We start from the raw sequence: 72089 nt of genomic DNA, 5'->3' as shown, positions 1-72089 counted from the left end.
CAGAGGCCGGAACCACCACGGCCTCAAATTTTATAGAGAAAAGGGAGCCGAAAATACCCGTGGTCATGGTGGTTCCGACAGTCGAAGGGATCCGAACCCCTCTGTCTCCGCCCCTGACAGTGATCCATTTGAAACCTGAACCATTTTAAAGTGACATATATTACAATTTGTCTAAATCCGTAAAAAGAATTTAAAACTTAAAAAATAAATGTCTAATTTGTGATTTTAAGTCTTAAAACAAATTAACTTTCTACTTTATACATTTTTATGGCATTTTTATAGATTTAGACACTTAATCATGACACTTTAAGCAAGTTTAGGAGGCTGGTAAGATATTATTTAAGTTTAGAAGGTCAGTCAATATTTTTGACAAGTTAAGAGATAACTGATGTATTAAACCTATTTATTTTTTATTTTTTTTAGCTAACTTGTGAAATGTATGGTTGAATAGTTATTTGATACTCTTTTCGTTTTAAAATAATATAAAACGGTTACATTTTAACCAAATCATACGTATTAAAAAATAATTGATTTGCTATTAAATTTATGGAACATACACTAAAGTACTTTTTTCTATTTATTAGTAATTTTCATTTTTTTTTATCATTCATTAAATTGAACCAATATTTATATATTAAAAACTTAAAATAATAAAAAATGTAACTAATATTAAACTCATTAATAAAAGTAAAATAGAAAAACCTACATTGAAAATTAAACATGATCAGGTTTTTCTATTTTACATGATCGGGATTTAAAAATTTATAGCATATTTGCTCGGGTTTTATGGTGAAAAGGGTGAGGGATAGATCTAGGGATATGGGTGAGGCGGCTGGTGGTGATGGAGAGGTGGCGACTAAGGCGGTGGGGGAAGATTGTTGGGGTTTAGTGTCCTATAGGCAATTGTTCTAGGATATGAACTAAATATAAATGAAGTGTTCTTTATGTCATTTGTTTTAATAAGATATGGTTTCATAACTATATAAAGGCAACCTCTTTTAAAAAAACTAAATAAGTCTAATAAAAGGAAATCCCTAAGTTTGTTTAAAGTGATTATAAAGTGTTCATACAAGCATGAAGTGAGACGAAACTTTATAATAAACTAATAAACTTAAAACCACCCCCAAGTCAAGTAATATGTTTAGGATTGACATATCACTGTTGAGACTTGCATGTAACAATGTCTTCTGTCAAGACAGAGAGCTGATCTCACAAGCTTCAGATATACAGATAATCTGGACAGTTGCATGGATCCAATGAAAGGGAGTTCATTAGGATTGGGGACCCGACTTGAGATAACAGGATGGGTAGATTCATCCTTGTCACCTGTTCATCTCATTGGTATTAATAGGTATAAGTAATCCTCAGACTCAAAGGAATGTTAATTGGTGATTCTGGATTATGGAATGTGATGCTTTGATCCTGTTGTAACACGATCCATAATAGAGATGACTCTGGGGTGTGAACGGCAGACGTTGGGTATCACAGAAAGTAATTGCAGGATAATTATACATTGTATTGAGCATTTGTCACTCCCGATAAATGGGAGATACGTCCAAGGATCGCTTGTGGAAGACTTGACTCTAAATCCTTGCAAGGTGATAACTTAAGACTTGAAATACAGATTTCACTTAACCTATCTAATTGGAGTTGACTCGGCCTATACAAGTAAAACGAATGTCTCGCTATATGTGACTTGACATTATCCATAGTCATAAGATTCAGTTCAAGGATGTAGTTGATAAAGGATCGAATTATACTGTAACTAATACGGAAAGGTCAACGGCAGAATCAACCTGTCTTCTTATAGCTCTGGGGGAATGTTTCGGATTTGCTAATCACATTTCGCGCACTCATTCCATTATGCAAAGATTAAATATAATTCTGAGAAAATTAATTTAATAGTTGCATACGGCTAGAAGCAATAAGAACCTAATGGGTCACACATAAGACTTGGAGCCCAAAAGAGAAACAAATGTTAATTAATTAATGGAAGCCCAACTGAGTCCACTAAGGCCCAGTAAATGAGGGGGGCGAATTTCATGTATGAAATTACATGAATAATTAATTTGATTCTTAAACAATTTTAATTAGATTATAATTGTGAATTAAATTAATTATAGGATAATTCAATTAGGAGGTTTATTTTGATTATATTACTTCTAATTATTATCCTACTAAATAAGTTATTATTATCTTTATATTTAGATATAATTATAGATAATAATAAGAAGAGTATTATTCCGAATAGAACTCTTATTAAGTAACCTAATTCTATCTAACTAGGGTTTAGATACAAGAGGTTATTTATACCCCCCTACTAAGTGAATTTCGGCCAACCCTTGTGCAACCGAAGAGAGAGAATTTCGAACCCCTTAGTCAAGGACGAAATAATCCACCGCTTCCTACCGATTCAATTGATTTCATCTCTTTCTCTTTATCCTTGATCTTGTGTTGATTAATTAGAGACAATCTACTTTGGTTGTTTTATACGGTTGAGTTCTAATTTGATTTTGAATTGTGTTTTTGTTTTGTGCTCGGGAACTCGGAGTAAGAGTTGTGGGCACTACGATTACAACGGTAGATAGAACTCCAAAAGGTATTTCCTTCTATCCCTCTTTATATGAAATAACGATTAACGGATCTTGGGTTAATGGAAATAGGTTAAAATTTTTATATTTCCGCTGCCAAACGTTTGCCTATTTTCCTTCAGTGGTATCAGAGCCTGCGTTAAATCCGTTATTTCATATATGAAAATTTAGAAGTTTTTCAATCAGATTGAATGAATATTTATAGTTAGGTTAATTAACGAAACTGATTTTGATTAATTAATTCTAAAGATAAATAAGTTTTAATTAATTATTAATTAAAATAGATTCTGCATATATTCCTGATTATTTTGGTTGATAATCATTATAACAAAATCTATTAGTTTTATAGTTAGATTGATAAAAATTATTTTTGTTATTCTAAAGATAAAACGGAAAAAATCTTTAATAAGTTTTTTCCTTATTTTCTGAAAATCGTTTTAAAACCATTTTAAAACATATATATATATATATATATATATGTATTTATATTTAAAATAAAAAAAAAGATGAACAACAGTTCGGGTCGCACCGCGCGACCCGAACAGCCGTTCCGTGGTTGCTGCCTCACGGCAGCAACCGGGTTGCGTCTGGCCGCCGCTGCCGCAAGGCAGCGACGGGCCAGACGCTAGCTGCTGCCAAACGGCAGCAACCGTGGTTTCGGGCCCGTCACGGGCCTGGCCCGATGGGTATTTGTTTTAAAAATTGTTTTTAAAATAAAATTAAGTTTTAAATATATTTATATATATATGTTTCAGAAATTAATAGTTTTCTGTTTTGATTATCGAATGAAAAATTTATTTAAAAGTTTGTTTTACCTATTTGTAAATCAAAAGTATTAAATGAATTAAAATCAAAATAATTGGGATATGCATGAATATAGTTTTGTATAGTTGTATTAATCTAAAAGGTTAATATATAAGATACGAAACTAATAGAATTAAAATTGGATGAAAGTTAATTTGATGTGTTAATGTGATTAACCTAAATATTACATAAGTATATTATGCAAAATTTTCACCGATTGCAGTATAGCTACATCGTTCCCATTAGTAAAATATCATCGACATATAATACTAAGTAAACGACCAAGCTCCCACTAGTTTACATGTAAAGGCTCATACGAGCTCCCACTAGCTTACATGTATAGGTTTACAAGGCCCTTCTTATAAGTCGTAGGTTCATCGTCTAACACGTGAGCCTCTTCGTCGTCTCCCACTAAAAATCCAAATCTCTTTGGGATTTGATGAACTCGACCAGACCTATGAGTTAGTAATGTCACCAGTGTCTCATCTTGTGAGACAGATTCGGGTTCCACCATCGCTTCCGCTATGTCAGCTAATCCTTCTTCTTGAACTTCTTCAAGTTCAATCACGCTTTCTACTTGTGTTTCTAGAAGAAACTCTTCCGCTAGAAATACAGTGTTTGGATACTATTACTTTCGATCATCCGAATGATAGAAGTAATATCCTACTATTTCTTTTCGGAATTCCAATGAAGAAATATTTATCAGATTTAGGGTCTAACTTAATCTGATGGTATGTATTTAACATGTGCTGAACACCCCTAAATTCTCATGAAAGAGAAACTGGGTTTCCTTTCCAATGAACAATTCAAATGGAATAGAACTTGGCGGTTTTGTGGATACTCGGTTCAAGGTAAATATGGCAGTTTCTAGGGCGTAGCCTTAGAACATCTTTGGAAGAGAGGTTGTGCTCATCATGGATCGTACTATATCCAATAGAGTACAATTTCTCCTTTCAGATACATTAGGGTGTATACGGAGGAGTCCATTATGAGCGAATCCTATATTCAATTTAGATAATTCAGAAAAATCATTAGAAAGATATCCTCCACGACGATCTAATCGAAGCACTATAATATTCTTTCTTGTTTGTTTTCCTTACTTCATTTTTGAAGCATTTGAACTTTCTCAAAAGCTTCTAATTTTAACTTAGTTAATTTTGTGTAGGAAAAAGGACATTGAAGAAAATTCACGTCAAGATATGAGGAAGAAAGAAAAGTATATTGTAGCAATGATTGCAGAATGTCGCTGCCGAAAAAATCCCTCCCAACAGTGAAGATGATAAAGAAGCTGAAAGTAAGTTAAGGTTTTGAATTACTAATTATTGTTTATGTTATCCTTCTCACTGCTAAATTTGCATTATTTAAATGGAATATGATGAAGTTTATGCTTCGGAATAGTTGGTTTTATTGATCGGTTAATTGCGTTGTTAAGTTGCTGTTATTTTTTTTTCTGATTTGTTTATAACCCTAATTAAAATAAAATCATTGTAGAGATGTTTTGTTGTTTAGATTCATTTTAGATTATATTGTTAAGTTGTATGATCAAATGCTATTTGTTTTCTGATCAGTTTAGGATCCTACTTAAAAGGAAATCATTCTATGGATATTTGGTTGATTAGATGCATTTTTGGTTGGTGGATCCACCTTTTTTCCTTAACTGCCACAAATAATTAACTTCATATTCTTCTAAAAGAGCTTATATTATATGTGATATATAATGCAGCTTGCCTTGTTCATTAGTATAGAAGTGGGAGCAATGGAAGAACTTACTTGGGTAACTAACCTACATTATTTTATTTTTCTTCACTTAATTTGAAATACATCATTTGGAGAACTTTTACTGTACATCTCTAGCATGGATGGATCCAAAAGGGTAGGGAGTTTGAGTATCCATTGGTCATCGGAAATGCTAGAAAATTTTATGGAAGTTGTGTACGGAGCTTAGATTGTTTCCGATGTTATAAAACTCGGATCGGCCAGTTCGGTCAGTCGAACCAGGAACCGACATGACTCTGGTCACAACCACGGGTCCAGGTAGGCAAACATGATTTAGATGCTGCAGATCCATCCAATGTATCAACACCAGCGAACAAAGCTCAGGCAGTTGAAACACATTTTATTCGTAATCAACAGGAAATTCCTTCTAGCATACATCATAAGGATGTTGTTCCCCAAAATCCAATAGAGACGCTGCAAGTGTCTGAATCAAAGGGCATCCCTTTTGAGAAACTGCTAACTGAAATCATCAAAAGAAACTTCCATTCACTGATGTACACACATGGTTTGATCAATTTCTGGTCAGGTACCAATTAAATTTATTTAATTGAGTCTATGCATGTTTGGAGTTATGGACATATTTGGACCCTCTTTTTTTAGTCTTTTGGTATTTTTGAAATAGGGTCTGCGAGTCCTGCCTATCTACTATCTATTGTAATTTCTCCTCTCATCTAATTCCCTTCAAAATTAATTGAAGTTTTCTTTAGTAGTATAGAAATTAATATGTAATCTCAAGGCGCCATGGAGAAGACGGAGGACCTAAAGAGAAATATGTAATAGTTAGTATTTCTCTAGGTTTGGCCTTTTATTCCGTCTCTGGCTCGACGGAATAATTTAGATAATATGTCCATAACACCAATGTATGTGTCTGATGTATGCTAAAGCAAATCAAGACTAAGTTAGATTATGAGACTTAAAATAAAAATCCCTCACTAATTAAAAGTTAAGTAAATAAGCAAGTTATTAAAATCGGTTGCCCCTCCCTAATATTATAATTCAGCCGGCAGTACTGGGGGCCTTTGGGTTGTTGAGAAAACTCAAGCTCGGGGTCTTATGGTAACACCTGAATTATCGAAAATCGTTCTTTCATGAATATGGGGTAATACTTAAATTAGATTATGATGATTGGATGAGCAAACTCATGTTATCATAAACTGATGGGCAATATGGTTGGGATTAATATGAATAGCATATTAGTTACTAATGTGCTTAGTAACCCAATAACCTAGGAATCACATCAAAGATGTGATTGATTACATGAATCTACCTAACAAATGAAACTAGCTTGTTGAGCAAACTCAAGGTGAAATCTCAGGAGTTAGGATCCTAGCTCACTAAAGGATTTGTGAAATTCTTCGAATTAATATGGAGGGCTATTAATTTGGCAAAATAGTGGGAGCAATCTAAAATGAACTAAAAGACCTATAATTTTAGATTGATGTATTTTAAAGCAAATGAATAACGTGCGTTTACTCTTTCTCACTCTCAGGTTTAAATTAAAACACTCTTAAAATCATGACTAACACCAATCTGCAAAATATACTTACCGATAACAAGTTGAACGGTTCAAACTTCACCGACTGGTATCGCAACCTCAAAATCGTTTTGAAGTTCGATAAGAAAGGGTATGTACTTGATACACCGATACCCCCTTACTCGACGGATGGTGCTCCCTACCAAGAATTTTATGCTTACCTGAAGCATAAGGCTGGTGACGATCACGCGGGAGACATCATACTTGCATCAATGACACCGGAATTGAAAAGGCTGTTCGTCCCTTATAACGTTACAAGTATAGTTCCAAGGGGGGGTTAGGAACTATTTAAAAAATTTAAGTTAGGGCAGACTTCTTTTTCATGAGAAAAAGGTTTTAACAGCGGCGCTGAGTGAATAGCAAGATACTGGCTTAGTCAACTAGTGACTAGGTCAGTTTCTTTACTTGAGTCAGGAGATAGCACTAAGAGTCTATTCCTGAGCTCAGATATTCAATGCGCACAACTCAGCTTGACCTCTTTACTTGGTCAGTTTTTGTTTAAGCAAGCAATAAATATATAAAGGAGTTTAAGGTTAGAAATATGTTACTCAGCAGATTTATCCAGGTTCGGCCTCCAAGCCTACGTCCTGTCCCCAGAACACGTTCCAAGATTTCGAATTCTCTACTGAGCTCTTTAACGGTAGAGCATCAAACCTTTTACAATCTTAGCAACTGAGTATAACAAGAGTACCTTCCTCTATACCTCTACTCAATCCTAATCTCTCGCTGAGTACTATAACCGAGTACTCAGCCTCTCCTTTCTAATCTCTAGAAATGATAAGTGTTTGTCCTAAACAATGATTGCTAAGACACCTTAGATGATTGAATAATCACTCTAGACTTTTACACAAAAGATATTAAATTTAGTGTAAGATTGCTTTGCTTTTTCTTGCAGAACTTTGTGTAGAGATTTGGTCAGCGTAATGGCTTGATCAAGTTCTGTTCATGAATGAAGCAACTGATGGCACTATTTATAGAGACGTCTGAGGCATCGGTCATTTCGAATTTTGAAATAACCGTTGGAGGGAAACAGCTTCCTGTCGTTGTCATCCTGACTTGCTCAGAGCTCTCGGCCAATCAGATTTGAGTATCTTCTGTCCTCGGTCAGCTTTTGGTCAGCTCGGCAGAATGTCTCTCCATTTATGGGAATGTCAACTAGACAGCATACTGTGTCTTCTGAACTTTACCCGAAGTGGAAATACTTGGTCTGGAAGTTGTTCTTAGCCAGCTGCTGTCTTGTACTCTTTGTCGAATCAACTCAGCAGCTTTGTCCCGAAGTTGATCCACGAAGGTCTTCTAGATCCTTCTTCCGCTGAGTTGCGTTTTGTCCATAACGACAACGTTTTGACATACGCGGGCCGAGTTGCTTTAAACTGTTTGACTTGGGCTTTGACTTCCGTATTGGGCTTTGGGCCTTTTAGACTTTGTATCTTATAAACAATTTAACTCAACATTGAACAAACACATTAGTAGAATAAATCAAAGCATTTAAACTTAGTGTGTTTAGAATATGTTTTTAATTATACTTAAACAATTTTGTCAAATCAAAATTATGTGGAAAGGTGTTTCAACAAACTCTCCTATTTTGATGTTGGCAAAACTATTCAGCGAAGAACTCAGTATTAAGCTCCCCCATGATAGTTGACCTAATTATAACTTAGCAAACTCCCCCGTCAGGGTTGAGCCACTGACTTAGTTTTACTCTAAACATTTGAAGGTTTAATCGAGTAAGTCTAAGGTCAGTTTTCAGATATAGGTCAGCTCATGGAACATATTCTATTTTACTCAGTGTTTAAGCGGAGGTTTTAACATTCAGAGGGCGCTGAGTAATTTGTTGTTCAATGAGTTTTATAAGACAATGTTATATAAACATACAAGTCAATGTCAAACATGTTATCAGCATTGGGTACGATCAACAAGTTTTATAAGCATTTAAACATGGTTGATGTAATTGAAGATACATAATAACTTAATACTCAGCATCGTATAACATAACTCATAACTCAGTTTTAGGATAAAAGATGCAAGTATTGATATTACTAGAAGTAGCCAGCATGTACAACAAAAGATAAGCACAAACATATAGACTACAAACTTAGCATAACTGAGCTAGCCTAATTTCTATTTCTTTTTCTTTTGCTTGGACTGACTATGCTCATGCTGTGTTCTAGCTTGTCCTTTCTCCCCCGTTTTGTCAGCATCGAGAGGAGGGATCCTAAAAGCGTCGGTTAAGACAGCTGTGGTCAGTTCCGTGGACAGCGCCTTAAGTCTATCGGCGCTTTCATTGACACAGTCAAAAATAGCAACTCCATCATCTGATACCTCAGCGGGTATATTAAGTTCAGCAACGCTGATCATGCTTACTATTAAAGCTTGAGATTTTCCTATCCAGGTAAGTGCATCGGTCAGACCAGCAACGACTTGATGAAAAGTCTTCAGTAATGATGTGTCGTAGTATTGACGCTGAATATTGCTGTGACGTATGTGGTTGAAGGTTTGTCTGGTGATAGACATCATTTCATTTTGCTTCATAGCGTCAGTGTCCATCTCTTGCTTGTTCAAGTTCAGCAATCGAACGGCCTCACCAATTTTCTCTACTGAGCACTGAGAATAGGAGACCATTTGCTCGTTGGTTTTGATTTGCTCAGTGTGAAGCTGAGCAAAAAGCATTTTGACTTCATCAAAAGTTGCATAGCGCGTGTTCGCAGCTGACAAAGTCTGAACTTGTTCTTGAAGAGCGTTGAGATGTTGAACTATTGTCAGCTGGATCTCAGCCAGCTTTGCGATGGAATCCTGCTTAGCTTGCTGTGCTTGAAAGGTAACGATGACACTTAGCAAGTCCTTGAATCCCTTAACTTCGTTGAGAAGCTGAGTTACATGGGAGAGCTGAGTTGTCTCAGCAGTAGAAGACCCAGCAGCAGGTTGAGTGGTTTGATGAAGGTCTTTGATCAGTGTTTGCACCGAGTCGATGATTCTTTTTCCAGACTCGGTGGCATGCAAGTAGCTAAGAGAGCCTTCATTAACTTGCCTTATTGCCTCAGTATGACCGGTTGGAAGAAGAGTCAGAGGAATAATTTGGTCAGTGACTGGAAGTGTGCCTTTAATCTGCACTTGAGGTTCTGGTAGAACTGATTGATCGGCAGATGTGTTGATTGGAGAAGAGGTAATTCTAATGCTGTCTGTGCTGACTGGAGCGGGAATGTCCTTAGTCAGCAAAATGCTTGTAGTAACAACATTGACAGGAATTGGCTCAACTTGACTTGTTGAGTTAGCGGAAGCATTAAAGTCGGCGTGTTCCTTTGGTGAAGAAACAGAGGCTTGCTTTTCAAGGGAAGTCGATGGAGTAGAAGATGGTTGTTTTCTGAAAAATTTCAATTTGAGTTTAGAAGGGTCTTTGGTAGGCTTCTGGATCACAAAGTCAGGGACAATTGGTGGTTGAACAGGAATGTCAATTACTGACTTCTGACTTACCTTAACTAATCTTCTTCTGCGAGGAGGAGTGTCAGCTTGTATAGATTCTCCTGAGTGAGAGGGAGAAGTTTCCTCTTGATCAGCATTAAGCTGGTAAGCTTGTTCTTGTTCTTGATTAATATTGGATTGGACTGGTTCTTGTTCATCTCCAGTAGCCAACTCAGTATTGGTTGGCTCAGCTCCAACCTCACTTGCTGTCTCCTTAGTGTCCTCAGTGTCATCCTGACCGCTTGCTTCTTCTTCTTCTTCTTCTTCACTATCGCCATCTAACTCTTCCTCAACTTGTGCAATGAACTGATCGTCCAGATGCACATCATCTTCTTGATGCTCAGCTACAGTTCCTAGACACTGTGTGTAGTGAGAATCACCAGGAACAACGACGTCAATAGGAATAGCATCAATAGGAGTCAGTGTAGAAGACTTTTGCTTCTTTTGAGGTTGCTCATCAGCATCTCTTCTTTCCTCAATTTCAGGCTCATCTTGCCTGCTCCTTTTCTCAGCTGACTTAGGTCTCTCCTGACCTGGTTCAGCAGCTGACTTAGGCTTCTTGGCCCGAGGCTCAGCCTTCTTTGAAGGAGTCCCAACAGCTTTCCTCTTGCGGGCAGCTGGAGCCTTTGTCCTTTTGCTTTGCTTTGGAGCTGTTTCCTCAGCTTGTTGTTCAGCAGCAGGTTTTCCTTTCTTTAGTGGCTGATTGAACTTCAAAGCCCTCAGCGAAGCCGCAGTTATCTCAGATCCTCTAGCTTTAACTTCATCAGTTAGTTCTATTTGATGATCAATGAGGATCCTGGTGATGAGCGAGCCCAGCCTGAGAGTTCTAGTGCTTCTTAGGAACCCAGCAATCAAGAATACTGGCATATTGATCAGCTTGTATGTCAGCATATGCCATATGAAGCATTGCTCAAAATTCGTTGCTGAGGTGGTGCAGTTGATCTTGGGATAAATAAAGTAGGTCAGCAGATAGTGAGCCATCTTTTGGTGCTGACCCATTGAGGTACTTGAGATTTCTCCAGAATGACCAGGGGGCTTGCAAAAGTTGACTTCATAGTTAGTGTCATCCTGATCTCCAGTTCTTCTCAGTTTTGCTCCCTCATTTTTCAACTTTAGCAAATTCGCCAAGTAGGTGGGATTGATGAAAATCATTTTCTCCTTTACCACTGTTGTTAAGTAGTCCTGGTTATCGTCAGCGACTAGAAGATTGTGGTAGAACTCCCTGACTAGGTCAGGATAGGCGTGGTCTCTAATGGAGAACAGCTCTGTCTAGCCATTCTTCGATATCCATTCGCAGAAGGGTTGTTCGGATGTCACGAAGGCCTCAGAAACCCATCGTGAGAAGTCTACTTTCCATTCGCTAATGTTATCAAATACCTTGGTATAGGTTCTGATTTTGGTCGGTTTTCCTTTGGAGGAGGTAGCTTGCCCAGTTTTGCCCTTGCTCGGCGTTGTGTTCTTGGTGGTTTCAGGCACAGTAGTTTGCCTGGAGGGTTCATCGGAGCTGGTCTTAGGGTGACCAGCACCGGAGATGTTGACGGAACCTCTTGTCATTGTTTCAGAAAAAAAGGTTGGGAAGCTTTGAGAGTTTTTAGAGAGAGAATGCTTTGCCAAAGAATTCGGTAAGTGTAAAGAAAATAAAAATGGGGATTTACCCATTATTTATAGCGGTGAAGAGTGGATCTTATCGAATCCATGTGTCAGTTTTGCCTTGGGATTGTCAATCGACAAAGATCCTGGCCTTTTATGACACATTCGGCGCATACGTCATCCTAGGTGGCTATTCACGTGCTTTTGCATTTAATGCAACGGATCTAACACTCAGCGTTTAGAATACTAAGCGTTATATATTCTGAGTGGTCAGTAGTATATGAAAGGATGATTTCTCAGTTTGAGATTACTACTCGGTGTGCATATTAACTCAGTATTGATATTTATTTTGCGTTAAGTACTCAACATAACAATCACTCAGCATGCATTTGCATAGTTCCTTCAGCATAGTAATTCACTCAGCATAAATTTTCATTTTAGAACAGGAATTTACTGAAGAGGATTAAACATACCAATGGCTTCTCTCAGTATGCTGAACTGTTCACGAGCCAGTGGCTTTTTGAAGATATCCGCAAGCTGCTCATCCATTGGGACATAGGTCAACTTTATCTCACCCTTGAGTACATGGTCTCTAATGAAGTGATGTCTTATGCTGACATGCTTCATCCTGCTATGTTGAATTGGGTTCTTTGATAGATCAATTGCACTTTTGTTGTCGCATTTGACCTCAATTGTCTTTGTTTGAACACCATAGTCTTCAAGCTATTGCTTAATCCATAGGACTTGAGCAACACAGTGACCAGCAGCAATGTACTCAGCTTCAGTGGTAGACAGGGCTACTGACGCCTGCTTCTTGCTGAACCAGGATACAAGACAGCTTCCTAAGAAATGACATCCTCCAGAGGTGCTTTTCCGTTCTAGCTTGTCTCGACCATAGTAAGCGTCAGTGTATCCAACGAGTGTAAAGCCATGAGTGTTGGGATACCATAAACCTGCGTTCACTGAGCTTTGCAAATATCTAAGGATTCTTTTTACAGCTATGTAATGAGATTCCTTAGGGTTAGATTGATATCTAGCACAGTAGCATACTGAGAACTGAATGTCCGGTCTACTTGCTGTTAAGTAAAGTAGAGAGCATATCATACCTCGATACAATTTGCTGTCTACCGACTTACCATTCTCGTCAGCGCAGAGGACAGTGTCAGTGCCCATAGGAGTGGATATTGGCTTGCAATTTTCAAGATCATATTTCTTCAATATCTCCTTGGAATATTTAGCTTGACTGATGAAGATGCCGTTCTTTCCTTGTTTGATTTGAAGTCCAAGGAAGAAGTTGAGTTCTCCCATCATAGACATTTCAAACTCAGTCTGCATTTGATTGCTAAATTCCTTGCACATTGACTCATTAGTAGCACCGAAAATAATATCATCAACATATATTTGAGCCAGCAGGGTATCTTTACCCTTTCTCTTAATGAATAGGGTTGTATCAGCTTTGCCCCTGACATAGTTTCTAGTCAGCAGGAAACTAGTCAGCCTCTCATACCAAGCACGTGGTGCTTGCTTGAGGCCGTACAGAGCCTTTTTGAGTTTATAAACGTGGTTTGGGAATTTAGGATCCTCAAACCCTGGAGGTTGATTAACATAAACTTCCTCGTTTATAACTCCATTAAGCAATGCACTCTTAACATCCATTTGAAACATTTTAAAGTTCATGTAAGATGCATATGCATATAAAATCCTAATAGCCTCTAGCCTTGCCACTGGGGCAAAGGTCTCACCGTAGTCAATACCTTCTTGCTGACTGTAGCCCTGAGCTACAAGCCTTGCTTTGTTCCTGACTACGTTTCCTTGCTCATCCAGCTTGTTGCGGAAGACCCATCTTGTTCCAATGGTCTTCTGACTCTTTGGATGTGGCACTAGCTCCCATACATCGTTTCTTCTGAATTGGTCAAGTTCCTCTTGCATTGCGCTCATCCAGAATTCATCTTCCTCAGCATCAGCGAAGTTCTTAGGTTCCTGAACTGAGACGAAGGCTACATTGCTGAGGTACCTCCTGAGTTGGTTTCTTGTCATCAGGGTATTCTCAGCGGCATCAAGGATTGCACTCTCTGAGTGCCCTCTTGGAATCCTTATCTCTTTGGGTAGATTGATGTCTTATGCTGTCTGTGTTTCAACAATCTCTGCAGGTGAAGACTGGTCAGTGAAAACAATACTTGGTTCACTTTTACCTTTGGTCAGCCCTTGAGGGAATGACTCAGCGGCTGTATCTTGATCAGCGGGTGCTGAGTGTGGATCATCCTCGGTCAGCGGTAGATATCTTTCTGCAGGGTCAGTTTTGTCGAACTCAACATGTACTGACTCTTCTAAAACTTGAGTTCGTTTATTGAAAGCTCTGTATGCTTTGCTGTTTGTTGAGTAGCCTAAAAAGATAGCTTCATCAGCTTTTGAGTCAAATTTAGCTAGGCTATCTTTAGTGTTTAAAATAAAACATTTACAGCAAAAGGCACGAAAGTATCCAATATTGGGCTTTCGTCCTTTCCAAAGCTCATAGGGGTTTTTTTTTAGTATAAGTCTAACAAGAGCCCTATTAAGAATGTAGCACGCTGTGTTAACAGCTTCTCCCCAAAAATACTTTGGAAGCCTATGCTCACTCAGCATTGTCCTGGCTATTTCAACCAGTGTTCTGTTTTTCCTTTCAACAACCCCATTTTGTTGAGGCGTCCTAGGAGCAGAAAAATTTTGGTCAATGCCGCTGGCTTCACAGAATTCAACAAACTGTTGGTTTTTGAATTCTCCACCATTATCACTTCGGATGTGAGCCAATTTTAGGTCTTTGTCATTTTCAAGTTTTCTAACCAAATTTGAAAATGTCTCAAAGGTCTCATCCTTGCTACTCAGCAAGATGACCCAAGTGTACCGAGAGAAGTCATCTACAATGACCAAGGAAAATCTTCTTCCACCCAGACTCAGTGGCTGGACTGGACCGAAGAGATCCAAGTGTAGTAATTCTAACAGACGCTTAGTTGAGACAATGTTTTTGCTATGAAAAGATTGTTTGGTTTGTTTTCCAGCTTGGCAAGCGTGGCATAATTGTTCTTTTTCAAATCTAAGTTCAGGCAGTCCCTCAACCAATTGCTTTCTTGCTAATTTGGCCAGGAGGTCCATGCTTACATGACCAAGTCTCATGTGCCATAGCCAGGAATTTTCTTCCTTTGAAACTAAGCATACAGTTTTTGAAAATTCTTTCTCTAAGTCTAGCATAAAGACATTATCAATCCGAGGGGCAGTTAAAATTAACTCATTTGTTTTTCCCTCGTATATTTTACATCCAGTAGCATCAAATATAACTTTTCTCCCATTGTCACATAGCTGAGCTACGCTGAGTAAGTTATATTTGAGTCCGCTGACTAGGGAGACTGACTCAATAGTAGGATTACCTCCGATGGTTCCTGACCCTACTATCTTACCCTTTTTGTTGTCTCCAAAACTTACGCTTCCTCCTCGTTTACGCTCAAATGTGATGAACTGAGTTTCATCACCAGTCATGTGCCTCGAGCATGCGCTGTCAATATACCACATCTTTGACTTCTCAGCACACCTCAGGCTTACCTGCATTGTAACTAGTTTCTTTTAGGTACCCAATTCTTTTTGGGTCCTTGCTTGTTAGGTTCAACAGGTAAAGCATCATATTTTATTTTATGGCGGCATACTTGGACAGTATGGCCATTCTTTCCACAGAAGTCACAGCTGACCTTCCGTTTAGGATTTTTCACTGACTGGTCAGCACCCCAGTGCTGAGCGTGCCAGCACACCTTAGTGGTGTGTCCTTTCTTCCCACAGAAGTCACACTGGACATTCCGCTGGGGATTCCATCTCTGCTGACCAGTACTTCGGTACTGAGCATTCAGAGGAATATTCCTTTTGTTTTGAACCTTTAGTTGGTTCTGGATATTTGTGACGTCCTTTCTCAGTTTCTTTGAATCTGATTGGACTTCAGAGACAGACTTATGTATGATTTCCATGTTATCATGCAAAGTTGAGTTGTCCTGAAGAAGGTATCTGAGGTCACTTAGCTTGACCTCTTCAACCTCGTCACAGCGCCTGCTGAGTGCTCTAATTTTCTTATTACACTTTTTGACAAGTGTATAGAGGTCACTCAGGGCATTACCCATTTCGTTTCTGAGCTGAGAAAGTGATATTACCTCATTTGATTGCTCCTCATCGTCAGATGCAATGGAGGGGTCAGCATGCTCAGAGACGCACGGCTCAGCAAGTTCATCAGCCATGAAGCATATCTTTGCTGACTCGGTGGCCTCAGCTTCTGTTGATGAAGACTCATCACTGTCGCTCCATGTTGCCACCATTGCCTTTTTTCCGTTCTTCTTATCTTTCCTCAGCGTGGGGCAGCTTGACTTGATATGGCCAGTTTGATGACATTCAAAGCATGTAATGGGCTTTGAGTTGTCTTTCTTGTATTTGTTGTCGCTGGACTCGGCTTTATACTTATCAAACTTTCTGTAAGGCTTTTTAGAATATTTGTCATTCTTCCTGAACAGCCTTTTCATCTTCCTTGTGAACATAGCCATCTCTTCATCATCTGTTGAGCTCCCATCAGTGGAGTCAGCTTTCATGACAAGAGACTTCTGCTTCTTGTCTTCAAACTTTTCCTTCACCTCGAAGTTTTTCATTGATATCTCATGGGTCAGCAGCGAACCGATGAGTTCGTCATATTTGTAGGTGGTTAAGTCCTGAGCTTCCTCAACAGCGGTCTTCTTTGCTTGGCAGTCTTTAGGGAGACTCCTGAGTATCTTTTTGACTTGTTCTTCCTCAGTGAAGATCTTCCCAAGTCTCTTGAGCTCATTGATGATGTTGGTAAACCTTGCATTCATGTCAGATATTCCCTCATCATTGTTCATTTCGAACAGCTCGTACAGTCTCATCTGCTGGTTCACTTTGGACTCCTTTACTTTATTGGTTCCTTCGTAGGTGACCTCCAGCTTCTTTCAGATCTCTTGCGCCGACTCACAACCTGAGATTTTATTATATTCTGCAGCATCGAGCGCACAGTGAAGCATATTTATAGCCAAAGCATGATTTTGTAGCTTCTTGAGATCATCCTCTGTCCATTTGGCCTCAGCTTTAACAACTGTTTGGCCAGCCACAACTTCGACAGGTACAAATGGGCCTTGGACTATGGATAGCTAGGCACTCATATTTGTAGCCTGAATGAAATTTTTCATCCTATTCTTCCAGAAGGTATAGTTAGACCCGAAGAATAGGGGAGGCCGAGTAATGGACAGCCCCTCAGGTAAGATCTGAGTTGTTTGGTTTCCTGGGAGAAACCGAGTGCTGTTTTCGCCCATAGTGGGGATCAGCTCAAGGTGGTTAAACCTTTTACAGTGAGCTTTTAAGCTCTGATACCACTTGTTGGTCCCTTATAACGTTACAAGTATAGTTCCAAGGGGGGGTTAGGAACTATTTAAAAATTTTAAGTTAGGGCGGACTTCTTTTTCGTGAGAAAAAGGTTTTAACAGCGGCGCTGAGTGAATAGCAAGATACTGGCTTAGTCAACTAGTGACTAGGTCAGTTTCTTTACTTGAGTCAGGAGATAGCACTAAGAGTCTATTCCTGAGCTCAGATATTCAATGCGCACAACTCAGCTTGACCTCTTTACTTGGTCAGTTTTTGTTTAAGCAAGCAATAAATATATAAAGGAGTTTAAGGTTAGAAATATGTTACTCAGCAGATTTATCCAGGTTCGGCCTCCAAGCCTACGTCCTGTCCCCGGAACACGTTCCGAGATTTCGAATTCTCTACTGAGCTCTTTAACGGTAGAGCATCAAACCTTTTACAATCTTAGCAACTGACTATAACAAGAGTACCTTCCTCTATACCTCTACTCAATCCTAATCTCTCGCTGAGTACTATAACCGAGTACTCAGCCTCTCCTTTCTAATCTCTAGAAATGATAAGTGTTTGTCCTAAACAACGATTGCTAAGACACCTTAGATGATTGAATAATCATTCTAGACTTTTACACAAAAGATATGAAATTTAGTGTAAGATTGCTTTGCTTTTTCTTGCAGAACTTTGCGTAGAGATTTGGTCAGCGTAATGGCTTGATCAAGTTCTGTTCTTGAATGAAGCAACTGATGGCACTATTTATAGAGACGTCTGAGGCATCGGTCATTTCAAATATCGAAATAACCATTAGAGGGAAACAGCTTCCTGTCGTTGTCATCCTGACTTGCTCAGAGCTCTCGGCCAATCAGATTTGAGTATCTTCTGTCCTCGGCCAGCTTTTGGTCAGCTCGGCAGAATGTCTCTCCATTTATGGTAATGTCAACTAGACAGCATACTGTGTCTTCTGAACTTTACCCGAAGTGGAAATACTTTGTCTGGAAGTTGTTCTTAGCCAGCTGCTGTCTTGTACTCTTTGTCGAATCAACTCAGCAGCTTCGTCCCGAAGTTGATCCACGAAGGTCTTCTAGATCCTTCTTCCGCTGAGTTGCGTTTTGTCCATAATGACAACGTTTTGACATACGCGGGCCGAGTTGCTTTAAACTGTTTGACTTGGACTTTGACTTCCGTATTGGGCTTTGGGCCTTTTAGACTTTGTATCTTATAAACAATTTAACTCATTATTGAACAAACACATTAGTAGAATAAATCAAAGCATTTAAACTTAGTGTGTTTAGAATATGTTTTTAATTATACTTAAACAATTTTGTCAAATCAAAATTATGTGGAAAGGTGTTTCAACAAAGGCAACATGAGGATATGGATGCCTATTCCATGGTCACGCACCTGAAAGAGTTGTTTGTGAATCAAACTCGGTGCGAACGCTACGAGATAACAAAACAGTTATATAGATGCAAGATGCAGGAGGGCACATCTGTAATGACACATTGTGTCAAGATGATTGGCCTTATTACCAAGTTTTCTAGTATTGGAGATGTGATGGATCATGAACTAAGTGTAAACTTACTTCTTCAATCCCTCCCCGAGAGTTATTCACAGTTCATTATGAACTACCAGGTGAATGGCTTGCAAACCTCTCTTGTAGAGCTTGCAAATATGCTTGAGACAGTCGAGCCCAATATGAAAGAAAACAAGGGAATACCGGCCCTTGCTATTGAAGGATCAAAGAAGAGGAAAGGGAACTTCCCCAATCCAATCCATCCTGAGAAAGGCAAGGGGGCCATGCTCGCCGAAACAAAGGGAAAGGAAGTGAAGAAGCCCAAAGGAGAGTGCCACTTTTATGGTGAAGACGGGCATTGGAAAAGAAACTGTTTGGTGTACCTAGCCACCCTCAAGAAGGGAAAAGCATGGACTTCAACATCTGGTATGTTTTATATTGAAATAAATACAATTTCACAGTCTGAATCTTGGGTACTTGATACCGGATGCGGATCTCATATTTGTACAAATATGCAGGAACTAAATCGGACTAAGGAATTGAAGAAAGGAAGCATAAACTTGCGAGTAGGAAATGGAGCAAGAGTTGCCGCCCTCTCTGTTGGAGATTATGCTTTAAGTTTTCCCTCTGGGCTTGTAATAGAATTAGGGAACTGTTTGTATGTTCCAGAAATGTCCAGAAACATTATTTCTATTAGCCGTCTTGTTGACGACGGTTTTCATATTTCAATAAAAGACAAACATTGCGAGTTTTATAGAGATTGGATTTTCTATTTTTCAGGAATATCACAAAATGGGATTTATGTGCTAGATGACAAAATTTCTGTATTCGCAATTGATACCAAAAGACATAAGCTAGATAATTCGACTTACTTGTGGCATTGTTGTTTAGGCCATATAAACAAAAGACGCATGCTTAAGCTACATCAAGATGGGCTTATAGATTCAATTGATCCTGAATCATTGGAGACATGCGAAGCATGTTTAAAAGGTAAAATGACAAAGACACCCTTTAGCAATAAAGGTGAGCGTGTATCAGACACTCTAGGATTAATACATTCAGATGTATGCGGTCCTATGTCAGTCCAAGCAAGAGGAGGATTCAGATACTTCATAAGCTTTATAGACGACCATACCAGATATGGTTATGTTTACTTAATGAAGCACAAGTCCGAAGCTTTTAAGAAATTCAAATGCTTCAAGAATGAAGTAGAAAATCAATTAGGAAAGAAAATAAAGATACTTCGATCCGATCGAGGTGGCGAATATCTTTCAGATGATTTTCTGAATTATCTAACTGAATGTGGGATATGCTCACAATGGACACCTCCCTATACACCACAGCACAATGGTGTATCCGAAAGGAGGAACCGTACCTTACTAGATATGGTACGATCTATGATGAGCATAGCATTACTTCCAAAGACATTCTGGGGCTATGCCTTAGAAACTGCCCTCTTCACCCTAAATCGAGTACCAACTAAATCCGCTAGTTCCACACCATATGAATTGTTCATTGGTAGGAAACCCACATTCTCATTCATGAGAGTATGGGGTTGTTCAGCATTTGTCAAACGCATAGCGTCAGACAAACTAGATTCTAAATCTGATAAGTGTTTCTTCATTGGATACCCTAAGGAAACTGTGGGATATTACTTCTATCATCCAGATGATCAGAAAGTAATAGTATCCAAGTACGCAACCTTCTTAGAGAAAGAGTTTCTCGAAGAAACAGAAAAGGGAAGCATGATTGAACTTGATGAAGTTCAAGAACAAGAAACACCGACTGAAATAATAGAGGCGGTTGAGGAACCCGAAGCAGTCCCATTAGATGAGACTCAAGTGCCACCCATTCGTAGATCACAAAGAGTTCGTGAACTCCCAATTAGATATGGTTTTCTAGTGGGAGATGATGATGAGGTTCCCGTGTTAGACGACGAACCCGAAAACTACGAAGAGGCTCTTACCAGTCCAGATTCTAAAGCATGGCTCGAGGCCATGGATTCTGAAATGGATTCCATGTACACCAACCAAGTGTGGACTTTGGTTGATCCACCCGAAGGGATAAAACCCATTGGGTGCAGGTGGATCTTCAAAAAGAAGACTGACATGGATGGAAAGGTTAGCACCTACAAAGCTAGGTTAGTAGCGAAAGGATATTATCAGAAGCAAGGAATTGATTATGACGAAACTTTCTCTCCTGTGGCTATGTCCAAATCAATCAGAATAATGCTTGCTATTGCCGCTCACTACGATTACGAGATTTGGCAAATGGATGTGAAAACAGCTTTCCTAAATGGAAACCTGCTTGAGGATGTATATATGATGCAGCCTGAAGGTTTCATATCAAAGGATGCAAACAAGGTTTGCAAACTACAGAGATCCATTTATGGACTCAAGCAAGCATCTAGAAGCTGGAACAAGCGTTTTGACGAAACCATAATACAATTTGGTTTCGAACAAAATTGCGAAGAAGTTTGCATTTACAAGAAAGCAAGTGGGAGCTCAGTTGCATTTCTAATATTATATGTGGATGATATATTATTAATGGGAAATGATATAGCTCTGCTACAGTCGGTAAAAGTATGGTTATCAGGTAACTTCTCCATGAAAGACCTTGCTGAAGCAGCTTATATACTTAGTATAAAGATCTACAGAGATAGATCAAGAAGACTGCTTGGTCTTTCACATGCTACATACATTGAAAAGGTGCTAAAGCGGTTTAGCATGCTTGAATCAAAACGAGGTAACTTACCCATGGTACATAGAGTAAAGTTAAGCAATCATCAATGTCCTAAAACCGAAGATGATAAGAAACGCATGGCTGTAATCCCGTACGCCAGCGCAATCGGTTCGATTATGTATGCTATGCTATGCACTAGACCTAACGTAGCGTTCGCGTTAAGTATAACGAGTCGTTATCAAGGTAATCCGGGAGACGAGCATTGGAATGCCGTCAAGAACATTCTTAAGTACTTGAGAAGGACTAAAGACATGTTCCTAGTGTACGGAGAAGGGGATCTGAAAATAGAAGGATTTTCAGACGCCAGTCATCTCACAGATGAGAACGATTTTAGATCCCAATCAGGATACCTGTTTATCTTGAATGGGGGCGCGGTCAGTTGGAAGAGTTTCAAGCAAGGAAGCGTAGCTTTCTCTACGACCGAGTCAGAGTACATCGCTGCTGCGGAAGCAGCAAAGGAAGCGGTTTGGATTAAGAAGTTCATTACTGAACTTGGTGTGGTGCCTGACATTGTAAATCCCATTACACTGTACTGTGATAAAAATGGAGCCATTACACAAGCAAAGGAACCACGGTCTCATAATGCATCCAAGCATTACCTAAAGCGATACCACATTGTAAGAGAGATTGTGGCAAGAGGAGATGTGAGAATAGAAAGAGTACCTACTAAGGACAATGTTGCAGATCCGTTGACAAAGCCCTTAGCCCAGAAAGTACATGATCGTCATCTAACTTCTACTGGGATAAGTTGTAGAAACAATTGTCTTTAGTCCAAGTGGGAGTATGTTGGGGTTTAGTGTCCTATAGACAATTGTTCTAGGATATGAACTAAATATAAATGAAGTGTTCTTTATGTCATTTGTTTTAATAAGATATGGTTTCATAACTATATAAAGGCAACCTCTTTTAAAGAACTAAATAAGTCTAATAAAAGGAAATCCCTAAGTTTGTTTAAAGTGATTATAAAGTGTTCATACAAGCATGAAGTGAGACGAAACTTTATAATAAACTAATAAACTTAAAACCACCCCAAGTCAAGTAATATGTTTAGGATTGACATATCACTGTTGAGACTTGCATGTAACAATGTCTTCTGTCAAGACAGAGAGCTGATCTCACAAGCTTCAGATATACAGATAATCTGGACAGTTGCATGGATCCAATGAAAGGGTGTTCATTAGGATTGAGGACCCGACTTGAGATAACAGGATGGGTAGATTCATCCTTGTCACCTGTTCATCTCATTGGTATTAATAGGTATAAGTAATCCTAAGACTCAAAGGAATGTTAATTAGTGATTCTGGATTATGGAATGTGATACTTTGATCCTGTTGTAACACGATCCATAATAGAGATGACTCTAGGGTGTGAACGGCAGACGTTGGGTGTCACAGGAAGTAATTGCAGGATAGTTATACATTGGATTGAGCATTTGTCACTCCCGATAAATGGGAGATACGTCCAAGGATCGCTTGTGGAAGACTTGACTCTAAATCCTTGCAAGGTGATAGCTTAAGACTTGAAATACAGATTTCACTTAACCTATCTAATTGGAGTTGACTCGGCCTGTACAAGTAAAACGAACGTCTCGCTATATGTGACTTGACATTATCCATAGTCATAAGATTCAGTTCAAGGATGTAGTTGATAAAGGATCGAATTATACTGTAACTAATACGGAAAGGTCAACGACAGAATCAACATGTCTTCTTATAGCTCTGGGGGAATGTTTCGGATTTGCTAATCACATTTCGTGCACTCATTCCGTTATGCAAAGATTAAATATAATTCTGAGAAAATTAATTTAATAGTTGCATACGGCTAGAAGCAATAAGAACCTAATGGGTCACACATAAGACTTGGAGCCCAAAAGAGAAACAGATGTTAATTAATTAATGGAAGCCCAACTGAGTCCACTAAGGCCCAGTAAATGAGGGGGGCGAATTTCATGTATGAAATTACATGAATAATTAATTTGATTCTTAAACAATTTTAATTAGATTATAATTATGAATTAAATTAATTATAGGATAATTCAATTAGGAGGTTTATTTTGATTATATTACTGCTAATTATTATCCTGCTAAATAAGTTATTATTATATTTATATTTAGATATAATTATAGATAATAATAAGAAGAGTATTATTCTGAATAGAACTCTTATTAAGTAACCTAATTCTATCTAACTATGGTTTAGATACAAGAGGTTATTTATACCCCCCTACTAAGTGAATTTCGGCCAACCCTTGTGCAACCGAAGAGAGAGAATTTCGAACCCCTTAGTCAAGGACGAAATAATCCACCGCTTCCTACCGATTCAATTGATTTCATCTCTTTCTCTTTATCCTTGATCTTGTGTTGATTAATTAGAGACAATCTACTTTGGTTGTTGTATACGGTTGAGTTCTAATTTGATTTTGAATTGTGTTTTTGTTTTGTGCTCGGGAACTCGAAGTAAGAGTTGTGGGCACTACGATTGCAACGGTAGATAGAACTCCAAAAGGTATTTCCTTCTATCCCTCTTTATATGAAATAACGATTAATGGATCTTGGGTTAATGGAAATAGGTTAAAAAATTTATATTTTCGCTGCCAAACGTTTGCCTATTTTCCTTCAAAGATGGCCCAGGTGATTTGGGGGTAGGCGACGCGGAGGGTGGAAGAATTAGTGAATGAGGGAAGGCGGAGGTAGTCGGCTGGGGGCGGGATGTCTCGATGGGGAAAAAGGGAGATCGGTGTGCGATGTGTAAGATGGGGGTAGGGCTATCGTGCGGTGGTGGCGACATGGGGCAGCGGTTAGCAGGAAGCGCGACTGAGGGAGATCGGCACGCGATAGGGGAGATGGGGGCAGGGCTGTTGTTCAGGGTTGGCGGCATGGGGCAGAGGCTTGCAGGAGGCGCGGCTGAGGGTTTGGCGGGTGGGGAGAGGAATTTAGGCGCTGATGTAAGGCAGGAGGTAGGGGAAGGTGTTGGGGTCTAGTGTCCTATAGACAATTGTTCTAGGATACGGACTTAATGTAAATGAAGTGTTCTTTATATCATTTGTTTTAATGAGATATATGTTTTATAACTATATAAAGGCAATCCCTTTTACGAACTAAATAAAGTCTAATAAAAGGAAATCCGTAAGTTTGTTTAAAGTGATCATAAAGTGTTCATACAAGCATGAAGTGAGACTAAACTTTATGATAAACTAATAAACTTAAAACCACCCCAAGTCAAGTGATATGCCCAGGATTGACATATCACTGTTGAGACTTGCATGTAACAATGTCTTCTGTCCGACAAAAAGCTGATCTCATAAGCTTCATATATATAGATATCTGGACAGTTACGTGGATCCAATGAAAGGGAGTTCATTAGGATTGGGGATTCGATTTGAGATAACATGATGGGTAGATTCATCCTTGTCACCTGTTCATCTCATTGGTATTAATAGGTATAACTAATCCTCAGACTCAAAGGAATGTTAATTGGTCATTCTGAATTACTGAATGTGAGACTTTGATCCTGTTGTAACACGATCCTTAACAGAGATGACTCTGGGGTGTGAACAGCAAAGGTTGGGTGTCACATGAGGTAATTTCAAGATAGTTATACATTGGATTGAGCATTTATCACTCCCGATAAATGGGAGATACATCCAAGGATCGCTTGTGGAAGACTCGACTCTAAATCCTTGCAAGGTGATAGCTTAAGACTTGAAATACAGATTTCACTTAACCTATCTATTTGAGTTGACTCGGCCTGTACAAGTAAAACGAACGTCTCGCTATATGTGACTTGACATCATCCATAGTCATAAGATTCAATTCAAGGATGTAGTTGATAAAGGATCGAATTATACTGTAACTAATACGGAAAGGTTAACGACAGAATCAACCTGTCTTCTTATGGCTCTAGGGGAATGATTACGGACTTGCTAATCACATACTCTATACATCATTCCGTTATGCAAAGATTAAATATAATTCTTTGAAAATTAATTTAATAGTTGCATACGGTCAGAAGTAATAGGAACCTAATGGGTCACACATAAGACTTGGAACCTAAAAGAGAGATAGATGTTAATTAATTGATGGAAGCCCAATTGAGCCCAATGAGGCCCATGGACCATAGGGGGGTCGAAATTCATGTATAATACATGAATGATTAATTTGATTTTAATCAATCCTAATTAGATTAGGATTATGAATTAAATTAATTAAAAGATAAATAAGTTAGGAGTTTTAATTAGATTATAATACTCCTATTATTATCCAATAAGGTTATTATTATTATCCTTAATATATTAGATATATAATGAGATAATAATTAGGAATTCTATTCTGAATTGAATTCCTATTCAGTAACCTAATTCTATCTAACTAGGGATTAGATATAAGAGATTATAAATACCCCCCTATATAGGAATTTCGGCAAACACAAGCTAAAATCCCTAGAGTGATTTTCGAAATCTACTATAGTGCAAAAGAGAGAATTTTCGACCCCCAGTTCGAGGACGAGATTTTCTACGGCTTCCTTCCGATCAATTGATTTCATCTATTTCTTTTATCCTTGATCTTGTGTTGATTAATTAGAGGCAATCTACTTTGGTTGCTATTCAACGGTTGATTCTAACTTAATCTTCCTGTGTTTTATTTTGTGCTTGGGAACTCGGAGAAGAGTTGTGGGCACTTCATTAACAACGGTAGATTGATCATCAAAAGGTAATTCTTCTTATCCTTCTTTATATGAAATAACGATTAACGGATCCTAGGGTTAATGGAAATAGGTTAAAATTTTTATATTTCCGCTGCTATACCTTAGCCTAATTTCCAACAGAAGGTGCGGGTAAGGAGGAGTTGGTGAGGGCGGAGGCATCCGCGAGAGGAATTGCAAACGCTGGTGATAGGGATTCGGGTAGGGTTGGAGTTGTTGGTGGTCATGTTCTGGGGAACACGGTGTCCTCCAAGATTCGGATTGGTGGGAATGGTTCTCTCAATCCTATTGGAGATTTGGCAAATAAATTCTCTTCTAACATTGAATTAGGGAGAATTTCATGGAAAGATACGGTGATGGGGGTGGTAGAGGAGGAGCCGGGTATGGATGAAGTTTTGATGGAGGGGGATTCGGAAGATGTTTATTCTGTGTCAGACGAAGAGGATGGTGATCAAGATGATCCGCTTTGTCCTGTAATCCGGCTTTCCTCAGCCGAAAAGCGTGCTCTTAGGAATAAATGGAAGCTCTCTTTAATTGTTACAGTGCTTGGTAAAAGAATTAGTTTTAATTATTTTGCCCAAAGGATCCAGGCACAGTGGGCAAAAAAAGGGAAAGTCAGTATTACTCACTTGGAAAATGACTACTATGTAATTAAATTTACTAGGGCTGAGGATTTTAATGTTGTGATTAATGGGGGTCCGTACGTTATTTCTAATCAAGTTCTGGCCTTACCGCCATGGGTTCCAAATTTCAATCCACATGATTGCTCGGTGAACAGAATTTTGACATGGGTAAGATTCCTAGGGCTTCCAATCGAATATTATAATGAAAGTTTTCTCAACAAGATAGGTGGGTTGGTTGGCAAGGTCCATCATATGGATAAAACTACCATAGGGGCTATTAGAGGTAAGTTTGCAAGAGTATGTATTGATATTGACCTTGCTAAACCCCTTTTGTCAAAATTCTACGTCCATAATAAAGTTTACTTTATTGAGTATGAAGGATTACATAATATTTGTTTTGAATGTGGTATGTATGGCCATACTTTTGAGGGGTGCCCTAAAATGGAGGAGTTGAAGGAGGTTATTGAGGTTGTAAATGGAAGAGTTGAAGGGGTCCAAAGAGATAGGGCGAATTTTGGCCCCTGGATGGTTGCTAAAAGGTTAGGTAGACGAAGGACGAGTCCATCGGTTGCTCAGAATCGTCCTCCTGACATCAATATTGATACTTCTCTGACTCAGTCCATTTCTAATCTAGCTGTTAAAGAGAAGATTAGTCCATTAAATAAAAAAGGTTCTGCGGTTGCCTCGGTCATTGCTTCAGGGTCTAGATTTGGGGCTCTGAATTGTGTGGAGGCTCAAGAATCTGACCAATCAGACGACAACATTGAGCAAAGTATGCCAGGTTTGGAATCTGCTGAGCCAACAAATAATGTGGATGAGACTAATATTCCTCGCTTTGTTTCCAAAGGTGAAAGCCATAATGGATCCCTTACTCATGGTCCACATGTGAAAGAGAAGCATAAAGAGGTTAGTATCCCTAAATCCTGTGTTGAACCTAGTGTTGGGAAAGCAATGGGTGTTAATAAAATTAGTATGAAAAAGCCTAAGGGTAAGCAGAAAAGTATCCAGAGTTCTATGGATTTATCGGATAAAAGGGGGCCTTCTGGTTCCTCTGCAAGGCTCTTAGGAGCCCCTAATAAATACCTGGTCTAGGGTTTGGTAGGGTCAGTAGTCTTCCTTTCTATGGATTTTTTGGTTTGGAATGTTAGAGGAGCGGTGAGCAAGGCTACCCGCATCCATGTTAAAGATTTAATTAAACAGTTTAACCCTTCTTGTTTTGTTTTAATGGAAACTAAGATTAGTGGAGTTAAAGCAGATGAGGTGGTTAAGAAGTTTAGGAATTGGAGTTGTGTTAGATCGGAGGCTACTGGCCGGGCTGGAGGGATTTGGCTTTTTTGGAAGCCAGATCGAGTTCATTTTGATATTGTTAGTATGGATAAACAGTTTATTCATAGTAAAGTAATTTTTCCTGGTAATAATCCTTTCTTTATTACCTTTGTTTATGCTGATCCTGTCCTAGCTAATCGGAAATGGCTTTGGGAGGTTCTTTATTCTATGAGTGGTAGTATGACTGAGTCTTGGTTTGTGGCTGGTGATTTTAATGATATTGCTCTTATGAGTGATCAGAGAGGGGGTGCTAATCACTATGTTAATCAGTGCCTCAATCATAAGCAAAGTATGGATTTGTGTGGGCTTTTTGATTTTGGGGCTGCTGGTCATAAGTTTACTTGGAAGCAAAATAGTACTTTTGTTCGTCTTGATAAAGTTTATGCTAACGTTTCGGGTCAAGCAAGGTTTCCTGAAGTGGCTGTTTTAAATCTCCCCTTCAGACACTCGAATCACTGTCCTATTTTAGTTAGGCTGGTGAGAGGCCATCGCTCTAAGGGGAATAGACCTTTTAGGTATTAGGTGGCTTGGGAATCTCATCCTGAGTTTAAAAACTTTGTTAAAGAGAATTGGAAACCTCATCCTAATGTCTTAAAAGCAGCGGAGGGCTTTAGAAAGAATGTTCTCGGGTGGAATAAGAATGTCTTTGGACATATTATTAGGAGAAAGAACAAATTATTGAGTAGAATTGAGGGCATTCATCGCTGTTTGGAGGCTAGATTTGATCATAGTTTGGATGGTCTTCTTAGAACTCTTCAGAAGGAGCTGGAAGCTGTGCTTAGGCAGGAAGAGTTACTCTGGTTTCAGAAGTCTAGGAAAGCTTGGATTAAAGATGGGGATCGCAATACCAGGTTTTTCCATCTTTCTACTATTATCAGAAGACAGAGAAATAGAATTGATGCTATTAAATATCTAAATGGTGATTGGGTCTATGATGATGAAGATATTCGTCATTTGGCCCTTACCTTTTATAAAGATTTATTCAAAGAAGAGATTATGGATCTGGATAAAGCTCTGTCTAGTACCACTTTCCCCAAGATGGGGGAGGATATGTTTATGAAAGCTTTCCAACCTTTTCATAAAGATGATATTGATCAGGCGGTCTTTAGTATGGGAGCCACTAAAGCTCCTGGGATTGATGGCATCCCTGCTGGCTTTTATCATAAACATTGGGAGACTGTGAAAGAAGGTATCTATAAGTTTATTGAAGGTGTGTTTAGGAATCTTGAGGATATAAGGTTTGTTAATAAAACCCTTCTGGTTCTGATTCCGAAAGTGGATAGTCCCTCTTCTTTCTTACAAATGAGGCCTATTAGTCTTTGTAATGTTTTGTATAAAGCTATTACCAAAATGGTGGCACATAGACTCCGTTGCATTCTTCCTGATATTGTTAGTCAGAACCAAGGCAGTTTTGTCCCTAGTAGACAAATGATGGACAATGTGGTTATAGCCCAGGAGATGGTTCACTCAATGAAGATCAAAAAGGGTAAGAGGGGTATTGTGGCTCTTAAGCTGGATCTGGAAAAGGCTTATGATCGCCTTAATTGGAGCTTTCTGCTAGATAGTCTGAAGAGAGCTGGCATCCCGGATAGTTGGAGGAGCCTTATTGAGGTTTGCATTTCTTCTCCTACTTTTCAGGTTTTGATTAATGGTGATATGTCGGAGGAGTTCTCTCCTTCCCGGGGTATCCGTCAAGGTGATCCTATGAGCCCCTTTCTTTTTGTTATCGCAATGGAAAAGTTGACTCACCTAATTCAAGAGGCAGTTGATAATGGGACTTTTCATCCGGTGTCCATCAATAGATTATGTCCCGCTATTACTCACTTATTCTTTGCTGATGATGTCATGATATTTGTGGAAGGGAATAAGGAGCAAATTGGTGTGGTTATGAACATTATTAACTGTTTCTGTGCTGCTTCTGGTCAAAAGCTCAATATCCAAAAATCCACGATGTTGTGCTCTAAAAATATGAGTAAGAGTACTTGCAAAGAGTTGAGCGATATTTCTGGTATTCCTTTAACCAATTCTTTGGGTAAGTATCTCGGGATCCCCCTCCATATTGATAGGGTATCCAAAGCTTCATTTAAAGAGACTCTTGATAAAACTTCTAGCAAGTGTGCAAGTTGGAAAGCTAAAACTTTATCTCTTGCTGACCGTCTAACTCTGATTCAATCAGTCAATTGCGTGGTTCCTAACCATGTTATGCAAGCTTGTAGACTGCCTGAGCCTGTCCTTAATGATCTAGATAAAATTAATCAGCGCTTTCTTTGGGGGAACTCTGAAGAGAGTGATAAAATCCATCTTGTTCCTTGGGGGGAGGTTTGTAAACCTAAAAACATAGGGGGGTTGGGGATAAGACAAGCTAAAGATAATAACAAAGTGTTATTAATGAAACTCCTTTGGAGGATGTGGCAACTTCCTTCTTCCCTTTGGGTTCGCTTATTATGCGGGAAGTATAGAAAAGATAGGATTTTTGGAGGTCCTAAAGAAAAAGTTTTAAATTGTTCTTTTCTCTGGAAAGGCCTCGGCTTTGTTTTCTTAGAATTCTGTTCTGGGATTGGTTGGGCTGTGGGTAATGGTAAGTCTATCAGCTTCTGGAATGACAAGTGGCTTGGTGACAATTCTTTATTAGAGGTTTGCAATTCCCCGCCTCCTGTTAATATTCGCCACTGGAAGATTGCTGATATGGTGGATTCTGAAGGAGACTGGATTTGGTCAAAGTTCGAATCCTTTTTAAGTGTGGATACTCTTCTGAGACTTAGAAGCGTAAAGATTAGTAGTAAGGAGGAGGATAGGGATACTCATTGTTGGGCTTTGACTAACAATGGTGCCTATACTTGTAAATCTACCTTTGAGGCCTTTAGCCACAATGAGGAGGGTCCTCACTCGGATATTTGGAAGATTTTATGGGCCCTTAAAGTTCCTTACAGAATTAGAAGCTTCTTGTGGCTTGGTATTAAAGATAGATTGCTAACTAATTCAGATGGGAAAAGGCGCCATCTGGTGGAGTCTGGTGATTGTAGTAGATGTAGAGGGCATGAGGAAACCATCTGCCATGCTTTGAGAGATTGTACTAGAAGTAAAGAGGTGTGGAGGAAAGCTCTCCCTAACCACATGTGTGCTGCCTTCTTTTACCATTCCAATCTTGACTGGTTTGCTGATGGTGTTAGAGGGAAGTTGTTGGCTAACCTGGAGCATGGTGGGATTTTCTTTGCAATTATCTGCCACAATATTTGGAGTTGGAGAAATAATGAGCTATTTGGAGCTGAAACGGTTATTATCCCGAACTTGGTTGAGTTCTTCGCCAAGAAATTATATTATATTATTGATAGCTTCAAAGAGGATTCTCTTGCTAAATATACCCAGAGAAAGGCTACTCACCTCCTTTGCTAGAAAAGACCTAGGGAAGGAGTGGTGAAACTTAATACTGATGGCTATTGCCTAGTTGATGGTAAGATTGCTGCGGGAGGAGTCTTGAGAGATGATGGGGGTGCATGGCTGTCTAGGTTTGCTCAAAATCTTAGCTTGGGTACGTCCTTTTCAGCTGAGCTTTGGGGCATTTTGTCTGGCTTTAGTCTTGCTAAGAGGCTGGGTGTGGAAAAGCTGCTGGTGGAGTCTGATAATCTGGAGGCTATTAATATGATCTCCAGCAATAAAGCTATTTGCTTAAATAGCCAAAATTTGATTAAAGGTATCAAGAGAATATGCTCTTCCTTTGTATCGATCAGTTCCAACCATGTCTTTAGAGAGCAGAACCGGGTGGCGGATCGTCTGGCGGCTGCTAGTCATGAAGAGTTGTGGGGGATCACAACCTATTCTTCTCCTCCGGCGTTTCTTTCTTCGCTCCTTTTGGACGACGTGGTGGGGGTTAGCTTCCCTAGGCTAATCCCAGGTTAGGTTTTTGTTTTGTTTTTTTTTTTTTTGTGTTCCTACCAAAAAAAAATTAAACATGATCAATAATATCAAAGAAGAAAATTTCATCCAATGTAATAAATATTTTGAAATGGAGATTAATTTTTAAATATAATTATTTCATTTATTAGAAAAATATTATATCTCGATATAAGCAATTAAAAAGGCTTAATACATCATTTGCCTTCTGAACTTGTCCAAAAAAAATTGATTGGTCCTCTGAACCTTTAAAGTGTCCCGATAGCTCTCTCAATTTGCATAAAATGTTTAGTTAGCCCCTGAATTTGCATAAAATTTAATCAATTGATCACTCGGTTGAAAAAACGTACGTTAAATGCGGAAGATGTATTCCACGCATCTTAGAATGTTATTACATAATTCAAAAATAGATTAAAAATGAAGTATTAGTTGCTCTACTATAAAACTAATTTTCTCTAGTATAAGAACCACATATCCCGATCTTGGTTGTTTTACCTTTTTTAAGAAGCGTCTAATACATCTTCCGTATTTAACTTACTTTTTTACAACCGAGTGATTAATTGATTATATTTTGCGCAAGTTCAGGGGACCAATCAAGCTTTTTGGACAGGTTCAAGTGGCAAATGATGTATTAAGCCAATTAAAAAATTACAATCCAAAAATGCATAAGAGAAACTTGAATATACATTTTCAATATCTCAATATCATAGATCGTGATAGATAAATAGTAGACAGTTTTTGAAACAGTTTTTGACACAACGACAAGAAACACACTTCATCCATATCGATTTCTATTTCACGAACTAATATGTGGATAATATTTTAAAATGAAATGTAAATAATAGTAGTATTTATTATCTTCAAATTTATAAGCAGATATAATTCTTTGGGCTTTTTCTTCAGTTTATATAAAATTCCCTTAACCTTTAACCACTTCAATAGAAAATAATTCTCTATTGTAGAGAAAATGTAACGACCCAATCTGAAATGGGGGACGTCAGGATAAAAGGCCAAAGCAAGGAGTAGTTCTAAAGAATAGCGATGAATGAAAGAAAGAACTATATTCCACATCAGAAATAGAGAGAGGAAGTCACTGGGGTTTATTAGTAAGCTGAGAATCTATACAAGCAGTCGTGTTTTAAAGCTGCAAGGTCCAATAGATTTTGGGCCAAAGTGGACAATATCTACATAGTATTTAGTCAGGATGTTACAATCGGTATCAGAATCAACTCTCCATGTAGGATGTGTAGTTCGGGGACAAACTAGATGGAAGCTAGTGGGCATGTGATGACCTGGTCCGAAGTGGGTGACACCGAAATAGAAGGCTTGAGCAAGGAACGCTCTAATGGATGGTAATAGGGTAGGAATGAAGAATCCCACATCGACCACGAAGAAAGAGTGATGGAGGCTAATTGGTAAGGTAGGAATCTGATATATGCAAATACGCTTCTAATGGATGGTCATGGGGTAGGAATGAAGAATCCCACATCGACCACGAAGAAAGAGTGATGGAGGCTAATTGGTAAGGTAGGAATCTGATATATGCAAATACGCTTCTAATGGATGGTGATGGGGTAGGAATGAAGAATCTCACATCGACCACGAAGAAAGAGTGATGGAGGCTAATTGGTAAGGTAGGAATTTGATATATGCAAATACGGTTTAGTTGTGAGGAATCGAACCTCAAACCTATTAAGCAGAGGTTCAACGTCTTACCACTCGGACCAACCCTCATTGACCTTTTTTTTTTTGTATATTTAAATAGATGGTTTTGATGGGTATAGGTATTCACATCTATCTATCAATTAAGAATTTTTTTTTTAAAGATGCTCTAAACCTAATTTTTAAATATATTAAAAATAATAATTTATTACTTAGTTATGTTATTCAAATTATTATTTTACAGATAAATTTTTAAAATTATATTTCTGTAAAAAATTCCATATTAAATATATTTTTTGAATAAAACATAACTTATTATTATCTTAAATCAGAAGATAGAACATCAAGAATAAACGATGGTGGACAAGCTCACTCACCACGAACAGAACTAGAAGTAACAGCCTTAGCAATACTATGGGCTGCTAAATTCGCTGATCGTTTCACAAAAGAGATAGAACAAGTGTTCAAATCTCGTAATAAATCACAACACTCACAAATAACATCAGACAAATATGATAATTGAATGTTTTGATGTTGAATATCACGAACCACCGCCAAACAATCAGATTGAAATTCTACGTGTCCTAGATTGAAATCCTTGACCCATGATAACTCTTCACGGATCGCCATAGCCTCTGCCAATGGAGGATTAACTGTATCTACAAGATAGCCTATACGAGCCGCAAAACATCGCCCTTGGTGATCTCGTAGAAGAAAACCATATGAACAGAAATTGTTTTGGCTATCAATGCCTGCGTCAACATTGCATATGAAACTGCCGACGCTAGGCTTTTTCCACTTACTCTGTGCATTTGAATATGGATTAGCCTGACTCGGATGATAATTATGTGCAGCCTGCCAAGCCATAAGTTCTGTTGCTGCCGAATGACAGATTTCCTCAGGGGTGCGAAGCTTATCGTTCCATACTTTGTCATTTAGCGCCTTCCATAATTGCCAACATATCATTGCGATACGATTACAATCGCTCGTTGCATCTTGAAGGAGATTGATAAACCACTGAATGAAGATGGTAATCTGATCCATTCGATTATCTTGGAAATTTTTTTGCCAAACCTGATACGCCCGTGGACATCCGATGAAAACATGAAATTCATTTTCCCCAAATGCGCCACAAACGGGGCAGCAATTAGGAAGAGAACTATGGCGGGATGCAAGGTTGTTTAGCGTTGATAAACAGTTAGTAAATATTCTCCATAGACAATTCTTAATTTTCGGTGCTACCTTCAGGTTCCAAATTAAATTCCAGTTGATTCGATTTGTATTTATGAGAGACATCGGTATTGGTCCCAATGCTTGAAAATATCCGCTTCTTACCGTGTACGCTCCGGATTTATCCTTCAGCCAGAACCATCCATCTTCTTCCCTCCTACGTCTGATAGGAATGGAACGAATAAGCGCAGCATCACGACTATTAAAATTACTGCTGATGATCTCTTCATTACATCCCCCATAATCATTCATTAAGTCTTTCACAAAGCCTGTTTGTAATGATGCATCAACTGAACTCGTAGGATATGGATTTTGATTGTCAAGAAGCCATGGACTATTCCAGATGGAACTGGACTCTCCATTGCCAATCTTCCGTCTCAGCCCCTCAATCAATAAATCACGACCCGCCATGATGCTACGCCATACGAAAGAAGGGTTATGCCCTAAGGAAGCCTATAAGAAATCAACATTAGGAAAATAACGTGCTTTCAGTAATTGAGCAACCAATGAATTCGGATGTCGAACAAGCCGCCAACTTTGCTTAGCCAACAATGCAAGATTAAATTTGTGAATGTCACGGAAGCCCATTCCTCCATTGGATTTTGGCCAACACAACTTATCCCAAGCCTTCTAGTGAATTCCACCTGATGTAGAGCCCGATGAATTCCACCAGAACCTGTTCAACATATTATTAATATCATTACAGAACTCATTTGGCATAAGAAAAATGCTCATTATGTAGGTGGGAATAGATTGTAGCACAGATTTGATGAGAATCTCCTTCCCTGCTCGAGACAAGTATTTTTCTTTCCAACTATTGATACGTTTCCAGATTCTGTCTTTTAAAAAACCAAAGGCTTGCATCTTGCTTCTACCAACAACAATAGGTGCCCCCAAATAGAAACTCATATCCTCAACTTCTCCAACCCCGAGTTCATTACAAACATCAGAGCGGACCTCAATTGTCGTATTGCCGCTAAAAAATATAGACGACTTTTGGAAATTCACGCATTGACCAGATGCTTGCTCGTAGCACATCAAACAAGATTGAACCTCCTCGGCTTCTCTTTTATTTACCCGAAAGAATAGGTAACTGTCGTCGGCAAAGAATAAGTGGGAAACTTTTGGAGCATTGCGAGACACCTGAGCTCCATGAATCAATCCCATCCGTTCTCTAGCTGATAGCAACGATGATAGGCCTTCAGCACAGATCAGGAATAGGAAAGGTGATAATGGATCCCCCTGTCTCAAACCTCGTTGGGGAATAATCGGTCCAATCTCTCTACCGTCATGCAATACTTTATGTGAAACTGTGAAAACCATCATCATCATCCATTGAATCCATCTTAAGTTAAACCCCATCTTTTTCATCATATTTTCCAAAAAGCCCCATTCAATACGATCGTATGCTTTGCTCATGTCGAGCTTCAAAGCGGCTGTCCCATGTTTCCCTTGCCTCAACCCGTGCAATTTATGGATCATCTCATACGCCACAATAATATTATCTGAGATGGATCTACCAGCTATGAATGCACTCTGAGTAGTAGCAATGATGGATGGAAGAACAATTTTAAGTCTATTAGCTAATATTTTTGATAGAATCCTGAGCAGAACATTACAGAGTGCAATCGGACGTAAATCAGAGACATATTCTGGCTTACTGATCTTTGGAATGAGCACAATCAACGTATCATTAAGATTAAGCGGGATCTCGCCAGAACGGAGACCATATTAAATATAGTTGGATAAGTACCAACTTAATAATAATAATCAGACCTACCAGGTTTGGGCCAAACATGTAAAGTGGATTATCTTCTTTCTTTATAAGGCTTTTTTTTTTTTTAGAAATTTCTTTATAAGGCTTTTTAAATGAAAATAATGTGAATTTACAGTTAAATATATTACTAATAAAGTACGTTTTTTTACCCTAATTTATAAATTTAGACTCTAATTTATAAATTCTATATATTATTAATAAAGTATGTTTTTTATACCCTAATTTATAAATTTAGACTTTAATTTATAAATTTTAACCTTAAAAAATATATCGTATACCCCTAGTATATAAATCATATTTCTTAAAATATATTAAAAATAATAATTTTATTAGTTTGGTATAATTCAAATTATTATTTGACATAATTATAAATAATTTTAAAAATTATATTTCCATGTAAATTTCTCATTTTTTTATAATTTATCTGATTTCTCAGTTTGAGGCTCATCAAACAACCTTCATGTGGATCTTCTCCCAATTAAAGTTTTCTACGTACGCTATGACTTTAAATTTCTCTTCTTAACGAGCATTAATATATATTTGTTTGGCTATTACTTGGTTCAAAGTTGGTGATAGCTGGTTACCTGAACTTGGTCACATGTTCAAACTACGCTGATGATCCGACGTCATGTTTGTGACTACAAAACAACATGTCGATCAGACGGGACTGGAATCCGACAAACTCGCTCTGATGCCTAAGTCAGTTTCTAAGTTAGGACCGAATGGAAGTGTATGAACTAGTTTAGATATAGTAGTTAATGTACCGAACCTTGTGTCTATGCGTGTGTATTTATAGTACATGATTAGGTTTAAAGTTGTCATCTTCTTTGGAATTCTTACGGAGCTAGGATTCTTGATCCCTTAAGGTTTCCGAACCTACGAGGAATCCTATGTCTCATAGGATTCTAAAAGATCATTTGAGGCTTTGAGGTTAGAGGCTTGGGCGTTGTGATAAGCCACCATTCAATGGACTTGGGCCACATCGATCGTTTCAGACTTGTTGAAGTGAGATTGGGGCTATCTTGGACGCGTTTGGGTCCTTATCATTCTTTGGGCCTGAGCCGTAATGAAGATAGCGATGACGTAACGCACGTATTATCATTTAATCTGATATCAGTTGGATATGCATGTTTTAAGTGAATTTTCTCTCAATTAAAGTTTAATTCATATACTAAGACTCCAACTCGAAATTTCTAGTTTAAATGATTAGAGAAGCTTAATTAGACCAATTTTAATTGATATTTGTAATTCAGTTTTTTAAAATATTCTAAAACACAACTAAGGAGGCTAATTTTATTTTTATTCTGATCAGTATAAATTTGTCATAAATTAATTACTGCTGTAAGTTTTTTTTTTTTTTTTTTTTGCCACTTTTGTATTTGAAGTTAGAACATCAAATTCTCCCAAATAAAATGGTAAAAAATGTCCCGATAAAGTGTAAAAATATCCTGAACGTTTATAACTATGAGCAATTTTATTTCTAACGTTTAAAATTGTGCAATTGTACCCCTAACGTTGACAAGTTGAGTCAATTTCACATATTATTATAAAACACAAATATTTTGTTATTTATTCTGCACTAATTACATATCGGTTGGTTCTAAATAAAAGATTTCATATATTTTTTTATGATTTAATAATAGAATTGGATATTAATATTTAGGCATAAAGCTCATTCCACCCTTTAAACTATGTCCTCAAAATCAATTGGATACCCAATCTCTTCAAATCAACAATTAGATCCCTAAACTTTACTTTTTTTTTATGATAATACTAATATTTCATTAAATAAGAAGAAGATTGATAGTACAGCAAGAAAGCAGTAAGGTGCAACGCGTCACATAAGTATAGGCAATGCCTAATACATGATCCACTAAGGTAATAACCTGACTACAAAAAGCAGAAAAAACCATAAAAGGTACCACTAGCATAAATAACAACAGATAAGTCATATATTTCTCAAAACTCCAAGTTCGCAGAAAAGCATTTGTAGTCCATTCACCAACATTAGAACCATTCTAAACCTTCGGATCTAAGTCCATTCTTTCGCAATCCCGTAGATCTAGTGGTCTACGGATAAGATCTACCTTTTCAGCTCTTGCTAAAACAGAAAAGGTTACAAATGAAAAGATTACGAACACCAGATGCAGTTCAAACGGGGTTAGAGATCTGAAAAAATATATGAAATCCAACTAAATAAAAACTATCAAAATAAAATTAGGAAAGCATAAAAAAGGGGAGGAGGAAGAAGGAAGACAAGCTTCTTTCTTCCTCCTCAACAGTTTAAGGTACAGGTGAAGGAAGAGCAAAAGATTTGCAAAGAAAGGGGATGAAAAGGAAAAAGAAAAATGGAAAGGGCAGGAAAGGAGGGGGCAGTGCAAAGATAGGGGGTGAAAAGGAAAAAAAGAAGAAAGGAGAGGGCAGGAAAGGAGGGGGGCGGCCGAAGTGTTGAGGAAGGACCTAGAGAGAAGGCAGAGCTTCTCTCACTAGGTCTATCCCTAAACTTTACTAAACTCTCCAATTGAACACATGTTAACAGTAGGAAGATAAACTGCAAAAATTCTTAGCACAAACTCTGAAAGCATGCTTATGCTTGGAACTCTTGGAACCTATAGAAAGAAAATAGGCTTGAAACACTTGTCTATATATACTTATTTCTCTGCTTTAATCTCATTTCTTATTTTTAGGCTTAATGCATATTTACATATCTAAACTTGGCAAGTTTTGCCTAATAGCACCCTGAACTTTTAAAATAACCTATTACACACCTATAGTTGGCTTTAAAAACCTATCGCACACCTATAGTTGGCTTTAAAAACTTATTACACACCTATAGTTGACTCATTCGGACCTCCTACACACAAAATCGTTGATCTTTCGTCTTTAACGAACGAGGTGGTATGCGTGTTATAGAAAAAAAGAAAAGCGCGTGAGTTCGTTCGGTATGCCACCTCATCCGTCAAAGATAAAAGATCAACAATTTTGTATGTAGGAGGTCCGAATGAGCCAACTATAGGTGTGTGATAGGTTTTTAAAGCTAATTATAGGTGTGCGATAGGTTTTTAAAGCCAACTATAGGTGTGTGATAGATTATTTTAAAAGTTCAGGGTGTCATTAGGCAAAACTTGCCAAATTTAGGTGTGTATATATGCATTAAGCCTTATTTTTATTCTTCTATGTTATATATGTTTAAGATATGATAATGAATTATCAATCTAAACCTTCTGATATTAAAATTTGCAATTAATGTTAATCAGTTAATATGTATCCAATTGGTGAGTTGAGTAAGGTTTAGGGATCTAATTGCTGATTTGAAGAGATTGGGGATCCAATTGATTTTCAGGGTATAGTTTAAGGGGTGGAATGGGCTTTATGCCTAATATTTATAAATTCGGTGAAATATATGAATTTTTTTGTCCAACTCATACCAAAGACAATATATTTTTTAAAATTTTCTTAAATTTTTTTTACGTCTAATCATATGTTTGTTATCTGTTACTAATAAGTGATAAATTGACGCACATATAAAATATAAATAACAAAATTCATGATCAAGAAAACAGTTTGATGAATTATTTCTCAAATTGATCCAACTTGTCAATGTTAGGGGTAAATTGCTCTGCCAACATTATGACTAAAAGTGCACCATTTTAAACGGGAGTAAAATTGCTTCTGGCTATAAACGTTAGGGGTATTTTTGTACCTTATCCCAAAATGTTACTATAAAATATTTATTGAAATGGTTAGGAATGATCTATGATATGAATACTACTTGTCTAAGTAGCAAGAACTTGATCAAAGGGATCAGAAGGTTTTATTCTTCCTTCGAGACCATCAATTTCTGTCACATCTTCAGGGAGCAAAACAGGGTGGCGGACCGTCTTGCAGAAGAAGGCCACATGAGGAGTCTGGGAGTTTCTACCTTCTCTTATCCTCCTAACTTCCTTTATTCTCTTCTGAGGGATGATATGGTTGGGGTCGGTTTTCCTAGACTGATCCCGGGCTAAGTCTTTGTCTTTGTGGTGTTTTGTTTTTCCTTTCCTTTCCTACCAAAAAAAAATTTGTTTGCAGAATTTTCCTTTTTAAATCCAAATAATTAAATGATAAAAACATAAATATAAATATAAATAAATATTTTTTGTTAGAAAAATATTTTTTTGTGCTACACTACAAGAGAAAAGACAATCATCAACTGAAATTTTCCATTAAGGGGGCGTTTGGTTTGGGGTCGTTAGGAATGAGAATGAGAATGGGAGGGTTTCATTCCTTTTGTTCTTGTTTGTTTACAAAAAAAAAAAAAAACCATTCTCTTTACCCACTTTAGGTTAAGCCATTACCCCACTTTAGGTTAAGCCATTACCACATGCCCTCTAGGGAATTGGATTCCCTTTACCCCCATTCCCTTTCCTAAACATATCCAAACACATAGGGGAATTAATGGTTATTCCTTTCCTTTCCTTTAGTTTCCCTTTCTTGATTCCTTTTACCTTACCCCTTGTGAACCAAACGCCTCCTAAATATGTGACGGAATGGAATAATTGAGATGGAATTGCTTGACCAAAAAATTTATTTTAAATAAAAAAATTAGACTTTTTTATTCGATCAAGAAATTATATTAAATAATATTGGCTCTCAAAATAAATTTTTAATTTTTAGTTTGATGTAAATATAAAATTATTTCATTCGTATTTTAATTTAGGCCAATTTCGTAATTAATTACTCATTTCAACCTAAATTATGTAATTTGATGAAATTCAAGTCGAATGGGTAATTTTACCGATTATTCTGATCTAAATTTGTAATTGTTTCATTAACTACTTCTTTCCGTCAAAATTAGTGTAACATTTGAAGTTTCGGGCCGATTTGGTAATTTATCAAACGTTCTAGGTAAAATATGTAATTTTCCAATCAAGTATATAAAGATACCGCAACATATTCGCGGAAGTTGGACACAACTGATAGTGGGCATGAACATGGTTAGTATGGGAGAGAGCAGTTGGGAGCAACCTTGTTTTACAGTTATAGAACTTCCTTGCTGAAACATAGAACTTTCTTGCTGAAACGTGGAACTTTCTTGCTGGACAATTACCTGCATATTTTTTACAGCAGAAATAGTTAGTGGATAAGAGCAGTTACAGAACTTTCTTATTGAAACATAGAACTTCCTTATTGAAACGTGGAATTTTCTTGTTGGGCAGTTACTTGCATATTTTTGCAGCAGCAAAATGCTTTCAATAATCTCAGGACAAAACTCAACAACAATCAACTCAAGTCTCTCTCAATTTCTTTCAATTTCCAATTTTCAATCCTTACGGGGTGTTTGTTAGAGGGGATAAAGACACGGAAATAAGGATAAAAAAACTGAGATGAGTCTTAGAGATAGGTTGGAGAGATAAAAGAGGGATATGAGTCTTATCCCTCAAATCTTATACCCAAAAGATGGTGGTATAAGGAGGTGGGATAAGCTCCTGCAATTTTAATAGGATGGAAAAGTCCATCTTATCCCTCAAATTAATGTTATGTAGTTTAAATACGGTTAAAATAGTAAAATGTATTATTTTATCTTTATCCCTATCCCACATACCAAACATTGAATAATAATTCTCGACTATCATGTTTTTATCCTTATCCCAACCATTTATCATTATCTCTATCTCAACTTTTATCTTTATTCATATTCCAATAGAATATCAAACGCCCCGTTAGTTCTACATTTCCCTTTTCAATTCTTAGTTATACATTTTCAATTCCTATATTTGTAATCATTCAATTTCAATCTCAATTTTAAGTCATTTATTCTTAATTTCAACATCGTTCATATTAATTAAGTCTTTCTTCTTTACGGTTTTAATTTTGAACATTTAAGCTTTTTCATCATTTAAACTTTTCACAATCCTTGATTAGAAGTCAGATTTCATTTCTTTTGTAGTTTTTCTAAAAAATTATTGGCACGCTCACAATCCAATACAAAAGGCAAAATAAGAGCATATAGTAAAATTAAAATACAAATAAAACACTGTAGTTTTACATTTTTTTTCAGATCAGTACTTGTGGTTGACAAAAATTTCATTTTGCTAAATTTGACTGATAACGACCTCAAAATGAAAATTTTAAGAATTAAAGTTGTTTAGTATCATTTTACTGTGGAACCATATTTTTTATTTTTCAAAATCATCATTTTTTGAGTTTTCTCTCTCTAAACATTAACTTTCTCTCTCCTAAAAAACAACACATAAATAACCTCAAGCCTAAAAATTTGAAGAATTAAAGTTGCTTAAAATATTATTTAATTCTTGAAAATTTTCATTTTGAGTTCGTTATCGGTCAAATTTGGAAAATGAAATTTTATCAACCACAAATATCGATCTGCAACAAAAAAAAATGTGAAACCACATGATTTTATTTGAAATTAATCATTAAAATAAAGTTCATTAATTTATATTTTACATGATATGTGTCTAATCTACACGTCGTGTGGATTATATGCGCCTCACACAACTGTGTAAAAGCCACCCACACGATGTGCGGCTAATCCATACTGCGTGTGTTACAGACTAAAAAGCCTCTAATAGACCATAAAGCAATTCACATGACGTGTGACTTAAGCCACACGATGTGTGGTCGTAAAACACAAGATAAAATTGTGTAAAAGAGTCCACACGACTTGTAAACCTAGTCACACGTCGTGTGGAATAGATTTTCAAGAGCCAATTTGTACACGACTCAAAGATTCGGAACAACCAAAACACCCAAACAAGCACCAAATAGGACCAATAACTCACCCCTTGAGTTTAACACATCAAATGTTTGCTTTAAAGAAAACTTTGATATCATATCAAATAATTATTTAATCCAAAAACTTAAATTGATTGATAAAACTAAATATAATTTTATTATTATTTTTAGGGTTAATTACAAATAACCACCCTGTAGTTTGGCCGATTTCCAAACCTTTACCCTTGGTATTTTTTTTACAAACGCAACCCTGTGGTTTGTAAAATTTTGCATTTGAGTTCACTTTGCCAGAATTTGATCGATAACGATTTCAAAATGAAAATTTTCAAGAGTTAAATGATATTTTAAGCAATTTTAATTCTTCAACTTTTTAGGTTTAGGGTCATTTAGGTGTTGTTTTTTATGAGAGAGAAATATAATGTTTAGAGAGAGAAAACTCCAAACATGACGGTTTTGAAAAATTAAGAATATTGTGCCATAGTAAATATGATGCCAAACAAGTTTAATTTTTGAAAATTTTCATTTGGAGGTCGTTATCGACCAAATTTGGCAGGGTAAAAAAACATGTAAAATTTTGCAATTATAGTGTTGTGTTTGAAAAAAAAATACCACCGGTACCGGTCTACAAATCAGTCAAACTACAGGGTAGTTATTTATAATTAACCTTTATTTCTAACAGCTCCCCAAATCAATATCAACCTTGAAATTAACTAATTAGTTATCATAATATATGTGTATTAAATGTTTGTATGTTTCCATTATTCGGAATTGGTTTTTATCTTTTAACTCTAACCAACAGATAGAAAGTACGATAAAATTTCGAAACTACTACTTTTAATAGAAAAATCAACTAGCGTTTACTATCTCCCCCAACAACAAATAACTAATAACAAACGAGTTCTAAAAGTCGAATTCATCCCAATTGTCCCAAAAGGGTTCACTATCAATAGACATAGGAAGAGTGGTATTTTCTTGGCTAAGATCGTGTGGTGATGAACTTAGTGGAGAGTTTGGTGCATCCTGTGCCGATGAAGATGGAAGATAATTTTGATGAAGATCCGACGGTGTTGCTTCGTCATGATCAGGTTGACTTCTAATCTCCCCTAATGGCCGTCGATCATATGCTCTTGCACTTTTTGATTTCTTGTACACCCTACACAGGCTCAACTCATGTCTTATCTGCATTTTGAATTCCAATATATTTTTCCATTAATCAACATTATACATCATATCTATAAGCAACACGGCAAGAAAAAACGTTATCATCAATAGAAATTTATAGACTATAATTATGTCCGATCAATGACACTTTTACTTACAATACATGTCTCAACATTTTTACTTACAACACATGTTTCTAGGTGATCTTCTATAGATTCTCAAACAGAACAAATTATTGTTCAGGAAACATGACGGAAAGTTTTCCCCACGTGTCATCAACAAGTACGTAGGAGATGAGGAGGTGGTTATTTCATTTTTGCAGAGTAGCGTTTAGCGTTTCAGTTCAAATCATAAAAAACATGGTGTTCAATTAGGTTTATACATCAACTTTTAGCTTTTTTTTTTTGATAGAAATAATAGCGTTTTGGAGCTTTTTCTAAATAGTTATTTATTTCACAAAACACATTCTTTAATGTTATTTTTATCTCTACAATATTATTGCCGAAATAACAAGGTTTTAATCCGTTCAATAAATTATTATTTTTATTTAGTTATTTAGATTAGTTTTATTAATTTATGTATTATATTTTTTTTTATAATTCATTTATTGATTAATTTAAAACATATCCATATTCGACATTTTACATATTAACCAATAACAGTTAATTGCAATTTTATCAAATATTAATAATTAATCAGCTAATAACAAATCACTAACATTAACAATAAATAGTTAACTGCAATAACAAATAATTACAACAACGACAACAGTTTTTAGCTAACAGCTGAAGAAAACATGTCCTAATAGTGGTGTTTGGTGAAAAGGGATTTGAAAGAGCTTATTGGATCTAAAAAAACTAATATTGAAAATGTTGGTTTTAGGAGGTTTTTCAATTAGGTTATTGCTCCATCTCTTTTAAATGACATTTTTATCCTTAATTACTACACTTTAACTCCAAATAAAGGCTTTATCATGTCATTGTTTGTCATTTTACACAAACAGCTAAGTTTTACTAAACAAATTTATACAATCAAGTTAATAGAAAATGTAATCAGACTAATACAATCACCTATCAGCTAAAAAGCTAACAGCTATTTACCAAACTGAGTATTTATTTAATTTCAACTGTTAAATTATGGTTCACATTTTAGTTGTTTAATATAATTTGCAACTTTTTAAAATTTAGAAACTAAATATCATGTTTAACTATAATGTTCACTACCCTAATATACAAATATCCCATGAATTATTAAAGTAATAAAGAAAAAACGTTTACATGTGACATTAATTGATTCGTGAAAAGTACTTTCAGATTTTTTCAAAAAAATTCACTTAGACCAATAAATAGAAAGTGTTAAATTAGAATTATGAAACAACTGCTAGTTGTTTTAAAAAACGATTAAATCAGTTAATATCTATTTCTTTCCAACAACAATAAATAGTAAACAAATAACATCAATATTAAATATCAACCATTAAACCAAATAAATCTTTATTTTTTTGGTAGGAACAAAAGAAATAAATCTTTATTTAATTAAGAAGAATTAATATAATACATTTTTAAAAATAAGATTTTAACTTTTAAATTGAATTTTTCCATATAGTCAAACCAAAATCTCACAAAAAAGACATGTAGCTTTACACGGAATATTCTGTCACTGCCTCAGTCAGTATGTCAAATCCGACGGATCATGAATATAATAAAGGGTAAATTAAAAAAATCTATTTTCTTACATTTTTTTCCATTACATGTTGATGTTTTTGGTTCAAAATAAGTTTTTTTTTTTCCCGACTCGAAGATGAATGAGGTTTTTCGTTTTTTGGTTACACATTTTATGAATTATATGTCCATGGTTTTTTTTTCCAAACGGTTTGAGGTTTTGTTTCGATCAAGAAATGGCTTAAGTTTTTCGCTTTGCTAAAAACAATAATTTTTTTTTGTTGACACTATTAAAATGATCGTTGACGATTTCAAAATTGAAAATTTTCTAAGAATGAATGATATTCTAAACACGAACACTCGATTTACAGAGACAACCCGACTGACATGATACGATTGACACGAAAATTATTTTTCTAGCATTTGTAACATATAAAACCATATGGAACATATATATGAGATAACACGATTTTGACACGAAACACGATCATTAACAGTCATTGTTATAGTACTAAAGGGCGGCCCGGTGCATTACGCGTCCCCGCTAAGCGAGGGTCCGGGGAGGGGTCCCACCACAAGGGTGTACTGGGGGCAAGCCTTCCCTTGCCAATTTTTTTTTGGCAAGAGGCCGCTCCCAAGAATCGGACCCGTGACCTTCGGTCACACGACAACAACGTTTTACCGTTGCGCCAAGGCTCGTCCTCCATTGTTATAGTACTATCAAACTAAAAAAATCCTCATTTTTAGCAAAGCGAAAACCTGAATCCCCATTTAGATAAAAATACCATAGACATACGATAAATTTTTTTACTTATTTACCCTATAATAAATTTACAATGAGACTATTAATGTCATCTATAATTCTATTTTACATGATTAATTAGTTTATTATTAATTAATAGACATACCATTAGAGCGGAAGAAGAAGAAGAAGAAGAGGAAGCATTGATATCTGCAGATTGAATAATGGATTTATACTCATTCATTTTCCAATCAGTTTTGATTCCATTAGGAGCTCTTCCTCTATAGAAGACCATGGTTCTTTTCATTCCGATGATTCGGTTATTCGAATAAATGTTACCTACAAATAGAGGTGGCAATTTCGAGTTATCATACCAAAATCATGTTATATGTTATTTATATGTTTCATATGTTTAATATATAACGATATAAATGTAAGAAAAATAATAATCCTATTTCAGTCAAATTATCTCTTGTAAATCATTTTATCGTGCCAGAAATTACATGCTACTCCTACCCGGAGATCCAGTTGCTTTCCAGTAGCCGTTTGTTGTTAGCCTATTTGGTCTTCCTCCTCTTGCTTCACTTTCTTGCCTCGGTACGAAGAAGAACCATTGTTCTTCATCCCTATTCGATAAATCTCCGCCCAATTCTGTATACAAACAATCCAATTTAATTAACTTCTCATGTTATTTAAATATAATATGAAATAATTGTGGAGTCAGAAACAAATACTCGGGGTTAATACTCAATAGACGAAAAAATGTCAAAAAATTATAGAACTTTTGAAACTCAGATATTTCCGAATTAAATTTTGTCAGTCATTCCAAATCCGCTCTAGATTCTAAATAAATTGAATTACTAACAGAAATTATATATTTAGCGACAGAAATATCCTACAATAGTTCTAGTTTTTTTTGTTATTGTTCCCTGAATTCGGGGCTGATGGCTCCTCTGTAACCCATGTCTCTCCATTCATGATAAAAAAACATTGGCGGAGGGAGGAGGTGCACCGGGTCCATTCCACCCGGCATAGGTGCATTCAGAATATCAAATTAGCAAGCGAAAATATTTAAATTTTATAAATAAAATTATATATATAATTTTTTCTCCGTCACTCGGACCACAGAATTCGCTATAGAATATTTTAAAATAACATGAAGCCCCACTTATTTTATTACGGAGCCAATTAAACCAAAGTTAACAAGGTTAAGCTAAAGTTAATAGAATTAAAGTAGAATAATATGATACGTATCAAAAATTGAATAGAAGACCGATAAAGGGATAGGAAAATGTGATTTTAATCGCATTAACCTTGATGATCATGTAATATTTGGTCATTCATCGTTAGATTTAGGTTTACTAACTAGATTTAATAAACTTAGATCTAACGATGAATAACCAAATTATTAATGTTCACGTGAACACCGTCGAATGAAAATGAGAAGAGCAAGTTTTCTTTTGTATAGAAAGATGGTTTAAGATACTGCAGTCATATCACAAATCCTCTTCTCTGACTCCGCAGCTGATAATTGTTGTTAATTATCTCTTTACTTATCATATACAATAATAATAAAAAATCATGAAATGAAAGAAGAAAAAAGAGGAAATGTATGCATACGTGGAAGTTGGCAAGGATTATGGTTATATATATCAAGAACAGGAATAATCCTGTCCATGATACGGTTAAGATCTGGTCTGTTGCCTTCAAGCTTGTTATGGAGATAGAAGGAAACAAGCTCTTCTTCTGTAGGATAGAAACGAAACCCAGGTGGCAAATCTTCCATCTCTCTAATCAATTATAATAATCTTAATTGAAGTTTTAATTAGCTTAATTAAAGCTAATTAAGTAGTAATTAATTAATTTCTTCTCTGGTTTCTCATTTATCATGTATATATATATATATAGGAAAGTGCAGAAGATGAAGAGGGGAGAGATGGAAGGAGTAAACGAGTAAAAGAGGAAAAAAAGAAGAAGAAATGGTGTTTTGCTTGGAAATTACTTCCAAAGAAAATCTCTGTTAGCTGCCACTATCCGTACATACTTCACATCAAATTTTATAGACTAAATAAATTTTTTTTTTTTTTTTTGACAACTAGACTAAATAATTTATTAGTCAGCATAGTTTCATTTTTGTAAGATACCATGTAGTCCTTATTTTGAAAAACACAGTACAGTAAAACCTCTATATAAATACTTTTGGGACCAGGCTATTTATATAACAATTGAGAGGTTATTACTAAATAGAGTTTGAGGTTATTACCAAGTTGGGACCGAGTTTTTTTATAACAAAATAGAGGTTATTCCTATATAGAGTATTCCTATAGGTTTTACTGTATAAAGTTAAGATGTAAAAATACATCTAATATTTACAACCAGAAGCAATTTTATTTTTAATGTTTAAAATTGTACAATTTTATCTCTAATTTTGGCGGCCAAGAACAATTTTTATCTCTAACGTTGATAAGTTGGGTCAATTTCAGACATTATTATAAACACATATATTTTGTTTCTTATTTTGCACCAATTACATATCGGTTGTTCTAAAAAAAGATTTCATATTTTTTATGATTTAATAATAGAATTGGATAGCAAATTACTCATTTGGTTGGCAATTACTCATGGATGTAGAGTGGGGAGGGGGCACCGACAATTACTCATTTGCTTTTTGCGGATGATGCCCTCTTATTTTTTCGAGCATCAATTGGGGAGTGTAGGGTTGTGAAGAGAATTTTGGAAGATTATGCTGAGGCGTCGGGTCAGGAAGTGAATTATTCAAAATCGGGCTTTATGTGTAGTAATAATGTTGCCTCTGAACTTCATATGGCTGTTTCGGCTTTACTTGGGGTGGACAAGCCCATTGATACGGGGGCGTTATTTGGGACTTCCGTCCTTGGTGGGTAGGAAAAAAAGGGTTATTTTTGCTCATCTTCGGGATAAACTGTGGAACAAATTACAACTTTGGAGGGGTAAAACAATGTCAAAGGCGGGGAAGGCGGCTGCTCAAGCTATTCCGGTTTATTATATGAATGTTTTCCTTTTTCCTGTTTCTACTGCTGATGAGTTACAAAGGATGCTCAACTCTTTTTGGCGGGGTTCGAAGAAGGAGGGTGAACGTAGTCTAAACTAGTTGAGTTGGGAGAAGTTATGTATTCCAAAGAATAATGGAGGACTCGGTTTTCGTGATTTCACGACTTTCAATTTGGCAATGTTGGGGAAGTATGGTTGGCATATGTTGTCAAATCCAAATTCTCTTGTAAGTAGAATTTTCAAAGCAAAATACTTCCCTGGGGGGGATTTTCTTCAAGCTCGTTTGGGTAATTCCCCGAGTTTTGTATGGAGGAGTCTTTGGAGCTCTCAATTGTTGCTAAATGAAGGTTTTAGGTGGAAAATTGGAGATGGAAAGTCCATTAATGTTTAGAATGATCATTGGCTTCGTGATAAAGGAAAGTTGAAGGTGGAAACGCCAATCATTAATGCCCTTGAAGATTTGAAGGTTAGTGATTTGTTTATTCATGGATCTACTGACTGGGATGTTGAGTTGTTAAGAGAGCTATTTTTGGAGAGAGATGTTAAGGAAATTCTGAAACTGCCTCCTCGAATGGGAATTGCATCGGATAGTCCAATTTGGAATGAAAGTAAGTCGGGTCTGTATACGGTAAAGAGTGCTTATGCATTGGCAACGGAGGTGACGGCTCCAAATGATCATCTGGTTGTTGTGGGTGAGTGGGATAAAATTTGGATGGCAAATATTCCTTACAAAGTTAGATTTTTTGTTTGGCGTCTTGCTAGAAATTGTTTGCCATTGCGTTTTAATTTGTACAGGAAAGGATTATTGATCCCGGTGGATAGGTGTGTTGTATGTGGTAATGATCTTGAAGATGCTTGGCACCTATTCATTTTATGTCCCTTTGCTGTTAGTACTTGGAGGGATGCGGGCTTATTGTTGCTTTTGCAACCTTTGGCGGATGAAGCTGATAGTTTTTTGGATTTTATTTTTGCTGCTATGACTGTTTTATCTCGGTTTAATGGGGAGAATTTCTAATAATATTATGGAGTATATGGAGAAGAAGAAATAAGAAGTTGTGGCAGAATGTAGTGGAAAGTTCATTCCAAGCTATTACAGTGGCTGCCGAGGTACTGGGGGACTGGAGAAAGGCGAGAGCTACTGCAAAGGGTGGTATTGTGGGGGCTGCAGTAGGTCTTTCTGAAGTTCAGTGGAGGAAGCCGTCTTCAGGTCTAAAATGTAATGTGGATGCGGCCTGTTTTGGGGATTCCATGCAGGTTGGGATAGGTGCTGTTTTAAGAGACGAGGATGGAAGGTTTGTTGCAGCAAGAACCGCAACTGTGGTTGGATTGCCGTCAGTGCAAGAGTGTGAGGATCTGGCACTTTTTTCGGGGCTGAAATGGGTGATAGAGGAGGGATATAGTCAGGTGGTTTTTGAGTCAGATGCGAAATCTGTTGTCGATGCTATTAATTCCAGAACTGACGATATATCGGATTTTGGTTCGTTGGTGTCCTGTTGTCGCTCTCTTCTTCTTAACAACAATTATTCTGTTTGTTTTGTAAGACAACAAGCGAATGAGGTGGCTCACTCTTTAGCGAAGTCCTCTCGTTCTTATTCTTGTCCCATGTTTTTTGATGTTCCATCTTTTTTGCAATCTGTACTTAACTTTGATTGTCCGGTTGAGGCTTATTAAATGCATTCTTTTCGAAAAAAAAATAATAGAATTGGAGATTAATATTTATAAATTCTGCGAAATATATGAATTTGTTTGTCCAATTTATACAAAAGACGGTATATTTTTTTATACAAATTTTAATTTGTTTTTTTAAATTTCATGACTAATAATATGTTAGTTATCTATTACTAATGAGTTATAAAGTGACGCATATATGAAGTATAGATGGCAAGATTCATAACCGAGAAGACAGTTTGATGAATTATTTCTCAAATCGACCCAATTTGTCAACGTTTAGTAAAATTGCTCTTGGCTGCCAACGTTAAGGGTAAAATTGCTTCTGGCTATAAACGTTATGGGTATTTTTGCACCTTATCTCTAAAGTTTATATTATTTGTCATTGTTATTTATTTATTTTTTGTCATCTATCTATTTTTTCTCTTAGATTTTTATGCAAAATGACATGTACTCTGTTATTTTCTATTCGTTTGTTTATGCCGAATATAACAGCTAAAAATCTATAAAAAAAAGACAAAATAATTAAAGAGGTAGCGATGACAAAAGATATAGACCTTATAATATATTTTTCAAAATAGGAGGACTAAATAATGTTTTAGATAAAAATGAGAGAACTAATAAATTATTTAAGCAACTTTGTATAAAGGCACGATACATTTGTTATCTTTGTACTTGACTTAAAACTTCAATTATCTCCTGAACTTTCAAAAGTTTCAAATGACACTCTATTCTTAATTAATTGCATTCAACAACTTCATATTCTCAATAGAATTTGTTGGATGCAGAAAATGGAAGATACACTCTACCACGTATCACCCTATGTCAAAATGAAAATGTTAAAAATGAAAATATCAAATAGACAAATAATTATGAACTTGCGAAAATTCATTTAGCAGTTGAAGTTTTGGGGTTATTGAATGCAGTTGGAAAAAAATAAAGAGTTATTGAATAAAATTGTACGATATAACTTTATAAAAATAAGGGACTATTGAATGCAATTAGATAAAAATACGAGTAATTGAAAACTTTTGAAAGTTAGAAAGAAAAGTTAAAGTTTTAGTTCAAATACAAATGAAACAGATGTATTAAGCCTTTACATAACCTTAATTACTTTAAAAATTTACATAACCATCAACCTGCCTTCAGGTCTTATTACGTTCTTGTACTTGGTGATTGCAATAGGTTGATTCATTCGTTTAATGATTTTAGTATCATTTTTGCTAGTCGTTCTGCGAATAGTATTGCCCATGAACTTGCAAGGGCATTCTATGTCAGGACTGATGAAGTGGCATACTAGTCCTTCAGATTTCATTGTTCAAGCCTTCTATTCTGATCCTATTTAATGCATTGTCTTTTCTTTAAAAAAAACCCTTCAAAAGATGTAACTTTTACATTATTCTTTGAAGTATACACATTCTCTCTTTTTTTAAGGTCGTATATTAATATGAATTTATTATTGGAAAAAATACAAAAATAAATCTAGTGGTTTGGGTCATTTTCAAGTATAAACTACGTGATTTAAAAATTTGTAAACTGGTACTTTATGGTTCATTGCGTTAGTAGAGACACTTCAAACTGACTAACGGTGTTAATAAAAGTCAAAAGTCAAATGGTAAAAAACTATTTTTATCTTCGTATTTATTTATTTTATAAATTCGCCCTTTATTATCTAATTATCGCAAACAAACCCCAAAACACAAACAAAATATTCACCATCTTATCATTCTCTCACATCTCTTTTTAATTTATTTTCGTTCTCTCACATCTCTTTTTTAACATAAACAGTGATTCTCCGTGGAAAATGTGGAATGTGGATAACGTTTTTAGTACATCTGTAACTGGAGAATGAGGATTCATGTAGAAACAATGATAGGGATATCTCCATTTAACTTGTGGGGATGGGGATAAAAAAAAATCCCACTAGTTGAAGACAGGGATAGAAAATGCATCCCCCACCTGCCCCGTCTCGTTTACATCCTACAAGAGGGGAATATCCTAGAGAAAACAAAGAATGAATTAGGTGATGACCATTCAAGAGAGACACACAAGACTTGAAATCAAACAAACAAACAAAAAGATATCTTTGAAGAGGAAATTTCCTTTTCTAAATCAGATTGAAAATCGCATATATCTTAGAAAAGCCAAATGGAAGAAGCAAAAGCAAATGCATCTTCTTTTCATAATTAGGGATCGCAACGGGTACTGTACTCGCGGGAGTATCCGACATTATTCGACTCTAATGGGACTACTCGTATTCTGTATAAAAGGGTATGAGACAGGTATAGAATTCCCATTAGGGTAATGGGACGGATAGGGAAATACCCCTAGGGTACCCGTCATAATTTTTTATATATTAATAAATATTATTGTTTTTTAGATATAAAACGTGAGGTTTGAACCCCAACCTTTTGTTTTTAAATCATTGAGTGATACCAATAAGCTAATTCATTCTTATTAATTTCGGTATGGCATTCGCGTCGCCCATGTCGTGCGGGTGCGCCCTTAACCCGATGGTAGAACAACTGCACCCCCCTGCGTGTGAGAGAGCTTTTCCCTTAGTAATTACTTTGAGGCTTGTGAATGTCATTTACTATGTGGGATAAGAATACTTAGTTTATTTTTATCTTCTTTTAAAGCATTTCAAGTGGTTCACTTTAAGCGTCAATTTCTCATTCATCACTTGTCCGTTTTGAGTTTATAATATACCGTTAAAAAGATCGCATGTCATAGAATACATTTACATATTTCAAGTTATTCTAAATTCTATTTATCCGTTATATATTTAAGTATCAAGTTGACAAAAAAATAACAAACCAAAAGTTGTTTATAATTTGTTTTGGATATATATAATTTATAAAAATAATTTTAAATTAATTATATATATTTAATATATAAAAATATTATTTATTTATTTATTACGTCATCCGGTTCGACCAATCCAAGCCATCTGATCCGACCAAGTGACTCGTGATCCAGTCACCAATCCGATTTGATGTCGGGTCCGGTTCTGATAACATTGCTATTCATAACCAAATGCCTCGTGCTATTAATTTTTATTGCGAGACTACGAACAAAAATTAAATAGTTCATTTTTACTTTTTATAATCAATTTTAATTTATTAAATAATTTGTATAGATTTTAACTAGATACACGATACTAAATCGACACGTAATATGTCATTTTGTGTTGACACGAAACTGACACGTAAATTTTTGGGTTGGATTAGAGTTGACATACTTACCCGAAAATGACATGAAATGACACAAATATTTTTAATTATTATTATATTCTCTCGTATTTTTATATATCATTTTATTAATAAAGATAATAAAATTATACTCCCTCCATTCCCTTATATAAGTCATTCTAAGGTATTTCACACAAATTAAGAAATATATTGGTTAACTAAATTTTTTTTTCTCTCATATCACTATTGGGGAATAAGTGCCCGTTTGTTTTATCTACTGTTTGCTGTTACGGTTAGTGTTTGCTGTTACGGTTTGCTATTGGAAAAAAACCGTTTTTCCAAAAAACAGAGATTCTCTCCTTTTGTAAAATGCTGCTTTTCGGGTGTAAAAGGCAAACAGGAGATCACTAACCAAACACCTAATGTTGCTTTTCAGATGTAAAAGACAATGTTACTAACCAAACACCTAAAACTCTTCCTTTTGAAGTGAAAATGCAAAAAAGCTCATGAAAATGAGCAACCAAGCACCCCATAAGCATTGGAATATTAAAAAACACATGTACCAATACAAAAAATTTAATATTTAGGGAGCCTCTGATCCAAAAAAGTTTTAATTATTTTTATAATACAATAATCATTGATTCAATTGTTGAAAATTTATCTCCTTAAATAATCATTATATCATGTCTGGATTTAATTGTAATCATATATAGAAAAACTGAATACACTCCACTAAATGAAATAAAAAATCAACAATAATAACATAAAGGGTAAATTTCAAATAAAACCCATGTGGTTTCACTAATTTTCAGATAAAAGACTGTGGTTTACTTTTTATCAAAACGAGGATTGGGGTTTTCAATTTTAGCAAAATAAGGACTTTTTCGATTGATACTATTAAAATCACCATTGACGACTTCAAAAATGACATATTTTAAGAACTACTAATATTCTAAGCAACTTTAATTCTTCAACTTTTTTATTTTGAGATTATTTAGATGACGTTTGATAAGGAGAGAGAAAGTTAATGTTTAGAGAGAGAAAGTTCCAAAAAAGACGATTTTCGAAAATCGAAAATGTAGTTCCATATAAAATTTGACATTGAACAACTTTAATTCTTGAAAATTTTCATTTTCAGGTCGTTAAAGATGGTTTTAATAGCATTAATCCAAGTGCGAAACCTCAATCCCCGTTTTGACAAAAAGTAAACCACAGTCCTTTATCTGAAAATTAGTGAAACCACAGGGGTTTTATTTGAAATTTACCCTAACACAAATTGTCTCCTTTTTGTTAGTCATCGTCTCTTAACAACAATAGTACAACAAGGGGCTTCCAAATTTATTTCACAATTTTTCTCTTATAATAGGCATGAGTTACAAATTTAGCCATATAGTTATTGAGGGAAAATAAATTTAGCATTTACGTACAAAATAGTACAATTTTAAGTTTAAGATTCACTGGACAATACTATTTCAATGTTATTAGCAAATTGTGAGTTTTTTTGTAATAAAAAACCTTATTTGGTAGTCAGAATGCTAGCAGTGGCGGTGCCAGGACCTCTAGGTCGGGGGGCTAGACCGTAGATTAAAAAAAATTAAATGCTACTTCAACATATTTATAAAAATAAAATAAAAAATATAATAGACAAATTATATCGTAAAATGAGAGTAAAAATATTTGTATACTTACAATAAGAAAAGTAATGCTTAACATATGGCAATTTACCCCTCTGAGATATCATGTTTTGAAAATTTTATACAATTGGTTCATTTTCGACACCGATAAAAATTCTTTTCTCAACGTAACACACCAGACAATCTGTGAGAAAGTCATTATCTGATATTTTCACACACCGTCTCCTCACTATGTATGGTTCAAATGTTGGTTGTTTTTAATGTACCTTTAATGGCTTCTTTTGCTTTTAATAGTCATTTTCTTGCTTTTAATAGTCATTTTCTTGCCCACGTGGACTTTGTATTAGGCTTAGCCTATATGTATGTAAGGTTTTATTCCTTACTGATCTCTTATGTACTTCCAATGTTATGATTTAATGAAATATTAGTATTACTATCAAAAAAAAAAAAAAAAATTTTGATCCTTGTCAGTCATTTTAAAATATTTAAGCATCTTGTTCCTAAATAAAATAAAAACAAATAAATGAAATTAATCCCCAACATAGAAATTCCTAAATTAGAAATCTAATAATAAACCCTAAATTAGAAATCTCTAAATTAGATTTTCTAAATTAAATCCTAAATTAGAAATCCCTAGATTAGATTTTCTAAATTAAACTCTAAATTAATTGTAATTACTAAAAAAATCTATAAGTAAAGAACATATTAATACTAATCCTTTAATAATAAATTCTAATTTAGAGATCTCTAATTTAAAAATTATAAAACTAAACGTTGAATAGAAATAAAATAAAGAAGAAAAAATACAAAACTTACTTGAAGTTGGAAATTGATTGAGAAAAAATTTGATAGACAATTGAAATTCAAAAAAGTATGGACTGTTTTGGAAAGTTTTCCCAAAACTTCACCACACTTTCTGTACCTTTTTCTTTCTCTTCCTTCAATTCGCGAAAAGAGGAAGAAAAAGGCAGAGACTTTTTAAGTCTTATTATTTATTTGGTAAAGATGGGAAGGGCAATTTCGCCCTTCCAATATATTTTTTTTATTAAACCTAAAGGCACAAAACGACGTCGTTTTGTGCCTTTAGTTTAAAAAAAAAATTAGATCTCTGCGCTGAAGAAGAACTTCTTCTTCTTCAGCAGCTGTCCGCCATGGCTGGATGGCGGCCCCTGGCGGACAGATGAGGTTTTCCGGCGGGACTGGAGGGTCGGTCGACCCTCCCCGCCCCCTCTGGCTCCGCCCCTGAATGCTAGAGATTAAAGGATATTCCGAACATAAAATTTCATATGAAACAAAAACTCGTCTTTCATTAATAAGGTTTGACATTTGATTGTTTTATATATAAGGGTTAAATCAATTTTCACCTAATAACCATAGAGATAAATTTATACATAATTTAACAATAATATAGCAATTAATTGTTTTGTTGTTTGTAAATTGTCAAAAAATTTAAATTGATTTTTTTAAATGAGGATTTAAAAATTAATTATATTTTATATATTTTAAATTTAAATTTATAAAAAAAATATGGAGTTTGGAAGTTATCTACGATCTCTAAAATACTAGACCCGTCCTAATTGGCTTAATCTATATCTATTTCATAATAGTCAGTCTTTATCACGGCAAATTATTAGAAGCACCCGGTTCTCCATATCAAATGGAAGACCTTCTATACATATTTTGATACGTGTAATATAGATTCACACATATTATAAGAGACTCCACTATTTTAATTATTACGTGGGGTCACAATACACGTGTCCAAATGTGAATTGGGATCCTCCGAGTGACATGGAAAACCCGATGCTTAATATAAACTCCTTTATCACTAAGTCCATCATGTTCTAACAAATTTTTAACTATGGTTCCGTTCTATCAAAAAAAAAAACTATGGTTTCGGAACGGTTTTGTCCATAACTGGTATATAACGTCTCACCTCCTAAATATATATCATCGTATAGACTTATCAATATTAACTGGTTTTTTTTTTTTGATGAAAATACTTATATTTTTATCAGATACGAAAAGAACAATTACATCAAGAAATGAAAAAGGTAAAAAACCTTACGAAATCCATATTAACTGATTTAAATACTAATTAATTAGCTTGATAAAGATAAAATAACTATATAATTTTTTTAAATAAAAAAATAAGGGTTAATTATAAATAAATTCTCCGTGATTTTTTAGATCGGTATCTGTGATTTTTTTTTTGTTACAAATCGAATCATATGGTTTGTAAAATTTTAATTTTTTATTGATTTTGTCAAATTTTACTGATAACGATCTCAAAATGAAAATTTCAAGAATTAAAATTGTTTAGTATCATGTTTACTATGGAACCACATTTTTTGTTCTTCAAAATCATCATTTTTGGAGTTTTCTCTTTCTAAACATTAATTTTCTCTCTCATAAAACACAACACATAAATGACCTCAAACCTAAAAAGTTGAAGAATTAAGATTTCTTAATCTATCATTTAATTCTTAAAAAAAATCATTTTGAGGTTGTTATTGTTCAAATTTGGCAAAGTCAACAAAAAATGAAAATTTTACAAACCACATGGTTCGGTGTATAACAGAAAAACACTATAAGTACCGATCTGTGAAAATGTGAAACTAGATGAAATTTATCTGAAAATTAACCCAAAAAATAATGGAATGGAATTAGCTAAAATAACAGGATAAATTACACCCATGGTCACTCAACCTTACCTATTTTAACATTGTGGTCACTAAACTTCAATTCTTAACGGTATAGTCACTGAACTTTATACTTTTTAACATCGGTGACCACTCAATTTTAACTAACTCCTCAAAATGACCGTTAACGACCTCAAAATGAAAATATTCAAAAATTAAAATTGTTCAGAACGACATTTACCATTAAACCACATTTTTTATTTTCCAAAATAACATTTTTTGAAGTTTTCTCTCTCAGAAAAATCCACTCTCTCCTAGCAAAATAATGACCTCAAAACGAAAATTTTCAAGAATTAAAGTTACTTAGAATATCATTACGCTTTGGATTTTTTATTTTTAGGCCGTCAACGGTCGTTTTGATGCATTGAGTGGCCACCAGTGTTAAAAAGTGTAAAGTTCAGTTACCATACTGTTAAGAATTGAAATTCAGTATCGATAATGTTAATCGTAAAGTTCAGTGGCCATGGGTGTAATTTACCGTAAAATAAGGTAATAATAATAACAAGACTAACGATCGTACAAAAAGGTTGGAAGAATCCAAGGTCAAAATGGTCAACCAACTCAAGACAATAGTCCGTCATAAGTGTAGTAGAAACTTGAGAGTCAAGGAGACTCTTTTTACGCGTATAAATGGAAGAAGAGAATCCGCGTCCCAAACCGAGTGCGCTAGCATGTGCTTGAGATAAGGTAGGGATTTAACCACGGTTTCCAAAACCGGAACCATCGGTTCGACCGTAAACTGGCCAAGTATTTTGGAGGGTAATTAATTTAGTTAATTACTATATCCAGCCTCAAATTCGCACCTCTAATCTCGTGAAAGGATGAAAATACCCTTTTACCAAATTTGAAAATTCTCAAATCCTCTCAAACTCTCTAAACTCTCTTAGATCAAATCCGAACTAATTTATCAACGAAAACATAGATCGGAAGAGGGGCGGCAAAGGAAAATGACTAATGTTACGAAATTCTGTTTGATTTTATTGATTTTTGGACGTTTTGTTTATTTCAATTTGGATTTTTGGGGGATTCGGATTCGTGAGGTGGGGCGTGAGGCTACCACGCCTCCACCTCTGGTGCGGCGTGGAGACGGCGTGATATTCATACGCCGTTTCATGTGGTGGGCGTGATAGCCTCACGCCCTCACCTATGTGAGGGCGTGATGCCCTCACGCCCATGTGGGCAAAATTCAATTTTTTAAAAAAATTTAATTTAGTTTTTATTAATTCAATTTTGTCTTCCCGACACGCGGGCGTGTGGCTATCACGCCCCACCGTGCGGTCGGGCGTGTGGCTATCACGCCCGACCACACGGTGAGACGTGATAGCCACACGCCGCGTGACGAAAAGGCAAAAAAAATAGCCTTTTCTCACCCAAAACCCATGAAAGGGCATTTTCATCCTTTCATAGGGTTGGGGGTGGGAATTTGGGGCTGAATATAACAACACCCTTAATTTATTAGTCCTTATATTTTGACAGAACACACTGTTTAGTAGGGGTGGGCAAATAAATCGGACAACCTGGTAACCGAACTGGAAACCGATAATCCGAACCGAAAAAACGGTTAACCGAACTGACAGTTTTCTTAATGGTTAAAAAAGTAGACAGGTATCAGTTTCGGTTTCGATTTCGATTCAGAATGTTCAAAAACCGCGGTTACCGGTTAACCGAACCATTTAATAAATATATATCTAAAAAAAATTAATATATCATATAAATTATATTATAATATATAATTGTTGTACGTATACTAACATAGATTAATATATAATATTAATATAAATATATTATATATGTTATGTTAGTGCTGTACTTTTAAAAAAATACAAAAATAAACCCATCAGTTTTTTTTTTTTTTGAAAATCAAAATATATACCTAAATTATATTATAATATAATTGTTGTTGTACTATTATTTTTGTTTAAAATAAAAACAGAAACCCTATTTTTAGTTCGGTATTTATGTATGAGTTCTGAACGTTTATATAAATTCGTTTCGTTTGAATTTTTGAAATTATGATTTTAATATTGTTTAAAAATTTAGGTTTGGGTAAAAATTATGGTTAACCGTTGATTTTTGGTTAACCAGTGAGAATTGGTTAAAAACCGTTAACCGAAAAACCTAACCAAAATTAATGGTTAACCGATCATATGGTTAACCGGTTGATATGGACCGGTTTCGGTTTGGATGGTTAAAAAACCGTTGATAATGATTCGGTTAATTTTTTTGCCCAATGGACCGGTTAACCAACCGTGCCCACCCTTACTGTTTAGTCCCTATATTTTCAAAAACACACGGTAATGTCCCTAACTTTTTTCTCGATGAACTGTTTAGTCCCTAACGTTTTTCTCGGTGACCTGTTTAGACTTTACCATTAGACTCTCATGAAGATTCTGTTAGTCAATTTGGATTTCTATTTAAAAATAACTACCCTTTACCACAAAATCAAATATATAAGATCATTATCTTCATTGTTTCTCTTCTCTGCATTCTTCTTTTCCTTTATTTTCTTTCTTTTAGACGCTACCCGCATCTGAAATCAACTTTGAGTGTTCTTTTTCTTGATTTTCTTTTTCATCGTTCAGATTCGTAAGTATTGGGTCTGTATTCTTTTGTTTGTTCTCCATACAAATAGCTTCTTCTAATAAATTGTGAGCGCGTGTTGTGAGAGAAAGACATAGATGTGTGAATTGCTTTTGACTGATAAATAGTAAAGGGTAATTTAGTCATTTCCGAATTCATAAACGGTAAAAAATCTAACAAACAGACGGAAGGACTAAACAGTTCATCGAGAAAAAGATTAGGGACCTTACTGTGTGTTTTCAAAAATACAGGGACTAAACAGTGTGCTTTATCAAAATATAAGGACTAATAAATTAATCTCAACCTATTTGGATCGAGTCCGATTTGATTCGGTTTGATAAACACGTATTTACTTTAAAAAAATAATTCATAATATCAAAAAGTGAGATTTAAACCTTGATCCGTAAGGAGCCAACATCATATCTTACTACCAAGCTAATTATTACATACAGTTGCGTGTGCATCAGAGTCCATACCACGTAAATTTGGTCATTCACCGTTAGATCTAGACGGATTAAATATAAGTCTTAGGATGTTCTGAATCTCCACCTTAGGATTTTAATCCGCCTAGATCTAACGATGAATGACCAAATTTACGTAGTCATCAGGGTCCATGTGAAAAATACTGTTATTACGTATATCTATTATCAATAATAATATAAATATCAATTAAGGTTGGTTTAAGTGGTTAAGGATTTCAAGTAGAGTGAGCAAAATAACCGGTAACCGATTACCAAACCGATAATCGAACAGAAGTTTTAATTTGGTTCGATTATTTTAACATTCTGATTCGGTTCGGTTTTAATTTTGGCTTAATTTGGTAATTGGTTATCGCTTCGGTTACTGAAAAAATATATCGGTATAACCGATAACCGAACCGAACATATTATATAAATATAAAAAATATAGTTTTATTTTTACATATATAAATAACTTATAAAATATAAAATCCAACCCCTAAAAAATATACTTTTATCTTTATATATATAAATTTTGATTTATAGTCTTTAATTTCTTCAATTGTAACTTTTATATAAGACATTCGGGACTAAGGCTTTGTTGTTGTTGTTGTGTTGTAACTTTTATATAAGAGCATTATTTGAAAACCAATTAAACAAAACTATACAAAAATTAAATATTATGAGCTTTCGGTAATTCGGTCGGTAAACGAACCGAACCAAAAAATTTCGGTTAAATAAAATTCGGTTACCAATCTTATTCGGTTCGGTTCAGTTATGGAAATAGGACAAACTTCAGTTCGGTTAACTGAAAGTTTGGTTCGATTAGTAACTGAACCGACCTGATGCTCACCCCTAGTTTCAAGCCGCTTAACTTAAATCTTGAGTTGGAGTCCTACGTATGCAGAAAGCTTTAATTGGAAGAGGATTCACCTAAAAGATGTCTAACGAGTCTCGAACCGAAAAATCAGATAAACTATAAAAAAAAATTTGTTTAATTGGAGAGAAATTTACTATATATATTATTTAGGGTAGATAATTTATCAGTCCCCCACTTTTTACCTAACATACTGTTTAGTCTCCCTATTTTAAAAACACATGATATGGTCCCTATCTTTTATTGATATTAACTTTTTGGCCTTTCTACCTATTTGTTTTTAGATTTTTAAGCGCGATATTTGACATAAACAGACAAACGGAAAATAACAGAGTACATAATCATTTTGTATTCTACTATGACCGTACTGAAAGTTAAGATATATTCAGTTAAAAATCTAAAAAAAAAATAGACAAAATGACCAAAAGGTTAATATTGACAAAACATAAAAACCTTATAATATGTTTTTCAAAATAGGGAAACTAAACAATGTGTTACGTAAAAAGGTGGAGACTAAGGGCCCGTTTGTTTTACTTACTGTTTGCTGTACGGTTTGCTATTTGATGTTACTGTTTGTGTTGCTATTTGTTGTTAAGGTTTGCTATTGGAAAAAGCTGTTTTTCCAAAAAGCAAAGATTCTCTGTTTTTGTAAAATGTTGCTTTTCGGGTGTAAAAGGCAAACAGGAGGTCACTAACCAAACACCTAATGCTGCTTTCCAGATGTAAAAGGTAAACAGAAAATCGCTAACCAAACACCTAAAACTCTCCATTTTGAAGTGAAAAGGCAAACTGAAGCATGAAAATGAGCAACCAAACACCCCCTAATAAATTATTTATCCTATTATTTATTATGTGATATGGTTTAATCAATCTGAATCAATCAATTGAATCCATTGATCTCTGACTCAGTTGTCAATGCGGTTCGTCTTTTAGTCCAGTTTTTACAATATTGGTGTTAAATTACCTGACAATCTTCAGTTTTTTTTTTGGGATTTGCCTAGAGAAGGATAAATAATTCTTGAAAAAAATCTTCATACAAAGAGAATGGAGAGATTTTTCTCAGTGCATATGAAAATAAAAAGTGGATTACTATACCCAGCCCCAATTTCACACTTCTAGCCCCGAAAAAAGACATAACCGCCCTTTAACCAAAAATTGAAAATTCCAAACCCTCCCAAACTCTCTCAAACTCACCCAAATACATTTTGATCCGAAATCAATGACAACACGTTTAATAGAGAGCAATCCGTTATCACCGGGAAGAGACGGGAGTGATGATGTGTCTGAAGTTGAGGTATTTTTCCAATTGAACTTCCTTTGATTTCTGTCAATTTTTTTTTTTAAAAATCGCTGGTTCGGACCTCGGGCGTGTGAGCATCACGTCCCACCATGTGGTGGGGCGTTTGAACATCACGCCCCACCACATGGTGGGGCGTGATGCTCACACGTCCGAGCATATTTGTGGCTGCTTTTCGGGTTTAGATACCGAAACGTTGTAGCAATGTCGCGTGTTGGAATGTAATGTTCGTTATTTATCATTTGCAGGAGGTTTCATGGGAAGAATTTGGCGGAAACGGCATTGATTATAGTTCGCAGTTTTTTCCCAAACAAACGTTTCAAACATATCATGAAGCTGTTAACTGGGCAAAACAGAGGGCAATTGGGATCGGCTTCGAGTTAACCACAACGTCGCATAAGACAGGGGGCAAGTCAAAGTGGATATTGGTTAAATGTGCTCATGGTATTAAGAATTATAGAAGGAAAAGGGATATGGATAGGGATGTTATACTACGGAGGGATACAAAAACAAAGTACTGTGGTTGCAAATTCCAGATAAAGGTTCTGGAAATCGCTGAATTAGGCGGTTGGGTGGTGAATGGGATTGCTGGAGATAGAGGACAGCACTGTCATCAATTGGCTGTATATCGTCAGGGCTACAGACATATTAGCGGACTAAGCCCGTGTTCCAAATAACTTGTTCGTGAAATGAGTTCAGCTCAAGCTAAGCCTTGTGCTATTTTTGCTGCAATCAAAGAAAAACATCCGAAGGATTGCCCGACACAAAGACATATCTATAACTATAGGGAGAAAATCAGGACTAAGAGCTTTGAGGGTCGGGATGTAATCGGTCAGTTTTATCGGCTTGCTATAGATAAGAAATATGTACATTGGACGCAAGCGGTGCCGGGCAGCAATGTTGTGACTCACTTATTTATGGCACATCCTACATCGATCACACTGTTCCGATATTATTACTTGTTTGTTTGTATGGATTCAACATATAAAACAAACAAGTATAAGATGCCATTCTTTGAGATCATTGGAATGACGCCTTCAAACAAAAACTTCTTGATCGCCTATGCAATCATGAAGGATGAAACTGAGGGAAGCTATATGTGGGTGTTACAAAAATTGAAGCTTTTGCTCCAACTTGATGTGCATCCAACAACCATTGCTACAGACCGGGAGTTAGAACTGATGAAGCTGGTTCGTGAGGTATTTCCTCATAGTCATCATTTATTGTGCACATGGCATATTAATAAAGATGTGGAGGATAGAGTAGGCAAGTTGTGTGGAGTGAAGAGTTTTGGTGAAGTTTTTAAGAATTTCAAATGGAAACGTATAATTGAAGCCCCGACAGTAGCCGAATATGAGGCGGCAGTGTATGCCATGAAGGATACTACTGCCAACTGGCCTCGTGTGATAGAGTACGTGGAGACCACATGACTAGTGCATAAAGAGAAGTTTTGTCGAGCATGGACGAATAAGGTGTTGCACTTAGGAAACACCACAACCTATCGAGTGGAGAGCTCACATGCACAGTTGAAACAGTGGTTGAATTCATCTACTAGTGCACTCGATACAGTGTGGGCGAAGGTGCACAAGGACATTGAGGCTCAGATCGAGGCGATCAAGTAAGACATTTATTCTGTTATTTGCTTTAATCTTTTAAAGTGTAATACATTAGTTTTGTAATCCTTTACGGTATATAATCAGATACTCACTCGAGGACTCGAGAAGAAGATCTGTGGTGACTCAATGTGGAGCACCTTTCAAGTATCTCGACTTACACGTTTCACATTACTGCTTGCGTGTACTAAATGCTGAGCTCAAGCGTATGCACGGATTGAGTATGGATGTGGTTAGTGAATGCGGATGCGCGTTGCCCATGACTCATGGCATTCCATGTGCATGTGAGCATAAAACGTATATTGACACAGACACATCGGTCCGTGCTGACCGAATCCATCCTTTTTGGAGATCTCTTGCGTTTGAAGGTTTGAGTGACATACCAGTTAGTGCTCCCGTATATGCTGACGGGTCTGAGGATCACCGGTTTTTTCACTCTCTTGTGGAAAAGGTTGAAAAATTAGATCCTTCAATGGTGCATAGCATATCGATGATGATTCATGATCAGATAAACCCGGAACAAAGTGGCTTCAAAGAACCTGAGGTCAAAGACACTGTTAGAGGTAGACCAAAGGGGAATTCATCAATGAAACGAAATCCGAGTGCATGGGAGTACAGTCAGGCACCACGAGGTCGAGCACGGTCCTCATGTTCGAGGAGTAGTTGTAGTCGAGGTCGTTCCTCATCCTCATCTGTGCATAACAACGAGATGCCGGGTATATTTTATTTTATTAATATATATGTTGAAGTTAAAGTAAATATATTTTTATTGATGAATTTTATATATTAATATTTTCAGTCGGATTTGATGCGGATATCGCCGGTTACCACCATTTACATCGGGTTCAAGGTCTCATCATACCATTTATTACTGGATACCATGATGTTGTAGCAGATGGCAACTGTGGATTTCGTGTTTTAGCCGATGCCATCACCTATAATCAGGAGGAGTGGAAGCTGATGAGAGTGCTCATAGAGAATGAGATGCGGGCAAACCGTGATCTGTATGCGCCAGTGTATGGGAACGGATTTAATGTTGCCCTCACGCGTATTAAATGGGCAGGAGCGGGGTGTAGTGAGTCCCACTGGATGGTGAGTCCGGATGACTTATATGCTGCTGCATCTGTTTTGAATGCAGTAATATTCCTTTTTACTACATCACAGTTAGGATGTTGAACTATACTGCCGATGCGTTCGGACGATGGAAGACCACCAGAGCGAGAGATTGTGATTTGTCATTTGGGGAGTTATCATCACTACATACGTCTTTATTTACATCCTACATTTCCAGTGCCTCCCATTGCCACCCAATGGCGTATATTTCATCATCCGAGTGTTCGTCACTTGGACAATCTATACGCTGAAAGGAGAGAGGCTTGGACTAGATTATATTAGTTTTATATGTTGTAATTAATAATATTTATTCATTAACTTATAACTTATATTATTGTTACTGATTTTAGTTAAAATTGTATGATATTTTTAGGTTTTAAGTACAATTCTGTAGTTACGGGTTTAACGGCCAATTTACGGGAATAAAAAGCTTTTTTTTGCCACTCCGACACGTGGGTGTGTGGATATCACGCCTCACCACGTGGTCGGGCGTGATAGCCACACGCCTCACCGCGTGGTCGGACGTGATGCTCACACGACCGCCCTTGCGGTGACGCGTGTGGCTATCACGCCCGACCACGCGGTGAGGCGTGTGGCTATCATGCCCAACCACGCGGTGATGCGTGATATCCACACGCCCACGTGTCGGAGTGGCAAAAAAAATAGCTTTTCCCTGCCCAAAACCCATGAAAGGGCATTTTCGTCCTTTCACGGGGCTAGGGGTGGGAATTTGGGGCTGGGTTTAACAACACCCAAATAAAAATCTCTTTGAATTATTTGAAGACGTGGAGGACGTTTCTTTAGCTCCTGTTTACATTTTCAATTTAAAAGCAGAATTTTATGTGTTGGGTTAAAAAAGTAGCTTTTTTCAAAGGCAACAGTAAATAGGAACAGCAACCAGCAAACAGCAAGTAGCCAAACGGACCGGTATATGGGAAAACCATTTCCCATCTCCATCACACGCTATCTAAGAGCAAAGTTGGAAGATAGTCAATAAGCAAACTAAAATCGAATTGAAATTATTGTCTGGTTCAATGCTTTTTAGTTTGATTTCGTTCGGTTTTAAAAATTGAGACAGTTTAGTATTTAGGGATGTAAATGGGGCGGGATGGGGAATGTTTTCCCATCTCCGTCTCTGACTAGTCGGGGATTCTCCGTCCTCGTCCTACGAGTTAGACAGGGACAGATTTATCCCTCATCCCTGTCTCGTGGGAATTTCCGTTCCTATGGGGATCCCCATATCCGTTTAAAAACACCTTTTCCCTATTCCACATTCCCGTTCCTGTGGGGAATCACCATTTATATTTAAAACAAAATCAGTATATATTTCTTTTCTCTTCTCCTTTCTAATTCTAGGTTTTGTGTGAAAGAATGGTAGAGATACTATGCTTTTAGTTTAGTTTATGTTGGAAAAAATATTCATTTAGTCCTTGGTTAATATTTTATTTATCCAATTTAATTTTTTATTTGAAAATAAGTCTATTTAATCTAAGTTAAATGTTATAAACTATAATAATTAAAGTATAATTTTAATTATAATGAGTAATAATTGGAGATCCATCGGGGATTTCCCATTGGGGATTAACGGGGCGGGTCGGGGATCCCCATGGGGTGGGGATACTATTCCCTATCCCCGCCCCATCCCTGTCACGAGGGATAAAATTATCCTCATCCCCATCCTATGGAGATTCTTATCGGTGATTCTCCGTCCCTATCAGGACGGGCCACCGGCGGGAACAGGGAATCCCTGCTCCACTTGCTTCTCTATTAGTATTTGTTTGGAGCGAAAATTGAACCAAATTATATATATAATATAAAAATTTTTGTATATCTATACTATATATAATAGCGGAAGTAGAGAGAAAGGAGAAGTGTTTTAGAGACATTTTTGATGAGTTGTCAACGTAGTAAAAAATCAAGATTAAAAAGATTTAATTAATAAAAAATAATATGTGGTTTTCCCTGACCTTGGAAGTGGGTAGACCTACCCTTACCTAAACTTTTAAGAATCAATAAAAATAAAAAATAACATATTTATATTTATAATAAATTAAACAATTATTAGCCAATTAATTAAAATAATAAAAGAAAGTAAGAGTTACGGAAAAATGAAAAAACACAAAACAAAGGAAATCCAAAAGTCACAAATAAATTTCTATATCATGATAGCAGTAGTGTTCACATGGACCCTAATTACCATGGTGAATTTGGTCATTCACCATTAGATGTAAACTGATTAAAATCCTAAGGTGGAGATTCAAAGCATCCTAAGGCTTAGATTTAATCAGCCTACATCTAACGGTGAATGACCAAATTCACGTGGTCATTAGGGTCCATGTGAAAAATACTGATCATGATAGATAGTATTCTGCCATTATATTCATTGGTCATGATAGATAATATTATATTTCTGAATGTAATTATTCGATTTTTTTTCATATGTTGTAGTTATTTTATTCTCAATTGTGTTGTTGTTTTATTTTTATTAAACAATAGTTGTTATAGTTTTATCTTTCAGATCCATTTCTGTCGTTACCTAGGTTCTATACCTCTCGCTACCTTATCCATGTTTTTTTTTTTTTTTTCAAACTGATATCTCCAATTAAAGAAACCCGATAGAAATAGAAGATGCATGGACAACTAAAATTGGAAAACACAAAAATGTCAAAAATTACAAGAAATTCTTACGTTTCTCAAGATAATTATTCGATTTTTTCACATGTTGTAGTTATTTTTGTTCTCAATTGTGTTATTGTTTTATTTTTATTAAACAGTAGTTGTTATAGTTTCATCTTTCAGAGATGAAATTCCATTTCTGTCGTTACACATGTTCCATACCTCTCGCTACCTTATCCATGTTTTCTTTTTTATTTGTCTTTTTTTTCAAAATGACTAAAATAAAGATTTTGTATATTTGCATTCTTTTTTAGTATATGTTGCTAGGTGTTATCGTTTCGATTGTTAACTCTAACTAAATTTAGATTTTCGGCTTTATATGAACTCAATTTTTAGCTTTAATTGAAGTTAGATTAATTTTTCTAATTTGAAACCTGTTGAAATCCATTCATTTTTTTAGTTTGAGTTTATCTAATTGATATGGACAGTCTTGATCACATGCACCTTAATGAGCATGTAGAATTTGCTCATTCACCGTTAGATCTAGGTTTATTATGGATTGTATTTTTTATTTTTATGTATTTTGGTACAAATAGATATAGAGTTTCACACAATAGTTGTTCATTGAAGTTTGAGACATATTGAATAAAATATTAAAGATGTATTGAAATATTATACTTACAAGGAAGTTTATTTCAATTATAAATTATGTTATATTATTATTATTATTATCAAGTTTTTTTTCCAGTTCTCTGGACAAAGAGATTGTAAGCGTCTAATGCACTTGATAAGATGTTTATTCTTGAAGAATTTGGATTATGCTGGATACGAATTCAAAATGAAGGTAAATAAAAATAAATTTTGATGCTCAAAATCCTAAAAATGTACATTAATTATGGAATGTTGAGATAATTGATTTTGCAACATTGACTTATATAATATTATGGTTTGTACAAAATTGTTAGTATTCCAAGAGTTTTTAACATATGAAAATGAAACATGGTCATAGGACAAGCTGTTGGAAAATATTAATTAAAAAATTATTATTATTTGAATCTTTTCAAATTCTCAAATACGGAGCATAATGATTCTAATTAATAGCATTAATTTCACATATTAATTATAAAATGTTTTTTTTACTGAGTAGACTTAAATACTTCATTAAGAAAAAATAAAATTTCTAATTAATGGGCAAAAAATATTTCCACTCTCCTCTTTATACAGTTCCGTTCACATGGACCCTGATGACTACGTAAATTTGGTCATTCACCGTTAGATCTAGACGGATTAAAATCCTAAGGTGGAGATTCAAAACATCCTAAGGCTTCTATTTAATCCGCCTAGATCTAACGGTGAATGACCAAATTTACGTGATCATCAGGGTCCATGTGAACGCAACTGCCTCTTTATATGCTTATATCTTGACATTCTCTCTTATTTTCGAAAAAAAACTAGAGGAAAATAGTTCTCTCGTAATTATATTTTTTGTCCATTCATTTTTGTTTTCTGTTCTTTTATTTGTTTTTCTTGCTTACAAAATTCAAGAATATATAATTATTAGAAAATATTAATGAAATCAAATAACTGATATCTGCGAGCGTGACTGATATTCTATATAGTGAAAGAATGAAGAACAAATTGATTGAATGTCTTGATGAGATACTACGAGATGAAAATAGGAGAAATCATCACCTTAAGCTGATTCAATTGGATATATTGGGTTATTGTAGCAGAATGAATAATTGAATTCGAATACTTTGTGATCATGAAATTCCATCAAGCAAGATGATTATCATCAAGATGAATTTGTGACTAATTCTTATGAATTTTATTTTTTTATATATAACATATTAAATTGATAAAGTTTCTTCATGTGCAATATTAGAAAAGTATAGATTGTAATAGTTTATAACATAATATATTGATGTTGCTTCCATTTTAACATAGATTATAATTCTTTTTGTATCATAGATATAATATTTAATTTTAATTGTAGTTTAATTCAATTTTCGTTTTTTTTGTATCGTAAATATATTATTTAATTTTAATTGTAGTTTAAAATTAATCTTCTATTTTATTATTATTGTTTCATAAAATTCCAAAATATGAAAATATATTAAAATTACTAAAAAGTACAAATCATTGAATTTTGTAAAAATAAATAAATCATTCACCTTTAATTAAAATTTTATAAAAAATTAATCAATTATTTTCAAAATTAATTTAATTTGAATTATCAATAAAAAAATATATATTAATTTCAAATATACATAATAATAAAAAAATTCATAGCATGATATAAAATTACTTAAAAGTAAATATGTCAATTTATTTATTTATCTAAATTATGTAAAAAGTTTCGTATTCCGTGCATCGCACGGGTTTTCGACTAGTATATATAATATTATCCTACATTTTTTAT

The 72089-nt window shown here is 35.6% G+C and overlaps 1 protein-coding gene across 1 annotated transcript; it reads right to left on the bottom strand.

Annotated features, from left to right (window-relative positions):
- Positions 1 to 44003: 44003 nt before the first annotated feature.
- LOC136208375 (NAC domain-containing protein 90-like) lies at positions 44004 to 48763 on the bottom strand. The gene is made up of 4 exons (XM_065999221.1): positions 48509 to 48763; positions 47405 to 47539; positions 47055 to 47227; positions 44004 to 44503 (listed from the first exon to the last, which is right to left on the bottom strand). The coding sequence occupies exons 1-4, from the start codon at positions 48672 to 48674 to the stop codon at positions 44225 to 44227; spliced, it is 753 nt and encodes a 250-aa protein (XP_065855293.1). The 5' UTR covers positions 48675 to 48763; the 3' UTR covers positions 44004 to 44224.
- Between the last annotated feature and the right edge of the window lie 23326 nt (positions 48764 to 72089).

The sequence above is a fragment of the Euphorbia lathyris genome, chromosome 10 (genome assembly GCF_963576675.1).
Source record: "Euphorbia lathyris chromosome 10, ddEupLath1.1, whole genome shotgun sequence".
Lineage (NCBI taxonomy): Eukaryota > Viridiplantae > Streptophyta > Magnoliopsida > Malpighiales > Euphorbiaceae > Euphorbia > Euphorbia lathyris.
Note: the sequence above shows the minus strand (reverse complement) of the source record. Positions and strands in the feature narration are given on the sequence as shown.

What these genes read in the sequence shown, in the direction of transcription:
- LOC136208375 (XM_065999221.1), bottom strand. Translation starts at nt 48,674, where the DNA reads ATGGAAGATTTGCCACCTGGGTTTCGTTTCTATCCTACAGAAGAAGAG. An exon ending in TAATCCTTGCCAACTTCCAC is followed by an intron (nt 47,540 to 48,508) that starts GTATGCATACAT and finishes GTTTGTATACAG; the next exon opens with AATTGGGCGGAGATTTATCG. An exon ending in GAAAGCAACTGGATCTCCGG is followed by an intron (nt 47,228 to 47,404) that starts GTAGGAGTAGCA and finishes CTCTATTTGTAG; the next exon opens with GTAACATTTATTCGAATAAC.